The sequence below is a fragment of the Papilio xuthus genome, unplaced genomic scaffold (genome assembly GCF_000836235.2).
Source record: "Papilio xuthus unplaced genomic scaffold, Pxut_1.1 DF826115.1, whole genome shotgun sequence".
Classification (NCBI taxonomy): Eukaryota; Metazoa; Arthropoda; class Insecta; order Lepidoptera; family Papilionidae; genus Papilio; species Papilio xuthus.
In genome coordinates this window covers 882,323-954,411 of record NW_013532534.1, presented here as the reverse complement: position 1 = coordinate 954,411, position 72,089 = coordinate 882,323, and the positions used below count along the sequence as shown (strand labels likewise).

At 32.1% G+C, this 72,089-nt stretch overlaps 6 protein-coding genes across 6 annotated transcripts in view; all 6 read left to right on the top strand.

Annotated features, from left to right (window-relative positions):
• LOC106123432 (delta-sarcoglycan) overlaps positions 1-7,014 on the top strand; it is an 18,102-nt gene extending 11,088 nt beyond the window's left edge. The window contains exons 3-7 of the mRNA XM_013319752.1: positions 4,681-4,906; positions 5,076-5,265; positions 5,963-6,155; positions 6,430-6,553; positions 6,791-7,014. Coding sequence (XP_013175206.1) covers positions 4,681-4,906; positions 5,076-5,265; positions 5,963-6,155; positions 6,430-6,553; positions 6,791-6,985 — 928 coding nt within the window. The 3' untranslated portion in view covers positions 6,986-7,014. The remainder of the gene's footprint in view (positions 1-4,680; positions 4,907-5,075; positions 5,266-5,962; positions 6,156-6,429; positions 6,554-6,790) is intronic.
• Positions 7,015-25,893: 18,879 nt separating this feature from the next.
• Positions 25,894-28,106, top strand: LOC106123433 (organic cation transporter protein). The gene is made up of 2 exons (XM_013319753.1): positions 25,894-26,147; positions 26,372-28,106. The coding sequence occupies exon 2, from the start codon at positions 26,480-26,482 to the stop codon at positions 28,079-28,081; it is 1,602 nt and encodes a 533-aa protein (XP_013175207.1). The 5' UTR covers positions 25,894-26,147; positions 26,372-26,479; the 3' UTR covers positions 28,082-28,106.
• A 528-nt stretch (positions 28,107-28,634) lies between these two features.
• Positions 28,635-30,629, top strand: LOC106123218 (uncharacterized). Its single transcript, XM_013319450.1, has one exon. It carries the CDS (start codon positions 28,707-28,709, stop codon positions 30,627-30,629), a length of 1,923 nt encoding a protein of 640 aa, XP_013174904.1. The 5' UTR covers positions 28,635-28,706.
• Positions 30,630-30,700: 71 nt separating this feature from the next.
• Positions 30,701-33,374, top strand: LOC106123431 (uncharacterized). The gene is made up of 8 exons (XM_013319751.1): positions 30,701-31,237; positions 31,312-31,435; positions 31,509-31,614; positions 31,811-31,958; positions 32,275-32,367; positions 32,444-32,542; positions 32,852-33,066; positions 33,159-33,374. Exons 1-8 carry the CDS (start codon positions 31,121-31,123, stop codon positions 33,370-33,372), a joined length of 1,116 nt encoding a protein of 371 aa, XP_013175205.1. The 5' UTR covers positions 30,701-31,120; the 3' UTR covers positions 33,373-33,374.
• A 485-nt stretch (positions 33,375-33,859) lies between these two features.
• On the top strand, positions 33,860-36,917 carry LOC106123430 (uncharacterized). The gene is made up of 8 exons (XM_013319750.1): positions 33,860-34,097; positions 34,699-34,872; positions 35,048-35,376; positions 35,474-35,633; positions 35,749-35,844; positions 36,095-36,193; positions 36,316-36,527; positions 36,646-36,917. Exons 1-8 carry the CDS (start codon positions 33,942-33,944, stop codon positions 36,872-36,874), a joined length of 1,455 nt encoding a protein of 484 aa, XP_013175204.1. The 5' UTR covers positions 33,860-33,941; the 3' UTR covers positions 36,875-36,917.
• A 2,180-nt stretch (positions 36,918-39,097) lies between these two features.
• On the top strand, positions 39,098-49,101 carry LOC106123428 (otopetrin-2). The gene is made up of 15 exons (XM_013319744.1): positions 39,098-39,424; positions 39,954-40,127; positions 44,597-44,645; positions 44,929-45,000; positions 45,356-45,509; positions 45,916-46,021; positions 46,409-46,558; positions 46,649-46,802; positions 47,028-47,224; positions 47,306-47,465; positions 47,548-47,691; positions 47,819-47,924; positions 47,994-48,149; positions 48,279-48,528; positions 48,732-49,101. Exons 1-15 carry the CDS (start codon positions 39,275-39,277, stop codon positions 49,050-49,052), a joined length of 2,343 nt encoding a protein of 780 aa, XP_013175198.1. The 5' UTR covers positions 39,098-39,274; the 3' UTR covers positions 49,053-49,101.
• The last annotated feature ends 22,988 nt before the right edge of the window (positions 49,102-72,089 follow it).

Below are 72,089 nucleotides of genomic sequence, written 5' to 3'. Positions count from 1 at the left end.
AGCTAAGCTGTGTTATTGTTCGCAAAGCATTTGTTAGTGCTTTGCTCCGAGGTATGGTCTAGTTCAATATGTAATAAATTTAAATATTTAAGTTAGTTACGATCAAGTAGAGCGTAGGTTTAATAAAGTTATGGTTTGATACAATCCCAATATTTTAATAAACTATTAGTGTTTCACGTGAATAGTGTTAACGCCGTTTTTAAAAATATCTGTTTTTTTATTTACGTCCTACGTTTATTATTTAGCCTAGTGTTTTCTATATTGAATTGATATAAACATGAAAAGTACGTACATTTAAATTTTTCTTTTATAAATGACTAAATAATATGTTATGACATGTTTAAGTTTAGTATGGTAAGGGGGTACACTTAAAATAAGGTGAAGGAAGTAAAGTTTTATAGTAAAATTTAATAAACAAATACTAATATACACAATAAAATGTGGAATAAAAAACGTTTTTTCTATTTTTAAATTCGGTAGAAATATGCATTTATTTTATATTTGACTGTATGAGTCAAACTTTATCAAGTGCTAGGTTTAAATATCTATTATTCGGCAATGGCTCACCGACACGAAAGAGGAAGGAGATTTCAATGCATTTGATTTATGTGCCACATAATGGAGCGCTGCGTTGCATTCGCCGCATGCAATCAGAATCGGGTCTATCGTAGACGATTTCATATTTACACATTTGTATATTTCGCATTAGGTATTGAATATGTTTTAAATAATTTAAATATAAGTTTGTAAACTAAACGTCACTTAAAAGTAAAAAAATATTTCTATTAAAAAAAATTACCCCTCGGATAGCAAAACGTAATACGGTTTTATTTTTATTGTCTTAAATAATAAAACCGATACAACGGTAAACATAATTGTTAAGCCTTGGTAATATTTATAACATATGTACGATAAGCGGGGTTTGTACAAATCAGGAATCATGTGTCACTACAGTGTATGGCATTCGAAGCGCAAAGTGCTACGTTATTCAACTTAATGGCTATTAGTTTGGTTCGTTAGTGGAATATTGCTAACGAATGTGCAGCGGGCGCGCATTCCGCGGCGGTGCGGAGTGCGGCGCGGGATGCGGGGCTCCATGCGGGGCGCGGGGTGAGGCGGTGAAACGCTCAATTAGCACACATACTGCTCACTGCTCAACTCCACCACCGCGCTTTTCACATTAAATGCCACTGAATTTACGCAATGCACCTAATAAAAGAAATCAAATGAATTTTAAAGGCAAAAAATCAAATACGCAGTTGAACAGTGGATTGAATTATGAATCGTATTGTTTCTCCTACTCTCAATCTTAAACTCTACTGTTTCTTGTTATGGTTAGGGTGCCTAAAATAATTAATGTTAAGTGACAATAAAAATCAAACTTTCTGAGTAAGTATATTTATTACTGAAATACTAAGCTACAATGTTATAAATATGCTATGAAAATAATTGTTAAAGAAGTTAAGAAAATAATACGAAGTAATAAAGTCACTGTCTTTTTAACGCGTATCTGAAAAGTAAGGAAGCTCGGAATTCGTGTTACCGTGATGGAGATGATTAATATGCCTCATTTGCGGCACGCGCTGCCGTCGGGGTCGCACTCTACGGAGTCTACGAAGCTACGCAGCTACGGATAATACAGCTACGTGCATCATTTACGTTTCCGTATCCAGAATTTATTCGGTTCCATTTGCGACACCATTTGTTTCAATAACTTAATAGGATTGCAACATCTTGTATATATGTTATTTAACAATACATATATGTGATTTTGTAATTTTTTAGGACCTTAATGATAAAATGTTTTCAGTTTCAAATGACTAATCAGAGACATAATTTATTTTGTTCTATTAAATAGACTTAACAATTATTAATTGTCTCGTTGTTCGCATGACATGAGATTACCTCGCAAGGGGTTACAATGCGAGTACTTTGAAAAGGAAGGGTGTATATGTTTTAATCGTGTCTATACGTATGAATACTTACAGTACTACCTTTTTGCTTCTACTTGATATAGATATATGTATAAGATAGAATTTATAACATTATTATTCATTATTTACTCAACATAAAATTTTCCGTGCAACTTTTGATACGTTATACTTTTTTTTTAAATAAATATCCGATAAGGCAGTCCCGTAAGAGCCCAACATTATTGTTGTAATTGGTTTCTAATGCCACGTAAACCCCCCAAACGTGTTGGGAGACTGGACGGAGAGATAAAGTGCACGACCGCTTTCACACGGACTTTAAGTATTTCCTTTTAGCAAAAATGTTTAAAATAATAGCATAAAAATATAATCAATTATTATAAATATTATTATAAAAATAAGTATAATAAGGATCTCTAAACTATCACATATTAGCCATCGCCCGCGACTCAGTCTGTACGCAATTAAAAAAACGTAATTAGTGGCCCATGTGTTCTGCCTCACTATGTTCGACATTTATGATAAATTGGAGCAAGATCTATGCGGCCGTCCTGGAGGTACCTTCTAATAAACATCCATTTTATGTTCGATTAATACAAATATTCGCGTTTAAATGTTATATGTTATTCCGAGATACACATAATAGAAACACGATGTGTTATCTGACACTTACGATGAGTACAACATTTCCGTACACAGTGCTTCTGTCCTACTCAATCCTAGTAAATTTATGACCCTTATCCGCTGACGGTGGCCAGTTTTACGAATACCGAATCGGCTGCTTTTGTACACGTCTCGGCGAAATATGATACCTATTGAGAAACCCATATGCTGCATTTGAATACAATTTGATGACGAAAATATTTCCAGTGGCCATTTTGTATACATTTTCATCTTCCCGACATATTTCATTTATATGCAGACATCAAAAAGGTTTATGAACGTTACATACACGTTTGATTGTTGACTGTGTTAGTAAACTTTCAAAATACTTAAAATAGTTATGAGTATTTAACCTTGCTTGATTATATTTAGTTTACTAGGGCTTCGATTCTATTAAAAATGAACAAATAACTTTTTTATTTGTATGTAGAACAGATACAGCGGAACTTTTACGGTTATCGAAGTTGTTAAATCCGTATTTACTAAAACAATAAACTCGTTCCGTGCAAATAAATGTGCGTTTTACTCGTTTCCAAATAAAATCCAGCTGTTTAAAAGCCAGTAATGCACGGCCGCCGCGCGCAGTTCGCCCGATGCCCAGTGCTCTATTCATACGAATAATTGCAATAGTCAAACAAAACAAGCCACCCATTGTTTTAACTGCTAATGAGAGTCTAACTAAATTTTAAACAGTGGATTGTAAAGAGCTTTTATTTCTGACCAAAATTTGAAATATTATTTTTCAAATTTTTAAACATATATTGTTTTAGCGTTTATTATTTAGTTAATTATTCAGCAGGTATCGAACTTTGATTTGTTACTTTAACATAGTCATGTTGTTGTATGTTACAGTAAAAAATACTAATTATAAAAATATATTCTCAGAGAAACTTACCCAAATGGTATTATAATTTTTCTTATTTAAGGTTATTTCACATCACGTTTATATTATAAGTGTAAGAATTTTGATTAATTAAACACACCAATTTTCTTTTTAATTCCAATAGCACCATCAACTGTAAATAAGACTGAGTGTAAAATTGTGTACAGTAAGGCGTTTTAGCAATTTCAGCGGTTTTAGCGTAATCTAGTTCGCGTGACTATTAGAAATCAAGCGTGTTGCCGCTCATTACATGAAGCTAGGGGTAAAGCAAAAGTACATTTTTATACCACAAAAGGAACATCCATACTGTCAAGTAGTTTACTTTTACAGTACCTGTCATGGCGCCGATATGACTTTGTTTACCAGAGAAGGGGATTTATTCGATTGATTTTACCGTCGTTAATATCAATGTACTGCTATGAACTTTGCTTAAGATTTCAAATATGATAATTATCTACTCAATGTATCGTATATTCATAGTATTATATAATTTGCGCCAAAATATTGTTTTTGGCAACTTCGAACGTCCGTAATCATTTTCGATGATTTTTTTGGCATTTTGGACATGTTTCACCAAGATAGTTGTAAAATTATGAAAACTTCATGTAAATGTATTAAGCAAAATTAATTTATTTATGACTAACTTTTGGCATTTTTGCTTTTAAGTTTAATTAAATCCACATTATCGAAATTCTTTTAAAAAAATGACTTCTGTGACTGAAAAATGAGTCACGAAAACATTTTACAATAAATTTGAACATTATATCAAAAAGTGTTTAAGGAAAAATAATGTCGCCGGGAGATAAGACACTTGTACGCGACATAAAACCAGATTTGCTGCGATCCGTAGGAACTAGAGGAAATAAAGCTATGATTTATGCAAGTGGAATGTGTTTCGAACAACTGTTTCCCCGGTATGTTAGCATTGTTGTGCAGAAAAAGATCAATTTAAAAATATACTACCCTTTCTTTTGGTAGAAATTTACATTTACATGAGGAGGTATATTTTCATTTTGCTGAACGTGGTACAAAACATTTGTTTTTTCATATTCTAGTGTTTTTAATTATGAAACATGTACGATTCATGCATAATCAAATGCTAAACCTAAAGAAAATATTATAAAAGGTTAACTGCATCGCTTCTAAGTAACAGAAAAAAATTAAAAATTTTTGAAAGGCTTTAAAAATTTGTTTGTTTTTCAGGATACCATACGCCGACAAGATAACTCCAGAGCCGATCTTAAACAACAATGAAGGTAGAGACACGAAGGCAGATTCTATCAGGAACAGTTACAACAGCCAATTCAAAGTCGGCATATACGGCTGGAGAAAGAAATGCCTCTACATTCTCGTTATGGCTCTCATGTTCATGATGATTATTAATCTTGCATTGACGCTTTGGGTTTTAAAAGTATTGGATTTTAATTCGGTAAGTACCTATATACAATTGATAAATCGAAACCGAAAGTTAGTGTCTTAGCGACATACGAAAAATTATGATGAATAAAATAATAATTTATATTTCTTCCTTGATATGCTTTTTAACCCACTTAAAATATGTGTCTTCTCTATGTATTTACTTACAATAATTTATATAGGAGGGCATGGGTCAGCTACGCATAGTTCCTGGAGGTCTGCAGCTCCTGGGCCAGGCTCTAGTGCTGGACTCCCTGTTCGCGTCCAGCATAAAGTCGCGTCGAGGCCAGCCCATTACTGTAGAGTCCTCGAGGAATTTTACAGTCTGTACGCGAGACTCACAAGGATTTGTTCAGAGTAGATTATACTTGGGTAAGTATCATACTAGTGTTCATTCCATTTTTAATATAAAATGTTTTTGCTTTTAAAATCTTTTTCTAGATGAGGAGCAAAAAGGATATGAACAATAGTAATTATAATTCAGATGCTACAAAAAATGTCGAAGCTTAAGAGCTTTTCATTGTTATGTTGCAGTCGAGGACTAATTGCCCTGTCATACGTCAATAACTTATAAATATTAATAAGTGAGTTGTACATATGACGAGACAGTTCCCGCCGCGTCTGCATCACTGTTCAGTTACGCAACGAGCGTCCTAATTAACTACGCTGTGACAATTTACGCAATGATATAATACACTCGTATACAATTTTATTGTTAATTGAAATCAATTAAAATTTTTAATACTAAAATACTGTATGAAAATTGTCTTATAAGTTGTTCTTCTAAATCTTAGTAGCTCTTAATTATGTGTAACCAGACTAACGTTAACTAAAGTTACGTTATACGTCTTTTTAATTTATAATTTACAGTACAATACATAACTTTATTTATCATATGGTGACTTTCTATTTTATTTTAATAACCGAATTGTTTCATTATTATTGTTATACTATCAAGAGAACTCTCATTAACTCTTACTTTTTAGTACAGGATATGGTATGGAACCAAAGCAATACTGAAGTTGATTAATGTGCATTTTTATTTATTATTATTCTTAACTGTTATTAGGTCATGACCGTTTGGAAGTGAATGTGGGTCGCCTCGAGATCCGCGACTCCCGCGGCGGGCTGCTGCTGAGCGCGACACCGGATGCGGTGTCAGTGGGCGCAGACAATCTGGTTGTCGCAAGCCCCGCCGGCGCCACCTTCCACACTGCAGTTCAAACGCCGCTAGTTCGAGCGCCACCTTCTAAACAATTAGTGTAAGTATTTTTTGTTATATTTAAAATTAACTACTTTGTTTAAATAACTAACTATATTATAAAGTTTGTGAAATCTGCTTTAATAATGTCCTGATGATGATTTACTTACCTACATCTACAAAAAAAGAGAGATGTCCTCGTTAACTCGTGATAGAGCATCGCTAATAAGCTAATGGATATGCATTTAAGTACCCGTCACTTGCTGACTTATTACTTACATGTATTTCGAGTTTTATTATTAAAAAAACTACATTATATTTACGTTTGTTTACAGATTGGAGTCTCCGACGAGGTCGTTGGAGATGCACGCTGCGCAGAGCATAGCGCTGGAGTCCCGTGCCGGTGACATCAGTGCCACTTGCCTCACCACTTTCCGACTGCGTTCCATCGCTGGCGCGGTAAATATGCCTGACGAATATTGTTATCGGGTTAAATAATTGGATAAAGTATAGGTGGATCGTGTGAAACAGGATCTGTGAGAAGGGTATAGAAGAAAAATACATGTTGTGCCGACAGTCCGTAGGGAAAAGACTACGATGATTATGATGAATTTTACTTTAAATGTGCCCTATATAATAATGTAATATAATTTTTAGTAAATTGCACTTTTGAATATTTTGCATTCTTCATTATAGATCCGATTGGATGCTCCGAGTATATACATGCCAAAGCTTAAGTCAGCTCTACCTTTACCCTCGTCGACGGCGCACTCGCACGACCCGCATCACCAGAACATTTACCAGCTGTGCGTCTGCGCCAACGGCAAGCTGTTCCTAGCTCCACCCCACGGTGCCTGCGCAGCTAGAGAAGAAAGTCTTATCTGCCGATGATGCTACATCACATATAGTCCATATCGAATATAGAATGAATGTTATATAACCTATTTCCTCGTTATTTTCAATTTAAAAAGGCTTTAATATGAATTACAATGTAATAAGCTTTTGTTTTTAAATATTAAAGAATAACTGATATATGTATATTAGATTGATCAATGTACTTTCGAATTATTCAACGAAGGTTGTCAATATACTAGACGAAATGTAAATAAAGCCTTCTTTAATCGAATTATCAAATTTAAAAATCATAATTTATCCATGTATAGTTGTTTATGTACCTTGTAAATGTGTTATATGAATATATGTACTCAGTTGTACATAAATAACTTCAAGCTTACAATCCTTAGTCTGAATCGCAACGATTTTTAAAAATTATTTACATAATACATTAAAACTAGTGCCTTTCGGAAACGCATTGGAGATGAAGTTGATTGAAGTTTCATTCATAAAACGCGCATGCGCTGAAAGTTCACGTATTGAAGAATCGAAATTTAACAGAACTATATAATGCTTAAGTCCGCGATGTTGTGATAGATCATAGTTATTATAATTATTGTAGAATGTTTTATTCAAATAAGAAATAGTTACAAGGAAATAATTTGGGAAAAATGTATTTAAAAGTTTATGACCAGAAAATAGACATGACTTATTGATACGATTCTTATAATACAAACAAAACATAACATAATTAAAAACCTAAATTATAGTGTTCAAAATAAGTTCAATGGTACTTTATTTACTGATGTCACCGCTAAACCGTTTTCCTTTGAATAAAAAATATTTATTTTATTTTATTGCCGATTTATTTGACAAGTTAAATAAATAAAATTGTTCCAAACATGTCTAGATGAACAGAGCGTTTAGATTTCTGTCCACGTGTGAAATGTTAATTGTTGCTTAGAATGTATTTTCTTTAGAAGTAGTTAATGTTTGTGTATTAGTTGAATTGAGATGTTCGTAGCAAAAAGTACGTAAAATATTCCAAAAATTACTATTCATGTAAGTAAATGACTTTTTGTGTTCGTTCGACTATGATCAGGTTACAAATTAAATGCTTGCCGATATTATTATTAATATGATACTCTGAGTGCGAAAGAATATGGAAAAAACAGGAACATACTATTACGACTCTAGAAAAAAGCTATTGTTACATATAAATCTATATTGGTTTATAAATAAATGTTAATATTGTTGTAAATATATTATAGCTAAATATATAAACAAAAATAAATACATATAGAAAACTCTTTCATTTTGAAAAACAAACCAAAAAGGAAAGTAAAAATACATAATTAGTTAATCTTAACATTTCAAAGAAAATATTTGATAAAGGACACTACGTTTATAAAAAAAAATTCTTAAATAAATCCAATAAACAACAATTATAGACAGCTTCCTTTTAAATTGTATTTTCAGCAAACTTCGAAAATATGGAGGTTATCTTCGTAATGGAGGTTATATAGGTTATGATCGTCTGTATTTTTTATGTGTGTTACTGCGTAACTCCGTCTCTGGTGTTTGTTCTAATATTTAGTTGTAGGAGGCTATTCTATACCTACTATTTTAGGGTGTTTCATTTTGCATGTAAAATATAGATGTAAACTGAAAATAACTTACTTAATTCAAAATAAGCATAACAACTGTTGACAGCAAGACTAGATTTGAGAAATATATCCGGTCAAGTATCCGTCCTGATAGCCATTTGTCTTGCCGGTATAAAATATTCACAAAGTTGGTAATTGAATCCAACCGGCAAACCAGCGCAACTACTTAATTGCATTATAAACGAACTCTGAATAACTTTGTAACTTTATCATTTAATTTGGCCTTAAAGGATGTTCCCACAATTCGTACGAACAGACAGACCTTTGTTATATCATATTATTTCACAAAACAACTAAACCCGATCTTTTACTCCAGGACAGTTATCAATAACTACCAGCATAAAGGTAGTAGAGCTTCACTTCTCTTGAATTTCAAGAGATTTCTCAAGAGAGTATGTACTCTAGCGCAAAAAACAAAATATCCTGGATATTGTCTGTGTTATAAAAATAATATCAGGTGGTGAACATTGTATAATGGCTAATAACACAAAAACACTACTAAATCAACAAACCATCACAAATACTTGTAATTTTTGAGTATTTTAGAACTTAACAAAGTTGTCTATCAAGAAATTGTGTACTAATGTTTTGTTGTTAAGTCTTTTAATAACTAAATATGTAAAAGAACATGAAAAATGGTACGTAGTTATAATAATTGCGGAGAGCAACAAACAATCAATATAGCGAGCGTATCGCGAGACACAATGAGCCCCGCGAACAGTCACTGCTAAAGTTTAATTAAAGATTCATGATAAATTGTCGTAGGAAGCTGCATTCTGCGCGGCGTCTCGCACGTGAATAACGTCCGTTCTGCCGGCACTTAAATAACTTAAGCCAGTAACCTTACAATAAATTCATGAGCCTCCCACTCCTATTGTCTCGCGCTCGCTGTTTTCACAGCACTAATTGGCAGGAAGAACCGCTAAAACCCTATCAAAATGAGCAAGCGCTCACTCCGTCATAATCACTGCGTCTATTAAACAATTAACGCAGCCCGTATTGTATTGTGCAATAATAGTTCATTATAAATGTTAACTACGGCTAAGTGAAACTATGTCGGTAAGCCTTTCCTTACTTAAAGCTAAGAAAAATAGTATTTACAGTTTATAATGAGGCATTTAACAATGAATTTTAAAATACAACTTAAATCGATAAGCTGTACATTACAGAAAAGCAAATAGGCGAGAAAAATAAAAAATAAACTTGTCCACAAGATTAAATATGGTAGAAATTCAGTCGAATATTACTTAAAATTAAATTCGCTTCAAAGCTGACGAAGGAAGCGTTAAAATTAAAATGTATTTCAAGATATATTAATAGCAGCGTACCAACTACATATAATTTAATTTCGCGCCCCTTTGTTGTGGCATGGCTGGGAACTCTTAAAGCCGTTCAAAGACACCTCTCCGGTCCCGCATCTACTGAGCGAAAGGAAATAAAGTTGTGATTTATGTAGTGAAATATGTAACAGGAGGAAAGCTTTAAGCGGCCCGGCTCGCCCTGTCGGTGCCAGCATAAATTTCTACCAAACAATCGCTTACAAATAAATAATGTACAAGCTGACATCCTATTTAAATATAAAGATTGAATTATCGTTTCTGAAATAAACGTATTTCGATACACTCTATGGATTTGTTTTATATCAAACTCTGCAAATATTTCAAATATAGAACTTTAAAATTATGTTTATACTTAAACTAGTTAAGATTTAAAATTTATTGAGAAAAACTTACACTGTTAGTATATGATTTATAAACGTTGAAACCAACATCCATTAATATTTTAAGTATCTTAAAACATTAAATTCATGTTATAAGTTAGTAGTAATGGAACGCACAGATTCCCATGCATAAATAAATTAAAATTTATTCCGAAGCGAATTGGTTTATTTCCTGCACGAGAGAATTTAACTCACAATTTTGTCACAAATTGTTGGGAATGGTAAATGTAGTCTATTAAGGAAATACAGTAATACACGCAGCCCCTTACCCCGCATTACGTAGCAATCTTCTACCGGAAAAATTATAAGGCACACTCTCTCGTGTCCGTGGGCAGTAACATGGACAAATTGCATGCGCCTTTTTAGTGAATGCCGTTGATTATGCAATATATTTTCCGAAAAATTAACTTTGAAATTCTTCAAGGAATTTACATCATCAAACCATGTATAATATTTTTTAATAAAAAAACTATAAGCGCTGGATGACCTTTTCTACTGATATCGCTAATGTTTACGTATTGGTAGCTACTTAAGTATACACAAATTTAATTTAAAGAATATTTTTTCGAAAAACACGTTGGAAACGTAAATATGTTTTAAGGCAAGGTTTGTAAAAAGGAACTTCTTTTAATTCATCAGAATCGGGCACATAAGTTTGAAGCACTTAAGACATTTTGTTACTACTGTCTGTAACAGTAATGAATTTTAATCAAATATTTAAGTAAGTTTTATAATAATATTATATTATATTATATTATATTATATTATATTATATTATATTATATTATATTATATTATATTATATTATATTATATTATATTATATTATATTATATTATATTATATTATATTATATTATATTATATTAATAATATAAAAATAATAATTATTATTATTATATTTAAAATATATTTTAATGTCACTGTACGTTGTAGTTAACTATATTAATAAGTATGCGAATAAGGAAAAAAATAGTAGTTTTAATCCGGTTCGTTCAACGGATGATTTTTATTTTTCGTAAAAATATACAACTGAGCGAAGTAGTTTCTACATAGGTCCACTTGCAAGTCCTTGATGTTAAAGTTTTAAATTTTTACGTTATTAAAAGTTGTAGTAAACTCGGAAAAGAGATTAATTTTGAATTCCAATAAAACTGTAAAATTAAGCATAGGGCATAATAGGTAAAGTGTAATTCAATAAATACATGCCTTACTAACGTAAAGTTATATCTTATTTCATTTATTATTTATACCAAAATGTTTAAAAAAGTATCTACTTTATTTTCTCCGACCTAAATCATTAAATATGCAAGCATTAAATACAGTAAAAATAAATTAAAACAATATTTCACTTCCCCCACGCGCACGTACGGAGTCTTAAATCTTTCCTAATATGAACCAAGTGAAAAAACTTAAGGTATTTTATTAATTAATTCCTTAATAGAATCACGTAGTCTTTACAACTGTTGGTTGAAATAAGTGAATAATTTTGTTACGAATAATTCACTCAAATTCTTTTAAGACGGAACGTAACAAAGTATACATAACTAGGTAACATTGATCTTATTTAAGAAGATAATTATTTTATTTGTACCATTGTGCTCTGTTACTCATGTAGAGAAGATAAAGGTAGAGAAAAGTAGCCGATCCCTAGAAGATTGATGTAAATAAGTTGTCAAATCTTCAAGCCCTTTCCAGAAACAATTTTGCACATAATAGTCTGAGACAAAATCACAATCAGTTTCAATTTAATTTAGCAGGTAATGTCTCATTAAAATTTTGTCCTTGTCTATCGTCTTTGAGGAGATTCAAATCATTCAAATTAAATTGGGTCAGAATCGTGACCAGAACGAGTTAACTAAATACCTTAATAATATTGCGATCGATTTAGCTATTGTCTTGATGCCGTTTCTTCGTTAAGATATTAATAGAATTGTTTGTTTTATAAATATAATATATTAATTGTGTTCTATGCATTCTATGATTGTGGTTCGTTGTTTATAATATCAGTTACCTTAACAGTTATTGGTTTTCTTATTATGTTTATTAGGAAAGATTTCAATTGGAAATCCGATTATAAACAAACATATTAAACACATATTCATTATAAATTACTATGAAAATATACAGTGCAATGTAAGCATCCGTGACTTGGGGCAGGTGACTTTTGCTAAGCCACGGAAGGATTAACAATTCAGCGAGAGTTTAGCGTGCCGAATAACTGTACGAGACTCGCACCGACTTACTGCACCGCATTGAAATTTAATCACAAGCCACAAACACGATTTTAACAACTAACATTTTGTCAATAATACTCATGTATTCTTATAATGTTTTCACATATAAAGCTTTTGTCTTTTTATCTATTATAAAAAAAAGTCAGGATAAAAAAAAAATAAAAAAATTGATCCAGTTTTGTTCAGGAAAGATTATTGATGGTTTAATTTATATAATATAATAGAATGTATTATAGTTATAATTAAAATGATAATCTTTTAAAAACTTTAATTTAAATAAATAAATAAAACATTTAGAAACAAAAAAAGTATGATAACAAAGTAATGGACATGTCTAAGCTACCTTGTTCTATCTAAAATTAACAATCAGCTTGTGAGTAAAAACGGGTAAAGCTGCGGCGGTATTGTGGCACGTAATAAATCAGACACATATCTCGAACTCATTTACCTAAGGGATGCAGCAGAGACCACTGGAACTTTGTCATAATTCTGTCTGGGCCTAAATTATTGCTCTAAGCTACGAACTTAAACGCTTTAAAAATGTTAAGAAGTAACATCACGATTGCATTTCTATTTTAAAAAACATTTTATTTATTAAAAATATTTAAATATTGGAAGAGTAATACTTATTAAAATAGTGCATGAATAAATGACATTTTATATTTAAACCTAAAAATCTACTTGTGATAGATATTGCAAGCGTTTGCGTTTGTTTTAGCTAAACGGTCTAATCGAAGCAGTCCAGGCCTGACCTCTGTCATGTTAAGATTAACATCACTCACACACCTGCGGCCGTGTTGTGTTGATACCAAGTTGTTGTCTACTTCAATGAGCTTACATCTTTTGTCATCTAGCAACTATAAATCAATTAATTAAAATTTGTTCTATGATATTCCAAGGTATTGTTATAGGCACTGGTTGGTGATATTTTTCTAAAAGGCTAATTATAATAGCTTGAATATTGTCTAGTTCTTAATTAAATAAAAAATTAGATATATTATAGTAAATTTCCGTTGAAGAATTTATAGCAAATTAGTGCATGAAAATCCGTTTGAATCTTAAAACGTTAAATCTAGGGTAAAGCAAATGTAATAGGTCACGTGCCTTTATGATTCAATAGTAAGAAGTCAACTTGATGGCCCTATACTAACGAAAATTAAAGATTAGCTGGATTCTACTGTCGAAACACCTTTAAATAAATAACATCTTAAAATATAATAAATAGAGAAAAAGTAGTGATTCAAATTACTACAAAATACTACAAATATACAATATTCGGTGAATTATATGAATAAAAGTTTTACGATTCGGTTATACTTTGAGCTCTGATAGGCGGCTGAAAGATTTATAAGTTGTATCGTTTACGATCCACGTTGTTTTAGCGAAACTGTCTAAGTTGTTTTCTTAAGTTTGAATTATTATTGCGTACGTTTTTTGGAACAACGAAACCTTATGTATTTTTAAACACTTAGGTATTTGTTAATCGTAAAAAAGTTGTTTATATATGTACCCGATCCTGTTTTATGTAAGTGGTCTATCAATGCTACACACTCCTGCGCGGAGCTGTGGTTCTAGAAAGCAGACTTGATCTAAAACTTTTTTTAGATCAACGAAAAAGTCTAAGCTGGTCGCCTGTTAAAATTCATGTTGTCAGGCTTAAAATAACTGTACGAGGGAATCTCAACCTAGCTTATATGTTATAATGGTTAAAATTATTCGTAAGTTTATATAGTGATAGAAATGTATTTCATAGAAATGAATTATTCATAAGAATTAAGTTTGGCGTTAGATACGTTGTTGAAAGATTTATTATTTGACGTGTAGAAAACATTCAAAGTTCGTGCCAGTTTCAGAATTATAGCTGTTATTTTATTGAACGTACGTCAAGAACTGTACAAACTTTTGATTTTGAGCGTTCGTAGACTTAGAAAACAAAGTGATAAATTATTTTCACGTGAAATACAGTTTTTTTAAGAAAATATTTCGTAGTTAAATTTAATGATCCAGATTTATAACAATTTATATTTGTATCCAATTTAACATATTTTTTGAATTAACTAGTAAATTATTAAAAATATTTCTATCGTCACTGTTGTCTTAACTCAAAAATTTAACAAAAATATAATGATTTAGGGATTAATGCAGTAAAATTAAAAGAAACCTATCTTCTACAATTTTCTTCATCATTGTACTAACACTGCATTTATTAAAAGTTAAGAATTGTAACAATTGAATTTAAGTTAGCAGCAACACGAAGCGAGCACGTAAACATCATAAATATAACTCAACATTAACTCACACAGTTCGCGAATGTAAATTAAAACTGAAAACCTAAATTTATTCAAACGCGAGATTGTTTTTAATTAGGCTTACGGAAAAACAATCTGAGTAAGTACACAATAACAAACTAAGAGCTATATAAGAATTAATTCTTAATTCATAAATAATTAATTCTTAATTAATAATTATTTAATTAATTCTTATAAAGATTTTATTATTACTATAACTTATTAAAATTATTTTAGTACTTGTTATTTACTATCCAACTTTATTGATTTTAATAAATTAGTAGTACAGGAAAAAAATTATTTTATAATGTTGGTAGTCTATGTACAAACAAGCTGTAACGCATCAATAACTTATTCGGTTTAACTGAACTGTAATTTGATTCAGTAATTGCTATTAGCAAGCGAAATGCCACTAATAAATATTTATACATTTTAAGAAATCCATCACAGCTTCAAAACTTATACTTAATTGGTTATTAAAATGAAGAAACAATCGAATGGATGTTTTTTTTTACAACACATTTGTAATGAATTAACTCTATATAAAGCCTACTCTATATACCTTGTAGTAAATATTGGATTTGGTGAAGATTAATTCGACCATCATAGCCTACATTGCAATATAATATTCACTAGTTTTTACATCTCACTGTAATGAGCGAAAAATATACTCTGATTTATATACGGGAGTTTTAGTAGGAGTTAAGACAGCTAGCTTGTGTCTGAAATCTAACCTCTATGTCTTAAAGGAGAGTCAGAATAATATTCAAAGGCACGTCAGGTCCATTAAACGTTGAGCTGCGAACCAGGTTTCATGTCTAACAAGACCAGATCTAACTGTCAAGTATATGTTTAGTCTTAACATATTATGGTATCTTAATGTTTTTATTTGTTTAGATAAATTATTTTGAAAAAAAATTAAATCTAGAATTTAAGTATAATAAATATTTGATTTCCAGATAGACATTAAATTTTATTTTAGGATATTTAATAACGATTTCTATAAAAGTAGAAAAAATTAAGAAAAGAGAGTCTGGTTTCTGCAAGGATATTAAATTTGTTTTAAAAATATTAAATAGATACGGTTCATAATTTTAAGGTAGCATTTGAATACATTTTTATACATTTATTCATGGATTTAAATAACACACGTATACTTAGCGAAGTTTAAAACGAACGGTCAACTGGGTGCAGAGAAAGTGCAAATAAATTTACAATTCAGCGTATAAACTCAGCTGCGCTGGACAGATGCTAAAACTTCTAATGTTATGTTCTGCGACGAATTCAGACCTACTACGTGCGCCACTCGCGAATGCAATATTCACCGCGTTTGTTTTATGTTTCATTTAGTTTATTTAAAAAGACTTTACTTGGTTTTAGTATGAGGCGAGGCAGGATGGCTATCATACGTTAGATATAAATTATTAAACACAGAAGAAAAAAGATTAATTCTACACAGTCAGAAATTACAAGCATTTCTAAACTAGCAAAATAAATATGTGTGAACATCGAACGCATGATAGTTTTACTTTCATAACACCAACATAATATAATTTACATATTCACATATTCTTAGGGATACGTCTCCTTTGTCGTTGTTTCAAAAGCAAGTACATTTCCACTTCCTGAATAAAACGGTCAAGGAAAAGTCTATGCAGCGCTCTACTCGCATCTTTGTACGATGAGATCTCAGCTCTAATGACGTCATTACACTTCCTTCGCACTTCTATAACATTATGTAAACAAACATATATTTCGGTATATTTGGATTTTAAATAATTCATTTAAGCTTAATCCAACAATACAAATAAAAAACATTAGTTCATCCATCGGCATAAGGTTGTTTTAACTATGTTAGACTATTTATCGTGTTTGAGAATTAGAAAACATGGCGAAGTGTAAATAATATTTAAAATTTTAGTCTACACCATTACTTTTATTGCTTTGTGAGGTTTTAGAGTCAAACTTTTTCTTAATTTGCAAATGTCGTATCTCTGTAAACTGTATACATATTTAATTAAACGTTATTAGTGAAAGAAAAACATGTGTGTAGTGCGGACGGCGACCTCGATGCGGAAGTAGACGATGGAATTAACTATTCATCAGGCGAGCTGCACCGCTCATCTCCCCGCCCCTCCCCGCCCCGGCCCGCGTATGCACCCCTAGTCGTCACTGACAACTCCTAGACCTGGCTTGTGAACATTCTCACTTAATTAAGTCACATCATTCTATACGCCTGTAATAAAATTATGATGAATTGAAATCATCTAATTAACACTATCCAGTTAACATATTCAAATTCATTATTGTCATTTATTTATTTTTATTTTCACCGGTATTGCTGTCCAAATCTCTGTAAAAAAGATATCGCGATACCTGTCATTATCTTTGACAATACAGAGGTAACAATATGTTTAAACAGGGATTTTGGTTTAAGAAACCCACGGCTAGTCAACTACTGTAATTACTAAATTTTAACAGTGGTAGAGTCCGCTTTAACATCCTTGCACGAATTGGCCCGGCACGCCCGGTGAAATACCACGACCACGCAGAAGACAGGCGTGAAGTGGAAGCAATTCCGCGTTTCGTCTGATGAGTGTGCGTCCCGGAGGCCTAATTTAGTCCTCTATCCCTTCCCACCCTTTTTCTTGTAAGGAAATGATGGGAAGTGGAAGTGGACTTTCCGGATGAGAGGTTGCATGGAAAGGGAAAATATTTTCTTCCTGTGCAGCCTCTCCTCCATCGATTAAAGGTAGGCAACGAATATGCAATTGCGTATGGGCAACGATCACTTCGCTATTTCAGCGATTTTAGATGGCCGCTCGCTCGTTTGCCACCCTATGAAATAAAAAAAAATTATACTAGACCATGTATGGTATGAGTATTTTAGTTACGGCTCATTGGTTACTAAGTTTTAGGCGTCATTTAAAATAGATAAAAAATGTACATTTTTCAATGAAAATTTCAAGAAGAAATAATTGTTCTTGTATGCGAATAGTTGCAGTTGCAAGTCCCAGTTCTCGCATAAGGTACGATGCAACTACTTTTGAGGAAGCCTGAATTATTATCAAACTTGTGCGCGCAGCACCAACGTACTTTGGTAGTTCATTATCATAAGCTATCGTCCACCTACAAAATTTATGTTTTAAAAACTCTTAATGAAATATTTGTCCATATTTACCATTTTTTCCTTGAAGTTACTAATATTACATCGAATTAAACGTGAATAATTTCACCAAGATAACAATCAACAGTTTTAGTTTAATTAACTGTCTTGTAATATGTGTCATTGTCAGAAGTAAAATGAGCCCTTGCAAGTGTTCGTGGAGCCTATTGCGTTCTTAACTGCAGGTGAAAATACTTTAAGCAAGTTCATTGACCTTAACAATGTTTCAGTGGTTTTATCTTTAAAATGACACTAATTTATGCAGTCAAATGATTTCACGTTGTTTTGGGCAGATAGGTTTTTGTTATTTTTATTACTACAAAAAATGGAGGAAAACATTGTCATGGGCTATTCACTTAGATAAATACTGCATTTCAAGCTTAAAGCTAGACTTTACATTCTATGACGCGTTGCATGAATTGAAAGGATGTTTGTTTTTATTTCTTGATTTTTTTAATCTTAAAGTATCCTAATTAAATTATAAAAAAATATTCAAAGTAAAAAAAATATTATTATATATAAAAAGATTATTCTTATAATATTATTTTATAACCATTTTAAGTTTATTTTTAAATCGTAATCCGCTACCCAAAATGTATGTTAATTATCGTTCGAGTTGGTACAGCTCTCTACCCTTTGATAATGACATGTTTCACGGTACAGTTAACAGGGCGACGACTTTACAAAGAATGTATTATTAAAATATTTCGACGTCTGCTTTTGTATACGGTAATTTTGTATTAGGTTAAAAGTACAAAGCATCATTATAAAATAAAAGGTAAAATGAATTCGAGAACATATTCATCATTCGCTACATGAAACAGATTAAGACACATTTGACGTCAGAAAAGAAAATGTACTAGATGCCTCAGTGTCGCGTTTTTTGTTGAATACAGAAGATATTTCCTGCCAATATATGAATTTATACTTCCAATGTATAAAATAAAACAATCTAGACATGCTTAGAGATGCGCCAAAACAGTCTTCGTGCCGTGCCAAAGTCTACAGCAGAGCCACGGTGGTTATAAAAGTAAACATACCGTCCATAGGTCAGTGATTTCACGTTTATAACCCAAAAATATGACATTTGTTCGTGTGTTTTGTGTTAGTTTACTATGGAAATTCTATTACTATTGTCTTCTAGGTAAGATTATAAAATGCTATTTTCATCTTGAGTATTTGATTTATCGTATTGCTCTAGTGTTCTAATATGCGATAGATGTATTCAGGAACACATTTAGATGCATTGTTAATATAATTAAGTATAACAACATTAGAACGATTACGATGAACGGCGCTTGGCACAACAATCCACGTCGGGTGCTACGTGTATAGAATATACAATAGTAAAGCAATGCTACACCGAAATGTTGCAGCTTCAATGCTTGCTCGGAATCTCATTCTGTCTCACTGCCCAACTGCACTATACTCTGTACAGCTTGAAACATTGTTTGCATTGCCCTGTTAAATATATCGCTACTGAGATAGTGAACGTTAATGATTTCTAGTTTACATTAACCAAATATATTCAGATTGAATTTAAGACGATAAATGATATACACTTGGAGTTTCCGATTGTAAACTTTTTTTGTGAAGCTTGGAACATCTTATTGTTATGACAAATCTGATACAAATCATCGTTTACGGAAGCTATTTTGGTGCGAAGATAACATGACCCTGAGTTTCCATTAATAGTTGGTCAGAAACATTTTGTCATCCCACTTATTTGAATACTTACTAACTTTTTACAGTTGACTTCGAAAATAATTGACGTTAATGCGAATTTTAAAACTAATTTTATCGTTTTTATTTTTTCTTCATTCGTCTTACAATGAAATGAGCATTACTTTATTTTATTTAAACCTTAATTTAAGTCTACACTCCTCTAGAAGTTTTCCAAAGTTATAAAACTAGCGCAAAACAATACTTTCATTAAATAGCTTGTTGTAGTGTATTATTTAAAAGCTGTGCATTTAGTTAGTTAAATACTTATCATTGCCGTTTGCCTTTTAAAAAAATTATAAATAGCTAATTTACGTTTTTAAAAATATTTTATGGTAATAAGAATAAGCTAAATCTATAATGAATTTTCATATATATTTTTATATTTGTCATAAGCAAAGAGTTTTCTCGGATTTATGGTTTATGAAATTGGTGTAAACCAGTCCCCCCACTGGTCTCTTGAACTGTTATTTCTGCAGTTTGGTTTAAATTTTCCTACAAAAAAAAATACAAGAAAATAATTTATTTTAATCTCTGTGTTTCCTATGTGAACAATGTTTTATATTGATCTTTCTTATCCTAAAAAGCAATAAATTAAAAACTTTTCCAATAATAATAATATTTACAGAAATGAAACACAAATAGTTAAGCACTATAACAAAAAGTATGTTAATGAATGAACGTTTCACGTAGCCGAGCTTGTTCCCATTTAAATGCGACATGTTTTACGACATCGTTAATTAAAAGGAAGACGACGATTTTAACTGCGTGCCGACTACAAAGAATTCATTATTAAAATACTTTTTACTCATCATTAGTTTGACTTTTGTTGTGTTACATTAAAACACTTGTTATTAAAAATGTTGTAGAATTATTTGGACTATTTATTAATGGCATTTAAAAGTAAATCTTACAAATATTATAAATACGAATGTTTGAATGTATGGATAAACGGATGGATGGATATTTGTCAGAAGATATCTCTAATGTTTGCTTGGACTTCGCTGAAATTTGGCATAGATGTAGAACATAGTCGTAGTAACATAGGCTACTACTTATTAAGTTTTGTTTTTTTAATTCGTTGTTATATTTATATGTGTATGTTGTTAAAATAAAATCATATTGATAACTACGTTAGAGAAGATACAAAATCAACTGATCTCTCTTGGTCAAAATTTTTCGAAATAATGGTAATTATACACATAATTTAGTCGTTAAAGTGATCTTTATTGTGGTACCTATCCATAACATTTAAAGTTGTAGCCACTCTGTACAATCCATTGTACAAAACCTTTGTGGCGATGTTTAAAGTCAAAACGAGACACGAAACAAGTCGGACAAGTCACGTGTCAGCTAATAATTTAATTCATATCTTACGGGGACCCTCTTCAAATTGACCTTTATCAGGGCGACAGCTTGTCATCAACTAAAATATGTTACTGAATTAAGGCGGGTCGTTTACAGTAACAAATTATTGTTTTACTTTTGGCCCAAACAATCAGTTGACATTACATCAGTATGTGTAACATATCTGTATAGATAAAATATTGTAAAATATTTGCAACATCTTATTTTAAATATAAAAATTATGCATTATTGAATAAAACTTAATCGACACTAATCAAAGATTACGGCTTATTTCACTTATTTCGATCTTGGTACCGTATAGTTTCAGACCCGTCGATATATTTTTAATAAGTTAACAAGTAAATGATTAAATAGTGGTAAAATTGTAATTGATTGATAAAGTTGAATTCATAAATTGATTATACTATGAAAACGTACGCCTTTCAAAATTAATTTCAACATCCGAGTTTCCAGTACTTTAATAATGAAGTAAGGAATGTGAAGCATAAGTCACGTGGGCACATTACCTCGAGACGAGATATGTGACGAGATAATACCTTGTTACGGGACTGCTGGAAATTTACCTTAGTGCCAAATATACTCTTCACTTTATTAATCTCAATAAATTTTGGCTATACATTATTCTAAATAAGTCTACAATAATTTTGTGGAGTAAGTTGAATTTATCATTAATTTCAAGCAGTCCATGACAATATGCGTTAAATTTTTTTCGACACTTTTCTAACTTCTCTTTCAAATATTCATAAATAATAATTCTTTAACTGATCAGTTGTTAATTTTCGAATAACGCTTTACTAAATGTAAATCTTAGTAAGTAATGAATGAAGTACTAAATTGGTGTTAAGTTTAATTGTGAATCAAGTTTAAGGCAAAATGATTCGTGAAATACGTTTGGAAGCGTTTTGAAAATTGAATAGTGTGAATCCGCTATCAATCTCAGTGGGAATGATTGACGCCGCGTGAACCAATTCTCTGTAGCACCTGGCAAAGCCTGACACATTGTAATTCCCCTGTTGTCGTCGCGCCGCGCTACGCCCTGTTAACAATTTATTGCCTTTAGTTTCACCTAATTGTTGATGTTCTTTTGTTATATTGCTCCGCTTGTTAACTCTTTTAATACGAAATCCAATTGTTTTACGAATCCAGTAAAAATATTACTTTGTTCATTGCAAATAGCTCTTATTAATAATCAAAGAAAATCTAATAGATAGTTACAAAATCGACTTTGAAAAGTGGACTTTTGAAGTTAAGATGATGCCGTCTTTTACATACTTAAGACATTAGTCGCCCCACATATAATGTACGTGTCTAGTGAACAAAATTTTATGAAGTTGATATTAAAATTAATTCGTCTTTAGAAGGATACATTGAGGTTATTTAGCATCTCTTATAGTGAAATCGTCTCGCTGTATTCACGAATTTAAGATTATGTGTGGTGTATTTTGACATTAAGACAGGCGTGAGGAGTCATATGGCGCTGCGGCTCTGACGACTTAGGCTGTTACAAGAGTTGTGTAAATTTACCTTACCGCCCAATATACCCGTCCATAATTCTTAGGTAACGGTTTATTTCGTATAAATGTACAGTACATAGAAAAATTACAGAGCAAACGTTAATGTTAAAAGATTTATTACGTTAGTAATTTCACAATATTTTTTTTATTATTTTAGTAAATATTTAGAAAGGCATAAACATTATACTAGTGACAACACTTTACATATGAATAATTCTAAGAACTTAATTTAATGTGTTTTATATTTGCCGCATATACATACATAAGTAATTGAGATCATTTACTAACTTTATAAGCCGTTGTATACTTACAGAGAACAAAATTTTACTACTTTAGCAAAATACTATCCACATGCTATGTCGACCGCAGCCCGAAAGATGCACCATGAGATTACTCTCTTTCTTAAGGTTGTACTATGCCAAAACTCACATAAACAAATACATGAGTACAAACAAGAACAAATGAGTATAGTTTAGTGAGAAACCGCGAAGGTACACCGAACAATTTGCGATGTTCGTGCCTTCGTTTAAATTGAATCCTTATGTTGCTATCTTTTTAATTAATATTTTCTTAAAATCCACTAAAGGCTAGTACACAAGTATGACTTTTTAATGTAGGTAAATTATTTGTTTTAATATAACAGTGAAAGTTAAAGTGATAGGTTAAGCGGAAAGAAGTGTGTGAAACCACGATAAAACAAAATGAGTCCTCGAAACCTTCTCGGCTTAGCTACTTTTACATTTATGGCTTCTTTGGTCTGCACCTTTATCTTATAATATGAACAAATTTTAGCTTTCCGATAATATCTGGCTGGTTACAATAATTAAGACGTTTGTTGTAAACGAAAAAATATAGTTTTAGTCGACGTACGACAACTCTTAAAACGGCAATTATATACTAATTTAGATTAATAACTTATATTGATAATAAACATGCTTACACCCATGTATAGTAAAATTACTTGTATCAGAAGTGTGCATAAAATATCACAGGAATCCTTAGCTCCGAATAGTGTTGTCACTTGATGTAATATTTCATGCTTACGCGGGACAAGTTGCTGGAAAAATAAGCGAGCAAATGTGTCACAAGCAGATAAAAAGTCTATTTAGAAAAGGTTTTACTATATATTATTAAATCTCTTCATAATGTACATCGGTATCTACCAATTATAAGAAGAAAGTTTGTAAAATATTACTAGTAATACAAAATTTTGTTGCATTCTTAGATAATCAGATCAAACTGGACTACTTCTTTTTGTTAAACAAATAAGCTTATTAGAGTACATACGAGTTTTCTCGGGCCGAGGTATAAATAAATTTTAAATTCTGTTTGTAAGTCCGAGTCGCATCGGACAAATGCTAAATTCCTCTATGTAGTTGCTGCATTGAATTCTAACTTCGCATACGTAAGCTACAAATAAGTTGCACTCTTAACTTTATAATGCTTTTACTACAATTTGTTGTGTTAGACGTTGATTGATTTGATCGTGGTATTGCAAAAGAGTTTATTTAAATCAATATTATAAACTCAAAAATATAACTTACGTTATAAGTACGTTGAAGATATAATTAAATTAGAATATATATTAAACCAATTTTAGATTTTATCATTTCCTCTTTATAAAGTTTTGTGCATCATCATCATCAGCTCACTAAACGTCCCCACCGATGGGCTCGGAGCCCAACCTAAGTAAAGGGTGATCAGGCCATAGTCAACCACGCTAGCCAAGTGCGGGTTATGTGTGCAGGTTGCATCTCGATATTTTCCTTTACCGTAAGAACGTCGGTTAAATGTACATATGTAAATCGGAAATCGAAAAACACATTGGTACATTTCGGGATTCCAACCGAGGACCTGCAGATTGCAAGTCAAGTGCTTGAGTCCTGAGCCACCGACGACGTTTTGTACATAAATGTACTATATTTTTCGTATTATCTTAAATAAACCAAATACTTCGTTCATAAACACAGTTAAATTTACACAAGCCGAGCAGTTGTGACAGCCCGAGAACTGACGCTAAACCTAATATTATGAAACGCCGAGCATCATGTTTGTAAACTTAGGCATTCCAACGCGAAAGTTTTGTTTGATTGCTTTCACCAATATTTTATTTTATCAAATTGTCTTCGTAAAGTTTTTTAAAAATTAAATATAGTTTATTTTAAATCAAGATTATGCCTAATAAAAGTCGTACAAAATTTTAGTAGTAACTTCTCAAAGTTTTTTTTAACTTTTATAACAAGTTTTATAACTTTTATTTAGAATTTATGTTTTACAATAGAAATTATAAAAGATAAATTAAAATGGGTAGAGATTGGTTATTAGAATCGGAACTTTTAATAATTTCATGTCACCTATCGGTTATTTCATAAAACTGGTTTAATAAACCGTTAAACATAGTATTCAAATTGTCGTACAGATGGCGCTCACACGAATACACAGTTTGAATTGACAATAATATTTTTATTTTATTATTTAACTAACACGGAAAAAATAGTAGTTCGCAAGATACCTTTTAACAAACATCCATTAAAATTTTCGCGAAGGGGAAATTCAGACTTGTTTTAGTTCTACTAACAGACAAGTCTAAGCAACAATTGTGTTGTCATCATCGTCATAAAGATTATATTAATACAGGAAACGTTTGAAAAGATTAAATTATTAGCGCCTTTAACATTAACGATCATAATGCTGACACGATTATAAATATTTTATTTAAGTAATTAAAAGTAAAAATAATACTGTACTTTACATTAAAAATATACAATTCTCTACACAATTATTTATAAGCTGTAATTTTGCAGAAGGCTAAACTTCTCAATATCTGAGTTTTCAGCCTTTCAAAACACGTGTAACACACATTTAACGATAATTTTGGACGTAAATAACTTTTACGTGATCTTTTTCTTATAAAATAAATTTAAAAAACAACAACAGCGTTTATTACTATTAACACAGTATACAGTCAAAAGTAGGTGCTAACAATACCAAGGAATTCTGTTATCTCTTATCACTGCAGATAAAAATCGAATGATCTGCAATTATACTTTGTACCTTGCGGTTTTTGGTACAATTTAAAATAGAAAATTACAATATTATAATAATATAATAGATCCATTCTTACTTCATACTATATAATTGCTAAATATAACATGAGTTTTTTAATTTAAAGATAACAATCATATAATATACTAGTAAAATGAATCGAATTTTCTTCTAAATTAATTGCCCTAAATGTTAAAAGAGATTATTGCGATAAGCCGAATATTTATAAAAACTAGTATCAACGAATAAAATGTTGCATATCGAGATAACAACATCTAGTGAAAAGATCTGCCTCACACGAGTCTATTGATAGTCTTTATTTGAATATACAGACGATTACATTCCTTTGAAACATATTTTTATTTTACATTTAATTAATATAAAAGTTTCGTATTTCAATATGAAATATTTCTTAAATAAAACGTTCAAAGTTAAGTGATCGTGTTAAAGTTGCACTTTAGTTTGAAGTGAACAAAATAAACATTATAATATGGGTAATTATTTTTACATGCATAATTTTTAAGAAATGTACAGTTCGTTATAGAACCTACAAATAAGAAACGGAAACATAAATATTTATTGATTGTTATTCGTACTATAAAATCAGTTCATTTTTTAGATGATATTTAAAAGAAACTGACATTAAAGACACGTTTATCGTAAGTGTTTTACTCATTTTCGTTGTTCTTTTTAAAATTGTTTATTTTTGTCTTTTCAGCTGCATCAAATTTGTAACAGAGTAAAGAGTAAAATCTAGAGCTGGTTCTTAACACGGCGCTCATTGCGCAAAATTCTCATTAATAAACTTTAATTAACAACCAGAAAAATGGTACCAGATGAGAATGAACAAAAAATCGAATTCGAAAGAGTTCTCAACCAAGAGTTGGGTGAATTCGGACTATACCAATTTAGAAATATTTTATTGGTTCTATTACCTGCTATATTCTCTGGATTTATGGCTGGTGACTATATATTTACAGCTGGCAGGCTTCCCCATCGATGCGCAGTACCAATATGTGATGATAGACAACAGGAATACGCACCAAATTGGATTCTAAACGTTATACCGGAGACTGCTACTGGTTTCGATGATTGCTCCAGATATGCGAACACAACACAGATTCCTGAATCACTTTTAAACGGCACTTGTCCTGCAAATCTTTTTGATAGGAGCAACATCATTAGTTGCGAGAGTTACGTATACGAAAGAACAAACACAGTTGTATATGATTTTGGATTGGAATGTCAGGAATGGCTTCGTGCTCTCGCCGGCACTTTAAACAGTATGGGTGCGATGATCGCTCTTCCTTTAGCAGGATTTATATCTGATGTTTTTGGAAGAAGAATTTCAGTGGTATTTTTTGGTTTTAATGTTGCTCTCGTTGGCTGTATTCGAGCTTTTTCAGTAAACTACGCAATGTATGCGACGCTACAATTTATGCATACGGCTATCGGAGGAGGTTTATACAGCGCCGGTTACATATTAGCCACAGAAATTGTTGGCCCGAGATTCAGAATTTACACAAGTGCAACAATGTCATCGACGTTTGCGCTCGGTCAAGCTTTGTTAGGATTGATCGCATCGGCCGTGCTTGAATGGCGAAATTTATCTTTAGTTTTATTTGCGCCTGTATTTATTCTTATATCTTATTATTGGATACTTATGGAGAGTCACAGGTGGCTGCTTAGTAAAAACAAAACGGAGGAAGCTAAAGCAACATTGTTGCGTGCGGCCAAATTAAACAAAAAGGAAATACAAGAATCACATTTAAATTTCCTTTTAACGGCCATACCTAAACAAAATAAATCAAATACCGGCGAAAGAAATCTGGTGTATCGTGTTCTTAAGTCCCGAGTAATGTTGCAACGATGTTGTACAACGCCTGTGTATTGGATCACAACAACATTCATTTATTACGGTCTTTCAATTAACGCTGTTAGTTTATCCGGAAATATGTATTTAAACTACATTTTAGTTAGTCTTATTGAAATTCCCGGCTATTGGACTGCGGTGCTCGTTTTAGACAGGGTAGGTCGTAAAGTAACTTTATTTAGTGGCTATTTTTTGTGTGGTATTTGTTGTTTCGCTTTTGCTTTTACTCCAAAATCATTATATGGTATATCTCTATTTTTATACTTACTGGGAAAATATTGCACAGGTGTTGTGTTCACATCATTGTATTTGTTCACTACCGAGTTATATCCTACGAGGCATCGGCATTCATTTTTGGGTTTTTCTTCGATGATGGGCAGGATAGGATCAGTTGTTGCGCCTCTCACGCCGCCTCTCATGGTGTACTGGTCGGGGATACCGTCCGTTATGTTCGGCACTATGGCTGTATTGACAGCTTTTCTGATATTAACCCAACCAGAAACACGGGGTAGAAAAATTCCCGACACGTTCGAAGAGGCAGAAAATATTAAATAATCGAATTCACGTAAATTATGTAAATACATATATTTATAGTAGATATATGAATCAAAATATACTATATTGCCTGTTTTATTAATTTGTATTAATGTTGTAGTATAAGTAATAAATTTTTGATAAGAATTTTGTTTTTATTAACCCAATTTTTCTTATGAATATTTGTATACAACTACGGATGATCGGTCTGCAAACTAAATTCAAAGATATTCCCATTTGAAATTTAGAGTAAGTGTTCCAAATAAATTAGTTCATTTCCTCGGGGCGAAATTTAGTTGACGCTATTATTTCAATTGCCATTGAGAGTAGGGACAGCTCATTGAGGAAATAAAGCAATTTGAATATCGTTGATACTAAATATAAGCATAACTTTAGTATACATTGCTTGCAGAGGCTTGCAGTAATGAGACATTAGGACAGCTAAACTGTACTGTGCGACTATTAAGGTTAAAACAAAAGTGTATAGCCGGCTTTACGGACATAAATTCTTTTTAAAAATTACCTCCTTACTTAATTATGCCTACTCTCTTTATGTCAAAAATGACAACCATTTCTCTATAGCGCTACTATATTTTGGAACCAATATTTTATCATTATTTCGTAATTATTTATTTTTAATCTCACAATGGAGTACGACATTATTAACACTACCAATGGTAATGATATTATAGGTAGCACCTATGCAGATATTTATATTAAATATGACAAAAAAGTGAAGCCAAGTGTTGAAAAAACTGAACAAAAGCAAAAGGTCGAAGTCCCGAAGCAAAGCGACTCAGATGAAGGAATATGGACATCACCAAGCGATTTGCTTATTGGGATAATACAAATGAAACCGCCCTTTACTTCGAAAATTATTAAAAGCAAAACACATGAAGGCATTATCAGCATTGGGAATGACGTATTACAAAAAGAATACGAGGAATTCCTTATTTCACTAAAAAACTTATTGCGTGAAAATGATGACTGTTGGAAATTCGTTCTAATGAACGAAAAGGAAGAAATTGTTAAAAAAGTTAAAATAAAATATCAAAATATATTTAAAACAAAAAGCGCATTAATGACGAAGGAGATAGAAAATTTCTATGAAAGCTCTCTTAAAGAGTTGGAAGAGAACGTAAAAAAAGAAGTTGAGACCGTTCTATCCAGCGTGTATGCTAACATAATTAGCCACTTAAACAATCAAATACATTTGAAATTGCGCAAAGAAAGAAAAAAATTAGAAGATACCTTAAATAAAAAATATTTTACTGAAATAAAAAAAATCAAGCGGTATTACGCCCTTCTTTTAAGAAATGAACATGAACGGTCAAATCAACTAACGAATTATGCACTCAGAGAACGAAACAATGCAGTTGACATGTTTTATAAGCAAATTTTATGTGAAAGACTGACTAGTTCAATTTATGTTCTGTGCACGGAACGGAAAAAATGTAAAATTAAAAATATAATATTAGAAAAGTATCATAGCGCAGAAATAAATGAAGTTGTAGAAAAAATCAAACAAAAAAGGGATTTATTACAATCGCTTAAAGAAAAAGATGTCTGTATTTTGGATATTAACAGAGATTGGGAAGAAAAAATTAAGAAAGTTTTGCAATTGTTTCTGAAATTTATAAGTTTTGCTCTTAAGCTTTTACCAGAACAAACTACTTTCTTACTACAGTTAGAAAAACTGGTACAATTACAACTTGATGATATAAAAGAATCTCATAGATCACAAAGCTCAATTTTAGTTGAGGAAAGTAATGTATTTAAATTTGAACAATCAGGTCCAAGCGATGAAATATGTACAAAAGAACCATTTGTCATTGAAGGAGACACCTCCGATACGCCTCCAATAGTTTATGGTAGCAGGGAAACTATACCTGCAGATGTGGATCTACCGTATTTCAGGTTACAAAGACAATTTATTTACGCAAAATGTCACGGATTCGAAGAGATTAAAAAATTTTTAGATTCCCAAAGATGTAAATGTCGTACACCAGTAGAACCACAACCAGAAATGTCTCCTACAACTAGCAAAGTGCAATCTGTGCAGTCAAGCACTAGTGAGAGCTCTGACGAATCTTTCTTGTTTGAAAATTTTCACCGGCTTCCTGATTGTCCAGTTAGAAAATGTGCTGATAATACATTGGTAAATTATTTCCCTTATTTAAACTCCTATTTTGATTTCTCAGAAGAAAATTTTAGAAGAGTAGAAGCAATTTTTGGAGTTCCGTCTCAGAAGGAACCAAAGGAAAACTTGTTGGACGCAAAAGAAATAGCTAATAGTGAATTGCCATTTGCGGAAATCAAAGAAAATTATCACAACATAGAGACACAGTGTTCTAGTGATGAAGACGTAAGACATGATCCTCCATGCCCTTGCTTATATAATTTATTGAAAGAACGTGCTGGTAATGACGCAGTTAACATTTTTTTTGCAAAATCTGTGGGCGATACTTGTATAAAACGACAGAAAATGTTAAAAGAAATAACAAAAAAATATCCAAAATTGAAAAAAATATTCGCAGAACATGATATCGATTTGGAAACTTATGTATAATTTTGATAAATAACAATGCTATATCAATATATTAATACATCTATATTAATCATTATTTTAAAATTAATTAAACAGCTTTATCCTTTTCAAAATATCACTTTTCCTTGAAATTATAACTGGGACCAAATCTGAGAACAATTTACAATCCATATTTCGTACAAACAGTAACAAAATGACGTTCCGTCTGATGACTTAAAAATATGAAGAAAAACGTTCTACCGACAACCACCTAGTTTTAAATCAATGCGTAATTAGTATAGATATGCCGTTACAACAGTCTCCTGGGCAACAGTAAGTTTTATTAAATCAATAGCCACATCCACTAATACTGATCAGCTCAAAAAATTATATGAGATTATTAAGAATTCAATTGAAACTAGTTTTTACGTGACTGGAGGTTGATAACGTTACTTTGCACTTTTTTATTTTTACAAAGCTTTTAGTTTGTCATGCACTATTTTATTTTTTGTAACGTTATACAAAGTTAAAAAATGAATTCAAGTAAAATTAATGTAAAATGTTCTAAATATGAAAAATCAGAAGCTATACGACGTAATAAGATGTATTGGAAAAATGTTATAGCAGAGTTGGATAAAGACAAAGATCAGGTAAGTTTTGATGCCAAATTATCTATCTAAACATTTTCTTAATCTATTATAAATTACAAATTGAACTGTTTCAGCTGAACGCTTACGAATTAAAAGACCTATCAAGAGAATTATCAAGTGACCTGTGTGAAAGAGTTTGTGCGATTCTAGATTATGAAATGGTTCAAGAATCGAATGACAAAATTACATCCAAAACACGTAAGACAAACCTAGTCTGACCTAGCTATGCTATATTAGCCTCATGATAACCGTATAATTAAATCGTTTACAGAACAGCAGACTTCAAAAATGAAAAAAGAGCCATTGTTTTCAAAACGAAAATCAATTATAATTGAACGAGACTTAGAATCAGATACCGATGTTGAAATTTGTAGCAGGTAAAATCAATGAAATTAAAGAAATTCCCTATTAAGGAGAAAGGTTTTTTCAGTTCCCATTAAGAGACTGTGCTGTAGTTAAAGTTTGGACTAGAATTTCAAAATACTGCAAAATCTAAAGTACCAGTGGATAAATTATTGCAATTAATATGGAGCATATAGTTAACAGTAATTAATATTTGGTTTTTACTTATAGTGATGATGAAGCAGATAGAACAAATATACATCGACAATTCTTAGATAAACCAGAACGGGAACAAATAACTTGGAACACCAGGTTTCTTCGACCAGAAAGAGAAGAGGAAAAAAGTCTTATAAAACGCGCGAACGATCTCACGGAAAGGGTTTGTTGGTATTAATTCACAAGTAATAAAAAAAATTGGAATAATTAACCATTATGTTCATTTTGTATAGTATACCATACATACAACTTTATAAAAATATACAATCACTGTAAAATAATTTTTAACCAAGTTTTTTTTAACTTTGTTTTTTGCTTTTCTCCAAAAAAGAAATCTTGCCACAATAAGGGTTAATACAAATATACCGTACATTTTAGAGCAAGATACATGATTTTAATTTTATCGGTACTTATTGAGTAAAAAGTTGTATTGAAATTTATTGTTTATTATTTGTTAAAATATATGGATATTTTTTCAGATAACACAGGATTTTTGCGATTATATGCGGGCTTTAGGGGGTGACCAGCAATCACAGCTCTTTACACCTAAGTCTATAAAAGAGTTATTTCAAGTAAGTATAAGTTTAAGGTGGGTGTAATACTCGTAAATTAAGATTAAAATATATTTTATTCTTTTCTATTTGGCAGGTAGAATTTGACACACATGTTGCTCGTAGTCTTCAAGTTGTGCCAAAAGAAATGCCCACTGTCATCAACAAAATTGCAGAAGTTACAGGAAATATAGAGGTTTGTCATAAATATTGTGGCATACTTACTATCGATAGCATACGTAATATATAACAAAAAAGTTTTTTCTTAATATTAAATAGTATAAAAACATAAAAAAAATATGCTTTGTCTTTCAACCTTAATACTATAAGGAAATCCGACACTGTGCCGGTGTACTGACGCAACACTAGCCTTACTATAATTTCGACGTTTATGTCTCCTCACTAATCATTCTGACACTGAACTTGGTAGCGAAAGCGGGTCATTTAGGAAATACGTAGGAACGCGTAATTTTTTTTAATTTTCATTCAATTTAATTTCTTCCAGTTATCCCGCAATGCTGCGTTAGCCCGAGAAATAACTAAAGATATTAAAATAGAAAAGCGTCCAGATCGATTAACAGCTTTCGGACGAAGTCTTCCTAGAGGGGAACAATGGCGAACACCCAAGAATGACACCAAAAACCAGTGGCGATCTGCTAAACATGTTCCCAAAGATCTAGTCTCATTAAAAACTGTATGGGAAGGGATCACAAATATAAGGTAAATTTAATCAAGTTTCAACGGCTTTCTTATAATTATATCATGCTTCAACTTCAAATTGTTTACAAAAAGAATTATTGTATTTTCAACAGGAGCGTAAGAGAATACTGCCGTTGGATGATCCAACATCCCGAGCATAGGAGAGCGCCTTACTTGAACAGTCTGGGCATGTTCGACCCAGCCGTGCTCAATGCCAGGCTTACCATGGAGTTGCAGCACCACGCATCTCCTACAACACATAACAATGCCCCAGCGCCTATTGACCACCTACGTCGTAGATTATCACAACTAGCTGATACCAATTAGATATTTACAGTTCTTTTTATTATAATACTTCTATAATATATTAAAATATTTCTAGAAAATATTTTATTTAATTTCTATTATTAATCTGGACTATTGATGTAAATCAGTTTTTCACTGTTATGAATATATACACGCACTGACTTCTCATGAATCCTATGTGCTGAAAACATTAAAACAATTAAAACGCCATCTATATTACATTTCGAGCACTAGCGCCGCTTTTAACCTTGTAAGAAGAAGAAATAAATAAAATGAATTTTATCATAGTTGCCAAAGCGCCTAATAGATGGCGTCTTTCACATTTTTCAAAATAACTAACATGTATATTTTTCTTTATTATAAAAGTTACACTTGATAGGTAAGTATAATTGTAATCGAAAATTATATGTCTGATAATTAAACACTTCCAAAAACTTACACTTTTTCTCAACAAATAAAAAAAATATCAAAATTGAAAGAACTAAAAACGTCATCATTGTGACAGAAAGCAATTTGTATATCATTTACATAATGGTGTCAAAGAAGAATAAATATACATTATACACTTGTGATTTCTAGTACAGTACACAATGTCTTGTGGTAAAAGACCTCTCGTCAAAAATTGGGACAAGCCTAAAACTCTTAAAGCTATAAAGCCATCCCGATATGAGCAAAATGAAGCCTCCGTCAAAATGCATTGGAAGAATGTTATACGAAATTTAGAAGCATCTTACAAAGATGAACAGGTAATATTCACTAAGGGACAATTACGGACTAACAGACGTCAGTAACCACTTAACAACTCTGAGAGACATTGAGTTTAAAGTACAAAGCAATAGGGCATCAAAAATAAGTTAAAAGGTCACGGTTAAAAATAAAAGACGAGACAATATAAGTGTTGTTAACAGAATTATATAATCCACTATAAGTAAAGGAACTTTTCATATCACTTTATGGTTTAGCATCAGATTCTTGGAATGTTGTATTAGAAGTACAGCTGTAGAATAAAAAAAATGTAGTGCTTTATGGTTATAATAATTTGTTTCTGTATGGACTAACTATGATGCCTATAACCCATAAAAGTTACAAGCAACTTATTTATTTATTAACTCTCAATGCTATCATAATACATAAAAAATGATAATTAACTAATTTACAAAGCAAGAGCGGCCTTATCGCTACAAGCGATCTCTTCCAGGCAACCCAGTGGGACAGGACAGAATAACATAGAAAGAGGGTATATAATATATAAATATCAGGATAAGTCAGGAATAAATAAATAAGAGCAAGAATTAATTACACTGTTAAATATATTTTATCTATGTTATTTACGTTTTGTTATTTCAGTTTTGGGAATCACAATACAATGTGGTTCGTGATTTACTGGATCCAGTAATATTCCATAGGATAACAAAGATATTTAATTTACCATCGGAATCCAAGAAATATGAACCACCGGAAGACGACGTCACTCCTTTACCTTCTGAACAGTTTCTCGAAAAATCAACTACTAATTTGGAAGTAAGAGTTTGAAATTCAGTAAATTACGCTATTAATTATTCTTTTAAAAATCATACAAAATTTAGACTTAAAATATTTTTTTTTAATTTTCAAATGAGTCTTTATTGTAATCTTGGTAATGTCCTAAAGTAGACAATATGGCAGCTGTATATTTTGTCTAATTACTGTTCCACAGCAACAGGCTCCACCTCGCAGCCGAATTACCTTTTCTGTAATCGATGTCCAACGATCACTTAGCGAGGGATATCCGAAGGAGCAGTCGGACCATTGGACCGAGACCTCTCATAGGACGTCTGAGTATAAAAAAATACGATCCAAATCATCTATCAGGAGCAAAACATCAAAACTCTTAAAGACCACCTCCAAATCAACAACGAGGCTATTTCCAAAGTTTGCTTCAAAAATGAGGGTAAAATCTAAGGATTTTAGTTCACAAGCATCTACAGAGGAAACACTTCCCGAAACTGATGAAGATTTAAGAGTACATCCGAGCGAAATTGATGAGTGAGTGTTATTTGATCTTTGATAACCAATAAACTCAAAAGTTGATTATTTTAAATATCATGATTGTTTAAAAAACACGACCTAAATGTATTTGCAGGAATATTCCGATGAAAGTAAGAAATCCCCATTTCCAGTTCTTATACTGCAACGAAAGTGAAGCTGACATGATTAAGTGGAACTCAAAGTTCAAGCAAAAGGGCTTTGAGGTATCGGCCTCTGATCAATTTAATAAAAAGGCTGAGATTGCCACGAAGAAGGTACCGCATGATTTATTTTAATGCACTAAATGAACTATACAATAGTTACAGTAATCTCAAGTGTAATTTTTTCTTTTAGCTTAGAAGTAATATTAAGATTTTATTTCATTTTTAGATCGCCACTGAATTTTATGAATGGTGGTCTAACTTGGGCACGGGAGAGTATAAAAGTGAAATCAAACGTCCAGAAGACATCGAAGATCTATTTCAGGTATTTTTTTAAATTCATACTAGTATTATAAATGCGAATTTTTGGATATATGGATGGATGTTTGAAGGTATCTCCAGAACGGATCAACAGATCTTAGTGAAATGTAGTCCAGATGTAGAACATTGTCTGGAAGAACACATAGGCTACTCATGTTTTTTAATTGCGCCCGGACGAAGTCGCGGGCGACAGCTAGTGGTTTAATAAAATTTTACCGATGTTTTCTTAAAATGTTATTACAAATATTTTACAGGTGTGGTTCGACGAGCATGCATCCAGAGGATTGGTACTTGATCCTAAAATTCTTCCTTGTGTTAATCAAAGTATTGCTGATTACGTGGGAGTTCCAAAGGTAATATTAACGATAAATGCATTTTATAAATTAGACATCACATTTGACGCAATGAGCAATTCCATAGATTCATTCCTAACAATCTACAAATTTATAATAACATTGTAATTCTCTGTGTCAAGGCTTCATGTCCTAAAGCATTGAAGAGGCAGATAATGTCAGATATAATTGCGGAGAGCAGTCCGGCGCACACGACCGCCTTCGCAACCTGTCTACCGCAACATATGAAACACATTCCTCCAAAGAACAACACCAAGAAGATCTGGCAAAATGTTCAGATTCCCGATGACTTAAAAACTATGTCATGTGTATGGTCCGAAATACAACATTTGACGTAAGTATGGCTTACATATTTAAAGTTATTATATAAATTCCAATAAGCAAAACTTGGTTTGCATTGATCTAATTTCTTGTATCTTATTATTCGTTAACCTGTTTATATATATTTTCAGTTCAACAAAGACATTCTACAACTGGTTGAAACAGAGACCTCACTTACCCATGCCGCCTTACCTCGAGTCTCTAGACCAGTCTGGGGAAAAGAAACAGTTGTTCGTTGTTCCTTCAGACTTCGTTGTTAAAGAGAAATCTTCGACATCTATTGTACAAGAATTAGCATTCCCCGTTTCCGAATTTACATTGGAATTGAAGGAAGAGTTGAGCAAGATTTTGAACGAATAGTTTTTATTTTGATGAAGTATGTTATTAAAATGATTTTCTTTTTTGAAGTTGTATTTTTTGCGTAATAACTTAGATTAACGGACTGTCGGTTAAATTTCTTCGGTCCAGCGTCTGTATTTCTACACTCGATACATATTGTATTAGGATGAATAAGTAAAAACTTAATACATCCACAAGTTTGCTGATTTTTATATTTAAGATAAAATTAAAAGTTTAGACATAATTAAACAAATGAACTTCTAGAATGTGATAAATATTATGTATCTAAATAAAACAACGTGGTCCTTGGATAATGACAGCGACTTATCATTTTAATTTTTCAACACGGATGCCCAAAACCATTCACTGCGTAATATTTATTCTGTTTGTGAAGTCTTTATTTACAGGACAGAAAACAATATTTTATCATGGTATTGTAATGCAGTTTCTACGTATTTGTTTTCATTCTTAAGTGAAACTTATAGCGGCAATATTATCAGTTGAAATTAAATTGTTCAAAAATTTATAATATATTCAAATGTACTTAGTAATCGATATAATACTTTACTTTTGATGTTATGAAACATGACATTTGTCGTTTAATTTTAACAATATCAAAATTAAAGTAAGGTGCACAAAAATTTGTTTTATGAACAGCAATTTTTATTTGTTTAAAAATTCACAACAAATGTTTTGCTGCAAGCTGTTTTTAACTCACTTGAATGGATAAAATAATGAAAAAATGTAACGGCCGATAACAAATGTTTAAACTGCTCGTTTTATTGACTTTTAAAGTATTTAAAAATATTGTTTGAATTTATTTACAAGCTATTGTTTCGCGAATTGGAATATTATTTTATTGCATGTAAACTGAACGCGACATAATTTAAGATTTAATAAACTACGGTTAAAATTTTTTACTTCATATCGATATCGATTCGTCTACGCTATTTTTCAATATCGTAAAAACAAAACACAATTTGACCGTGTAAATATAGAAATGCTAATAAACTTTTATTGCCTTGAGCACTAAAATTAGAATACCTACTTGCGAATTAAATCCGTTATTGCATTTTTTTTATTTTATCTACAGATATTATTGGGATCAATTAGATAAGTTTTATAGCTGACATCAATTCTCACTCCAGTTTTAAATTCATTTCAATCACATAGTGTTATAAAATGATCAACGTTATTAAAATGTTTAAAAGTTTGTGTCCATGGCAACGCATTAGTTAACTCAGATTTTTTAATTCTTCAGACACAATTTATACTTTGACATGTTATTACAATCGTTATAAACCTGCCATTTTATTTGAGATCAAGTTATTTTTTAGGTGTTTCAGTTATTGTATGTGTGTGTAAGTTTTATTAAAGTAATCATGCAAAACTTTAGAATTTCTAAGTTTCAGTAAGAACAGCAAAGGTATAATAGATATTTATTACTGATGCCTAAATCTAGCTAACTTCGTTTTCTACTAAAATAAATTTTAACTAACCCATAGATAAGTTAAAAGCGGTAGAGACCGCTTTACCAACTTCGCTCGAATTGGCCTGGCTCGCCCGGTGAAATACCACGACCACACAGAAGAAACGCTTGAAGTGGAAGCAATTCCGCGTTTCGTCTGATGAATGTGCGTCCCGAAGGTCTAATTTAGTCCTCTTTCTCTTCCCACCCTTTTTTATAAGGAAAGGATGGGAAGTGGAAGTGGACTTTCCGGATAAGAGGATACATATTTTCTTTCTATGCACCTCTTCTCTCTCTTCTATTGCGTATGTCTATGGGCAACGGTCACTTCGCTATTTCAGCGATTTCATGTAGCCGCTTGCTCGTTTGCCACCTTATGATATAAAAAAAAGAAATTTCTATATAACCACTAACAAACGTCCTTTATGGAGCGTCAGAAGGTTAATAAAATCTTTGTGCGCCATCCAGTTACCTTATCGAGGATGAAGATGTCTAAGTACGATAGCGACATACTATCAGATAACTTTGGCTGTTGTTTTTTAATTAAAATGCATTGACATAAAATTAAAAAACTTACGACTCAAATACAAAAATACAATTGTTATTAAACTTCTTATGGCCGTAGATCCCAAAAATGATAGAGAGTGAACCTGCCTCCACAAATTCACGGTTATGTTAAAAATTTAGTAAACACAGGAAGAAGTGACGAATTGATTACGATAATTACCGTATTATAGATATGTCTCGTTCGATATAAAATGATTACAGATAACAATAATTATTTTTTTAATATCACATTTGCAAGCAACAAATCGCACTTTGTGTCGTACAAAGAAACTGTTTACCGTGTTAATAAATTAAAATGGCGTTATTTTATTTCGTTGCATTGAAATAAAGGAAATTATATTTTTACAAATCACTTGTTTTTTGATTGTAACTAGTTTTATTGTAAAATGGCAGACCCACAAGTGGCTCACAAACAAGTGATGGATGAAATAGTGAATAGAAAGAAATTAGGTGATAAAAAATCTCATTCGGAAACATCGCTTCAAAATTTAGAAGACATTGACGAAAGTACTATTGACGGTGGAAAAGATCCCGGGGTAAGTTTTATGTAAATTTCAATTTTGACATTGAAAAGTACTGTATTATATTAAAATTATATATAGAAGAACAAACATTTTTTACTTCATATAACTGTATTATAGCTTACAGTTACATGTTACATCGTCTTTCTTATTGATTATGATAAAAAAGTATCTCATATATATACGTTAGAAATACGCATTTCCCGTGGGGAATTGAAGTTAAGTTGACGAGCTACTTCTGCTTGTGCCTCGTCTTGGAGGGTTTTTTAAAAAAAACATTACATTCTCAAACCAGACAGTGTAAAATTTAATAAAACAACAAAGTCTTTTCCATAAATGAATATCAAAAACATATTGAAATACGATCTAACACTACTATAACCACTGATACTACACAATATTTCGTATATTACAATCACACTGAGATTATAGGTCGAATTTTGACCTACATGCATCATTTTTGGAGACTAAAAGCTCATACGCATACAGACTTTGTGTATTTCTTACTTTAGTATGTCGCTGATTATATTATTTTCTACTTTAGGTAGTAAACAAAACACTAAACGGTGTTACAAATGAAGATGACGGTGGTGACAGGCGGCGGACGATGTCGACACCGGGCCCGGTGTCGGGCAGCCTGCTGACGGCGACCGCAGCAAGGGCCGCACGCCGCCGCCCGCCCCGTAGCGTCATGTACGCACCCGACCTAGAGCGCACTGTAAGTCTATGACACGGTCTCATTTATCATTGCTTCACATCTCCGTTTTAAATATCAAATGACCCAACTGACTGTATTGAGAAAACTGTTTTATATTTAACTAAAGTAAGCTACAGGTTTACCGTCTGGCTCTAGAGTTATCTAGATAAATCTTCAAAATTTCTGAAGCTGTTAGAAGGTTACAATGGAAAAAACTACAACTTTTTATAACTCCTTTATCATCCTATTAGTCTTAGAAAAATAACTTACAAGTACTTTGCATTTCGAGAACATAACATGTCAATCAAAATAAAAATGTATTAATTTGAAATTTAGTACGCAGTCTATTTTACGCAATATATTCAAATTATTACAGTTTCTTTAAAATAAATCCTTATAAATAGAAGTAGCACTTATTACAAGTGTTAGTGACATAATCACACTCATAGTTACATTTAACATGTATGTTCAACTTCAAAACAAGAACACTTTAAAATAACATGGAAAGTCGTCTTCAATATTTCAAGAAGAAATCATGTAAACTATTATCTAGAAGCAGCTTATTATCATTCTAATGATATTGAAATCATGTAAATATATTTGTAGAGGATGCGGTTTCATTTCTTTTTGTCCGACATAGCAATATAAAAATATTTTGTATACCAATTTAGTTGTGACCTGTAGTCTAAACGGCTGAACGTAAATTTACGAGTTAGATATCATTTGGTTTGAATTCTTTTTTGATTTAATAATAAACAGTAACAGAGATTATAGATTTATCATAAAGGAATTAGTTAATATCAATGTAGATAAAAATTACACTGTCTGGGATTAGCCTTTGTTACCCAACACCTTACATAAGAAGAAAAATTATTAACTGCTGTTTAGTCAGCTATCCATCTTATTTTTAATGACACATTTGTCTGGCGTAACATATTTTACTGACATGTAGCAATGGAATAATGGGGTAACTTACTATGTCGACTGAATTAAGGAAAAGAAAAGGTTTGTTTCCTTTATTTAAACAAGCTTATTTATATGGTAATACGGTTTGGAAAAACAGATATATTTATAAGTAATTTTATTCGCTGCACTTTTGTATAAAATGTTTGAAATATTACGGTTTGCAATATTTTTCCTTAAAAATCGAATTCCATTTTTTCATTCTGCGCAAGTCATAATACCAATCATGATTCAACGATTACTAATCAATAAAATTGTTTGACCATTGGACTATTGGAGAGAAAAGTCTTGTATCCTGTTACTACAACTTAATATGCTAGGAATGGTAAATTATATTAATATCGTAGTATGAACGCAGAATTTTAGTAAAAGTGTGATAAGATATTCTAATAATACTATTGCGGGCATTTCCCTGCATCAACATAGTTTGATAAGTAAATTATTTTATTGCTGTTATAATTTGCACACAAAAGGATTTACACAAAGCTCTTATCACGCATCATATCAATATTGACTTATTTTAGGAAATGCTTTCATGTAATGTTTTACTAATTTAAAAGGAAAATATAAGTAATATTTTTATTAATAGCATATCGACACAATTACAATTAACCACTGATATACACGCAGTACGGTTGGTTAATTTTTGGCAAATGATTTTGATTTTAATTTTCTTTTAATAATAGGTAATTAATATATTTCATAATTTTTGTAGTCTCATCCATATTTAAAAAATAGGGTGGATTTAAATACAAAATTAGTATCTAATAATTAGCCAGCGTTCAAAAATTGACGCGATAATAATAATAACAATAATTTGACACATGAGACACACACAATATTACATAACAGTTAAGTTTACAAATAAAAAAACAAGTTTCATAAATATTTTCACACATTAGTTGTTACCATTCCAAATAAGCTGGAAGCTTGTGCTAGGACATGGTTATCTACCAGACCATTAGGCTATTGTCGCTCGATTTTATGTATTATATAATACATAAAAACACATATAATGATCACATGATTTAACTTTTATTATATTTTCCATGAAACTAATATTGTTTATCATAGAAATCGAATTAATTACGTTTACATGATAAATAATTTGCGAAAAATGAACATTAAGAAATTATCATCTAAACCAAATAAATCATGATTAGGTTATCAATAAATCCACGTAATGATAATCTATACACGTAATAACTAATCTTTTATAAGATAAATTACGTTTGTACCGTAAGAGAATAATTTAAAAGGTAATGATAAAATGTCTTAAAGAACTATTAATGTTCAGTTCATCATCTTTCAACATGTTCAGATTAAACTTGGCTATATCTCTGCTATAAATATACGCGTATATTTGTGTAGGCAAGAAGAGACGAGAATAGCACAACTCTGTTAACATGGCTATACCACTCTACTTAATCCGACACCTAAGACCTAATTGCAAAACGATAAATAGAAAAATCTCGATCAAAACCTTCCTATAAACACATGCGATGTCATAGGCCGGTTGAACTGTGTGCCGTGTGACCCGGGCTATAAACTAAATTCGAATTTGCCATTCAACTCAGATCGCACTCTCGGAGACTGAAAGGTTTTCCGGACTAGGTCGCGAAAGAAATGTTAGTAATTTTTTTTAGGATTAATTATTACTCTGAACACAAAGTGCTGATTAAGATGTTTCTAGCTGTAAGTTTTCATTGTCGAAACAACTGTACACCAGTCTCAACCCTTTGTAAATTTATTTTTTTCTTTGGAATTTATTGACATTTTTTGTTTATTACAATTATTACTTAAATACTATCTCAGAATCATAACCTGATCTCCTTAGTGCAAGAGAAACTTTAAGTTTTTAAAAGCCCACCAATAATATTTGTGACAAGCTGTTTTGCCAAGCTTTCAAAGTAAATTTATTTTAAGCTCCGACCGTAGTTTAAACAACGAATTCGTATATATGGGCGCAATGGGTTGTAATGATTTTTGCATTCGAAACATGTGGATACGACTAAATTGAATAGATTAATTTATTTAATAAAACTTTAATTTTATCTACTAACTTATGAAACTGTAATAGTGGTTTTAGGAAATACAATAATAGTTAAGATTGCTATGAACTATTACTTCCGTTCATTTACATTTCAAATTATCAGTGTGATAAGTTATTTCTTGATTAATCGTAGATTAATCGGTCTATAAGGTTATGATTTATCAAGGCCAACTACTGTTATCGTCACTATGATACTGAATTAAACTAGTCTAAAAATATTATTAGATTTGTTTGTATTTTAACTCTGTGATACTTCATTTCATCTTCAAAATGTCCATCATTGAGAAAATATATGAGTGCAATCTGTACACACGAAATGGCACGTTTTACTAATCTTGGTGTTAAGTTATTAAATTATTTTCCTCCTAATATTTAGCCATTTTGTACTAAACAGTGAACAGAATTTTAAATCTCTTGTTACAAAAATAAAATGACAAAAAGCTATGTAGTTAAGGGCAGTACAGTTCCATAGTAGCGAGTGGACATGGGGCCTGTTTGTGAGGCGGGTCACTCTCGCGCAGCCAACTGTAAACCTTTTGAGTCCAGCCGGCCGCGAGCCACCCTCACCCCCTCGCGCGCCCGTCCACCTCCTGTAAATACCGACAGCCGTGCCGCCCCAACGCCTCACCTAATGAAAATTCGATCTCTTTATTTTTATATTCCCATACGTTGACTGCTAACTCACCGCTTTACCAAGCTAATAGAAATATTTATTGGTGTCGCCCGAATGCGATAAGAGCGGGGAATTACACGATATTTGTAATTTGATTTTCTTGTCGAAATATAAATACGTTAAGTATTATCGAATATCTAAAATCTAGTTCTAAAATCAATGATTTACTAAAACATCTACATGCAAATATATTTACGTATTTGTTCTAGTTTTTAAAGCATGAAGCTTTAAAACCTAGAACAAATACATGCTTGACTGAGAATCAAAACAGTATGTACTTACAATAAGGAATAGAAGGCAACATTGTAAATCTTCTTAACTATCAGTTCCAAAATACAAAAACTACACTGTGTAATCACTTTTTAACTTAAATCGAAAGCAAAGTTGTTTAGTTTTACCTTCAATGTCGTCACTGTCAGGTGTTTTGTGATGCATATAACTCTGAATATTCCAAAAAATCCTACTCGCACAATCACAGCGAGCAATTCTGAACCTTGAGTTCTTTTGATAGGTGATATATTTGAACAAACTATTCATTGTGTGATATGCCAGTTTCACAGTAATTATGCATATTTTTCTGTGAACGCTAGCCCAAAATTTGTAGCATAGGAACGTGAAACAGCGTAATGGGATTATTGTGAAATACCGGGCGGCGTCGATCGAGAGAAACAAGTAACTAATGAAGTTATTAATCCGATTTTATACGGCTTTCGTCGGAGAGAGATTTTAGCTCCATTTTAGATCGTCTGAATTATTAAAAAATATGTTCCTAACTTTCATTTGTTATTTATATGTTTACAGGATTCAACCAGTAAGAGAGATGATGATTCGATTTTAGGAACGCCAATAGGTAATATTGATATATTTATGAATTACACATTTACACAAAACAACATAAACATAATATAAACTGTTCGCTTTCCTAGGGTAATAAATTTCGATAAACATTATTAATACTCACAAATGTCATGTAATACAAAGTTAAAATTAATAAATAAAATTTTAATTAATAATATTTTGTAATTCATGAATTAAAAGAGAAATATGATATTAATCGCTGTCCGTCCTTGGTAGTAATCTAAATCGCGTTCTTCAACTGTCTTATCGCTTAATTATTTTACGTAAATTTCCAGGAGATCGAAATAGTGCTAGTCCAGTGTTATATAATGGCAATATACGTAATAATGGAGATGCCAAATCTTTAAGTAAGTATTAAACTAAAAAGTAATATAAATAAGTTTTATTAAAATATACAGATATAATCAATTAAAAAGTAATTATTGTAAGTAGTATGAACCATTTACAGTTAAAATTCATTTGAAGTCTTCAGTAAAAAATATCTTTTAAAAACATGATGGACAAGGACAATGGCAGCAACCCTGTATAAAATTGTTATCATAATACGTACAAAATATATTCTAATATTGTAAAATCTAATATCCTTCTGCTATTTGGACATCTATTACTAGCATCCTGGGATAAAAACATAAAAAATATTAACGTCCTCAATCCAAGGTAATACATTCGAGTTGTATTGATAAACTCTTTGTATATTTTAAGATAGCCTTCGTGTATACAACACGCTTAATGACGTGCGCGGTGGCACAACTCCTAGAAAACGCTCCGTGGCCACCATGGACGCGCAGTCCCTACGCTCGGTGGACACCCACGCACCTCCTCCCACCAGCCCAGAAGATAATAAACGACTTACATTGTAAGTATAAAAATTAAAACTTAAGACTTCATAATTTACGAGGTTCTCAACAGTAAAGGTTTATCGAAAGAATTAACTCAGATAGAACGACAAATAAAGTCAACAAGATAGGGAAACGCCAAACACCAAACATATATTTCGAGGTATTCAAAGAAGTAATAAGAGAAAGATACGTAGCTAATTTCCTTGCCTAAATTAAAATATCACCACCTCAAAGGCCGGCAACGCATCTGCGGTTCCTCTGGTATTGCTGATGTCCATGGGCGTCGTTGAACACCTCGGTGTTCCCGCTGCTCGTTTGCCCCCTTATGTTATAAAAAAAAAATATTACCAAACAGCTTCGTCTATGCCTTTACATAACTTAATTGTTATATTATTACTTTTGATTTTTCTTTTTTTATTCCAGGAAATATATGACATTAATATTGAGCGGTATGTACGCTATACTGCTGGTGACATTGGGTGTTATTTTCAACCTCGCTGATCCTTTTGTGGATATGCATTTAGCTACGGTAAAATTAATATCTTTTAATACTAACCACCGCATCCACAGTTGCTAAGTCGTCACTAACCAGAAGTCCTAGGGACTTATAAATATTTTCTTTTTATTAATACGTGAAACAAAATATTTGTACCCTTTTTTAAAGAAAGCGAATAGATGAATGTGAAATTTGATCCAGTTAAAAATATGGTAGAGATGAACGGCATGAAAAAAAATACATTTTTTTTTTACAATTATTTGCTTATAGAGTTTTGGTCTCCGATAAAGAACCCTTATAAAGTTCGAACTTAAATAAATTATTTTTAAATTTGGAACAATGACCACTTATATCAATAAATATGTAAAAAAGTTGGTTTACTTATTTTCAACATAATTTTTTATTAAATATTCTTTTCAGATATACTCATTAGTTTTAACTGGTGTTGGATTCTTGTACGTAATGTATTTACTATTTGATATTGGTAGATACAAAGGAAACGCACTAAAGAATCAAAAAGCTAAAGAGATTCATGAAGAGAAACTATCTGAATATTATAGGAAACGAGAAGTAAGTATTGATTGTAAAATAATTAAGCTTGGAGGAATAATACGAGTACATTAGATTTTTTAGTGTTTTTGTAACCTTTTTTTATTGTAGGAAGAGTTCGGGCCAATTATAGCAGGGGACCGCACGCCCGATAGTTACAGATCACTGAAAATACCATCTGCGTTGCTCGTGACACTGAAACATGACTATTGCTTCAGCCAGGGCCGGCATTCGGGTAGCTTTTACCTTAAATTGGGAGCTGCCGGTAAACTCTTATTGTTTTTTTTAATTCTTGATTTAGAAACAACGAACTGATACATTTCTTATCATTACTAAAATTTACTTTGCCGTAGTTTCTGAATATCTTATCTAGTAGTCACTTATTATGTGGACAACTTTGGAATGTATAAACATTAAACTCCTTCACCACGTTGACGTTTTTCTGTATTTCTTTGTATATGATTTTTAATATTGAATGTAAAACTTGCAGGTTTCGCTCTCGGACATCTTGTACATTCCGTTCTGCTGATCACTTTACAAATAAACTATTATCTTGACGACAACATTAACAATCAAGACTGCGTAGACGTATTGCGATTAGTTCTTGACGTCGTGAATCCATTATTTTCTTTCGTTCAACTATATTTTATTTTTAAATATTCCAACGTGATCATTTTGCGAGGGCAGGTGAGAGAACTTATCATCGTTACGCTAATTTATTGCTTGCTTCCTAGTGCTATGTTGCAATATATATTTCAATTTTTACAGGGTTTGGCGCATTTTGGTTTTATGCATATGATTGGAAGCAGTCTATGTTTTTGGATTGCGACCATTGTTCGAGAGACTGTGTTGGCGTTGACACTTTATGCGAATTCTAAATATGGAAATAGAACGAACGGCTATGAAGTCGAAATTAATTTAGATCCAGGTTTCTAAACGTTTTTTAAACAATACCTTTTTCTATTGTAACGAAAAGCTCTAATAAGAACTAATAAATCATTTTTTTTCAGTGTTTACATCAGCAGAAAGTCGAATTTTCGATATCAGTAATCTGTACAACGAACATTGCCAGGGATCCGGTGCTATATCCTCTGTATTTGAAAGTGTATCTCCATATCTGTACCCATTTAGTGTTGAATTCAATATTCTTATAGGTAATTATATAGTTTTATTATTTACTTTCCAATTGCACATAATATTTAATAATATAAGTTACTTTGTGTTCTTTTTTCAAAATCTGAATATTAATGGCACAATCAAATTGTTGATTTTACATTTTAGTTGCTGTATACTATATAATTTGGAGTAACATTGGTCACTGTGAGAACGCAGATGGAGACAAAAGTGAATCAAATTCAAGCTTAGGCGAAAACTATTCAGTATGCAAGTTAGTATCTTAATTAACTCTACTATATGATTGTGTATTTTTGCATATTAACCAATGTTTCTTTTCCAGAATACCAACTGCAAGTGAAGAGAACGATTACACTAGCAATATGGTTATTTATGCGGACTGCCATGCTTCGAACCGAGGGCTTTTTGTCGGCTTAATAATAATTGTTATTGTTTTGGGAATGCTCATTATTGGGTTCGTCTTCAGTAGTGTTGGCGAGTAAGTATCTTTTTAATTAATATTCTATTTTTGTTTAAACTTACAACTTAACAAAAAAAAGTAAAAGGCCTATTTATACTAATATCAGAAAAAGCGAACATTTTTTCACAACAAAAAATTATATTACAGTAATTTCCTGGAAGTGGGTTACCTCCTTAACAACTGCACGAAGCTGGGCCTGCACGTGATAATGCTGTTCGCCGCAGTCATAGCTTATAATCAAACGATCAAGCTTGATATAAACGAACATCCAATCTCCTTGCTAGACGATGTCCTACTTTTCATATGTCTGCCAGCTTTCTTCCTAGAATCCGTGCTGTCACTGGCTGCTACAGTGTCAGTAGAAAACATTATCAAATCCATCGATTTCGTAGTTATGGTAAGTTTATTAATCCACAAAATAGTATGAAGAATTTTTGTTTCCAACTCTGTATTTTTGGGTTTATAAAAGTGCGAAACTTTAGAAATTTTCAATTAACTTATTCCTAACTATGCTTTCGACGTTCGCATAGATTGGTGTCATTTTCTTTTTAAAGTCAATTAGGTCTAGTCTGACTATTTATTAAGTAAATATTCTTCCAGGTGGTACAAGTGATCATACAGACATTCTTGTTAGTAGACGGTCTTCGTCGCTGCAGTAATAGCAGAAAGCTGCGAAGAACGAAGCCGGGACGAGAGCTCATGATGTTTATGATCATCGCTAACGTAGCAATGTGGCTACACTACTCATTCTCTTACAAATCACCAGATAGTTTGGACGAAAGATATGAATTCTATGGTAAAATACTATGGAGTATACTCGGACATATATCTCTACCACTTATTATGTTCTACCGATTCCACTCCAGCGTTTGCTTTGCTGATATATGGAATTCTGCGTACAAACCTGGTTCAGATCATTAAAATAACACTAGAAATGTTAATAAATTATATAAAAGAAATGTGTAAATTATATTTAATGAATAAATTAATGATAAATAACAATTATATAACTTCGAGTTTAAATACACTTAAACCTATGTGTTGACTCCATTATTAACTCCAAATGAGGTCCTTTTAGATAATGTAACCCTTATTGCTCACACCGTAAAAATAATTTATATTCAAATCATAATATTATATAATTGTCAGATCTGTATTCATGAAACAAATTAGAGATGAAGTCTGAAGGCTTCTTGAACTACAACATATCTTGAACAGCAAACACGAAGTTAGAAAAACCATATGCTAGACCTTAAAACCGTGATTAAAAGCCATATACAATACCAGAAATCTCTCAATATACAATTGCTATAATGACGTAATAATAAACTATATTAGTTCATACTAACTAGCTTAAATTAGTATGAAACTTAATTAACATTGTTGATTAAAATTAATATATGATTAACACTGTTGATAATGTCACCTTTAATGTTAATATTGTTACACGTACGTGCACGCAGTTCGGCTACAAAGCACTATCAATGCATCGCCTTAGCCTACGGAGTCGGAGAGGCAGTGAATTAATTTCCCTCCGTGTAACGCAATTACCCAATATTAGGTTAAGTACTCGGACGGTCCAGGGGCAGACCGCACTTAGCTCCGCGACCTCACATACAAACTAGTTACCTCCTCGGGTCATCATGCACAGCATTTACTAAACATGTTTACAGCCACTATGTATTGTTACGACAAAATCTTATGATTATGTACAACACAGAAGTCTCTTATATAATTTCTTATTAATTTGGACCAATTGAAAATTCATGTAAGGTGTTTCTAATTTATCTAATCTTTCATAGGCACGATATAGAAATATTAATACGAAATATTTAAACAAAGAAATAGTCATATAAATATCATTACCAACATTATGAACAAACGTAAATGTTAGTTGTATCATCTTCAAAACATAGCAAATGAATGTAAACTGCGGCCCGGCTCAGCGACACACGGATATGCGCTCCGCTGACCATTGTCACTGTTATCTAATTGTTTCCGATCTTCCCTAAATAACCAAAAGCAGTTGAATTGACAATATTTTAACAGGTGAATGGCATCTTATAGAATTTTCGATTCCCGAATAATTGTGTCTTTTATGATCAAAAAAGTGTACATAAAAAAGATATATTTAAAAATTAATTTCTTACTCAATCGATATGAAGAGACTACTATATACTCCTCTACTTACGTAACTATAATAGCAACGCGAACATATCTCAGGTAAAGTGACGGGATTTTAATTGAAACACTGAAAAAAAAATGTAATGTCAATATCAACACATGACCAACAAATAACAACAATATGACCGTATATGTATTTAAGCCGTCAGATGTTATTGCTTGCACCCACAAAATAAAGAGAGATTTATAAGGGTGACGAAAGAGATAAAAGTAACTTAAGAGAACTAGTGACTAATTTTATTAGGTATTAAAATAGTTGGATATCGTGCATTTTTTTTATAAGTGCATACAATAAATCTAAGGGATATTTTTATCGGCGAGGCGTTTATTGAGTAAATAATAAAAGCGAATCAATTTCAGTATTGAAGCTCAGGTGACCATAGTCCATTAGCGTGTCGTTATAAAATGAATATCCTTTTTGTTTTTCACAAAAACACTTTAACTGCATACAATAATTGCATCATGAAAGCCTCTACGTACTTACTAATTAGTTGGGCGTAGAGTTTGTAAAGCTGAAACTTAATTGGATACCTTTTAACGTTAATTAAAATAAATCGAACATATAGGAGAATAACGATAAAACTTAATTTTGTTTAAAAGCAATTGACTTTTAAACAAAATTATTTTGTTTTAAACTTTCTCTATGTCATTTTGTAACATACTCTATCTGTTTAAACAAAGAATATTCGACATTTTCCTAAAATTACTCCACTCTTTTCATGTTTGCCTGGTTATAAGTTTTTATTTAACTTCTTACTTCTTTTGTCAGTTCGTTGGAGGAAATCTTTAAGGTAACAAACTTTTTCATCTCCTATTAATTTAAAACTCGGTATGAAATTAATTTTAGCTTACTTTTAGCATAAGCTAATTTTTTTGCTCAACGCAAAAACTATAATACTATTCTATTATAATAAAAAAGTAACGCAAGATAGAACTAAGGTGACCTTAAGGTTACTAAATGTTTTATAGTAAGGGATTATGAATCTTGTGACAATACAAATCTAATAAAATTGTAAGCCGGTATTAAAATGTAAGCGTAGGTGGCAAAAATTGTAACGTATCATTTTCATGTGATGAATATCGTTTGTAATTAAAATAGCTATAATTTTTTTGTACACAGAGGTCAAAAACAAAACAAAAATAACTGTAATAAATAAGCGCAAAGCGTGTTTTATGTGCATTTATCAGAGCAGAATAGATTATGGTCACGCTTGAGGTGAGGTCAGGCGCCCGCGCAGACCGGAAGGGCGCGACTCGACGGCGCACCGGAAACGTCCCCGCGACCCGTGACATACGCGCATGCATACGCGTTTTGTTTATCCACTACGACACACGTATATCAAGCCTTTTTTTAATTTATAAATTATAGTTCTTTTAAATTTAGATGTGTGAAAAACGTTGTATGCCGGAGTTTGTGTTAAAAACTATAATAATAAAAACGTGATTCGCAGTATTAAAAGCGCAATCAATGTAATTATGTAGGGATAGTGAAATACTAGTGCGAAGAGGAGTACCCTCAAGTTGAGAGATTGACGTTAAAGGCCAATCTCCCCCTCTCGACGAAGGTAAGTGATTCACTTGTCACTTTGTTGTTTTTCCCTTGTTACTACATTTATTCGCATCAACTACATTTTCTTTATATTGTGAACCAAATTGCTTATTGAATTTGCGGAGAAAAATGTTTTAGATTTTTCGTAACAAATCCAATATGTCACCCGTTTCATATAAAATAAAGTCCTCTGTTGGATAAATTGTAGGAAATCTTGCGGGAAAATCTTCTCTTGACCGATTTGTAAACCTTTAAAAAGTAAGATAAAACACAAATACATTTTTCTCTGTGCATAAATATCGATAAAAATATATTTAAAAACAAATTTAATTTAAAATAAAGGATGTTTACTTTTCCGGTGATTAACCGTGTCAGGATAGATTTATTTACATTTACACGTAGGCGGAATTTTAGTAGCATTTGAATTATTATGTAATTGTGATATTTGACATAGTCAAATCTTAAGCCTATTTGAACAGTAAATATATAAGGAAGCCAGAAATTACTTAACATTTTATATACCTAAACATATTGAAATACATCACTCAAAGTTACATTTGTGATCTTCTATGCATAAATAATAAACGTAACAAATACATTTAAGTAATAATTCATTTGGAGCGGAAAATCGAATTAAATACTTTGACGAATAATTTACGTTGGTTAAAGGCACCTTGATAAACTCAGACATGTAGTATATGAACGACTACAAAGCACCATGGCGATTTATATCTCCGAAAGACAAATTGCCATATGCTGTAATATGACTAAGCTAATCCTATTAAATTTATATACTGATTTTACATATAATTTAAAATATCGTACCTTTGCGACAATCCGCTCCGTCGAATTCCAAATCACGCTCTCAATATTGCGACAACCTGAGTATTTCTTATCTTTAAAACAATATCATTGTAAGAAATCTCCACTATGCGACTGTTTAAATCATTACACGAACTCTCAATATGATAAATGATTTATTTGTATTTAACTTGTGTATTCAGTTGAGATGTAGAGTAAAATCTGTTAAGAAATATATAGCATCAACATTAAAAAGGGGTTTATTATTTATTTATGAAATCACAAAGTGTTGCTCTAAGGCGTTGTTAAGCCGTACTTAGTTCGTCAGCTCGACTTCTCGGGCTGGTCGATGCTGATCAAAGACGCGTCGCCGCTCGCCCGGAAAATTGCCCCAACCCAATGAATATTATTAAACTCTTCAATAGTTCCGTGTCCCGTGTAGTACATTATTGTTAGGTTAAGTCGGGCTCATATAAAACAACTCCGCATTTCAAACAAGACTTCACACAAATTCTATTATAATTAATTTTATTTTTCTACATACATTTCTTAATAAAATATTCATTGCTGTCGCCATCGGGTCGGATAAACCAGTTTCGAATACCTTCTTGTACATGTCCTCTTATACACAATCCATCCATACATTCTTCGATCTTGCTCTATTCCTACAGCCATCCACATTGATAAGAAATAAATAAGTTTCTTATTAGCTGTCGCTCGCGACTTCGTCCCCGTGGAAGTAAAAAAAAATAGTAGTCTATGTTCTTCCACAAATATGCCAAATTTAAGCGAGATTCATTCAGCAATTTGGGAGATACCTTCTAAAAAACATGCATCCATCGATTAATTCAAACATTCGCATTTACAATATTAGTGATTGATTGATTTGCCTGTCTCCCAATATTAAGTCTATATACTGTCTTTTTATGAATAATAATGTTATATTTATAACAAGTACTATAATTATGTGAGCACTGTTATAAAAGCATAATATTATCTGTGGGGAGGCATTCATTTAATCAACGAGCAATGTGTCTCCACGCTCCGGCGATCATATTTAGAGATATGTGACGATCCAGCGGCTGCCCACTGAACCGGCAGAGGATGTGAGTTATTAAGTGGTACACTTTCAGGTGATCTGTCGAGTGAGAGAATCGCGCCCCCGCCGCCGCCATGTCGCCGCGTTACCCCTTGCCCCACCCTGCCGCTGTGCTTCGCCTCTACCCGGTTCCCACTGTCGAGCACGGCTCTAGAAAAAAATGATATTCAAATATTTTCACGACGAAAATTATCGTTAAAAAGATGCAAACTACCAAAAGCAGTGTATTCCAAAATTGAAGTTATCACAAACTAAAAGGCTATGAAAGCTTTCGATATTTTAAAACCAAACAAAAACATATTTCAATTATAGTTTTTCTGGTAAGTAAATAAAAAGTAAAACAAAGCAGTTAGTTATTCATAGCCCGCAATATTGCCTGAACGCAAACAATTACATTACCAATTTCCGAGCTCGCGGGAGAATAAATTGAGTTGTATTTCACAATGCACTTAACGTACAGCCGATATTATGTTAAAAGAGAATGGACTCACGCAATATTATTAATTTTTCATTTTATTGAAAACATTTGAACAACATTTAGCCGCCATTTTAAAGTCAAATATTATAGCTGTCGAGGCGTAAATGAAGTTATACAAGCTTAGTGAAACAAAGCAAAAATATATATGTAATTTAATTCTCTTGTTATCATTTTTTTAATAATTACTTAAATAAAAGCCATATCCATAAATGTAAAACAAATGTATATTACGTGTTGGTGATTCGTGCAGAGGCCCAGGTGCGACTCATCCGGTCGTAACGACCCTCTGATGTTGTTCATATCATATCAAACGTTTAGAAGCGATACACTGATTCTGATCAAGTGGATTTACCTGTTAAACGTGTCCTGTGAACGCAGACGGTTATAATCTTATAGGGACAGTTATCATGTTTGTTTTAACAATTATTATTATTTGAAAATTAAACTTTGAGATTGAAAATAATCATTATAATGTCGATAGCTTTTTAATCTATCTGTTTAGTTAAATCATCATTCATTTAGTTCAATCATTTAGTTATAAAATCCAACATTATTAAAATGTAATTTCACAACTAATATTCAAAGAAGTGAACCGATACCACACAAAGTGAAAACTGCTTCTGAAAGTAAAACTTAATTAAGTTTCCTTGGTCCGCGAGCAATTTGTTTATACTGCACCGTTGCCTCGAGTCATATCTAAGTCATATTTGAGACTTAACTAAGATATTCTTTAACATAATTTTACACCAACTTTTATATAACATTATTTAAAATATATAAAACGAATTAATTTTACTTTACACAAACATAAACATCCTATTCAATATTAAAAGCTCTCCTAAAAAATTCTATGTTCAAATGGATATGAAGAAGTAAACGAGCAATTCTATGTTTAACTTTTTAAATTTATCTTAAATATGTTAGTTGGCCTAATTTAATAATCACAAAATCTAGTTGTCGATTTCAGTCAATATTATAAATTGAAATAAAATTAAGTTGATACATAATATATTTTATTTGAAAATCGCTACAATTCTCTTCTTTTCTTTTCAATATCTTTAACGACCCTTATTTTGCTTTTAATAGCAATTAAAACACTTCAAAACGCTTTCGTATATTTTAGATTTTCACAAATACCAGTGAGATATGTATATTGAAGCAATTCACCAATCTATGATTGATGCGTTTTGTCTGTACACATAGCTTTTTTATTTATTTTGGGGCTGCAGCCAGTCGATACAATGTACGCTCACTCAGCATTGTTAACACACAATGATGACATTTATTGAAATGGCAACAAATTTACTGTACATTTTTTTATACTAGCTGTCACCTGCGACTCCGCCCGCGCGGAATTAAAAAAAATCTTATTTAGTAGCCTGTGTATTTACAGGCTATGTTCTACATTTATACCAAATTTCAGCAAGGTCCGTGCAGTCGTTCTGGAGATACCTTCGAAAATACATACATACATGAATCCATCCATCCAAACATTCGCATTTATATTATTGGTAACATGACAACAAACACATGCAAAAACATATTTAAGAGCTTCTGCTTTACTTATTTTAGTGTGAACTTTGTACAAAAATTAGTGAGTGATTTTTACTGATGCATCATTCATCATATATTCATTGATAGATGTTTATTTATCACACGGATCACACTAAGGATGACATGGGGTACACATCAAGTAAAGCATATGCACATTTCTAATGTTTTATATGTTACATTGGACTTCCGAATTTCATACTGTGGGATTATAATAATATAATGAAATCAGAATTTAAAATGAAGATATTATGATTAAGTTGCAATAATAAACTATCAGGTATAAATAATAGAATTAATTTTATTTTTTAATAAATAGTTAATTGTGATTTAATGTAATAGTAAACTGCGGTGTTCTATAAAATTTATTTTACGTGACCATCATACCGTGCGATCGACCTCGTGGAAATTAATTACCCACAACGTGAGCACACAAAGCTTATGTGGCACTGTATCACAGCCTGCAACCGGATGCGAGCTCCATTGGCCCCTGTAAATCAATATCCGGTGGGCGCGGCTGTCACCGGCTCTCGCCTCCATTTAAATAAAACTCCGCTAACAACATCCTCAAGTTAGATGCACAGCATCTACGGTAGTTAGCCGCTTCACTATACGTTAAAGCATCCACGTCTCAGTTAAAATGTACCTGCCTAACTTTTACTTTAACTTAAATATTAAACTATATTCATGTTCCAAATGAAGACTTGTTTCTACTTATTGCAATTTCTTCTCTTCGATGTTTTATGACTTAATTATTTTCCAATATGGACTCGTCCTTCCTTGATGAGATTAGAAAGGTTTTTGGGTGGTTTATAGAACATTTTTAGCCACGTAAAAATATTACTATTTTAGAATAAAAGACCTAAGGGAGCTCTAAATCGAGGGCTGGGTCGAGACGATTTGGAGTCGAGAAAAGGTGAGATTTTTTCTGTCGCAGGCCAAGAGCCTTTTTGAATCACTGCGTCACTCTAATCTTACTAATATTATAAATGCGAAAATCTAGATGTATGAATGGATAGATGGATGTTTGTTTGAAGATATCTCCAAAACGCTAAATGACCCCGTAATTTGACATAGATGTAGAACATAGTCTGTAAGAACATATAGGCTACTTAAAGGTTTTTTTTATTTGGGCGTGATGGAATTGCGAAAAATGGGTACTTAGTTTTAATTCTACTTTATAACGAAAAAAACTATTCCAAATGATTAAACGTTAAGAAATCGGCTATGAACGAAGCCATAAAATTTTAAATAAGTCAAAAACTTTCCACGAAATGATTAAGTAACTGTGTTTCATTAAAAGTTTGTTATCGAATGGAAGTTCTGTTACATCAGACCAACTCCGAGAATCTTCTACGAATGTCGGCATGTTAATAAGGATATGCGTTTTCCTAATTAAACTTTAATCTGAAAACATTTAACACGACCTCAACATGCCACGTTTATTTATGTTTTAAGTTAAATAATATAGTACTATGGAGCATTTGTAATAGAAATATTTGTACTACTGAAATTTTACAAACGCTGAAGTTGAGATATTTTATAAAAAGCGGAGGTGATGACCCGAATTTAACTAAATTTTTATTAGGACAAATCGAGTATCTTAAACATTCTATCGCATTCATCTGTTTCAAAACCCTCTACATTTTTTTGTTAAGAAATTTAATTAAACATTAAAAATCAGTACATAAACAAAGGCAAGGAGTGTAAAAGCATATGTCGGTGTAATGAAGATTTGAGGATAATCGAAAGAGCGACGCTCGGTAGACGATTTATTTGCAGCGCGACCGTCCGGATAATAATGCCTTTAACAGCGCTTCCGGGCACAATCAGTCGTGTTCTAGTGGTCGAGTGCACTTGAAACTACGGTAATTTAACACACGCTTCCTAATATTCACTTACATAGTTATAAAATACAACTTTTTTTTTCATATCACCATAATTTCGTGTATACTTGTCTTGTAATATTTTTTTATTCCAATGATAAAAACTTCAAAGTTCAAGAGCTACACATCTATCAATATATTCAGTAAGCTTATTTTATATCGTACCATGTAGAATTCCACGTACATTTTAAAAATAAAAAAAAATGTTGATGTTCCGAAATGACGTTATTTTTGTTTTTTATAATTAAATTTAAATTAATTAATTTCAATTCCCGCCAAAAGTCTACTTTTGGTCATTTTAAGAAATAAGTACTGTACATATGCGATTACTGGAAAGCAATAACATAAAGTGGATGCAAACGAGGCATAAAGTTCGAACCACCTTCGAGTCATGCTGTTCGGTTGTTGATAGACTCTCGACCTCACATTAAATGTTGTCTAAATAACCTATACGTCCTCCATTTGTAAATACAATGATTTATGGTTATTTTTGTTTTTAATCACTGATATCATGGTTTTGAAACACAATAACACAATACATTTTTTTATAACAGAAGGGGGCAAACGAGCAGCGGGAACACCGAGAGGTTCAATGACGCCCATGGACATCATCAATACCAGAGACGCGTTGCCGGCCTTTGAGATAGTGATAAGATCGCTTCTTTGAGGACCCTAAGTCGTAGCGGTAACATAAAATGTTTAATATTTATTACAGCTATTTATCTAAAAATAGATTGGTCTAAATAGTCCGCAACTATTAAAATTAAATGACTATAAAATTATTTAGAGTAACACATTCTCACTACTACAGCCTTAATGTAATACGTATAATCTCCTAATCAAATAAAAATAAAATTACAACTGCATTTTACTTTCTAATTCAAACAAGTGATTTTCCTAATAACCGAGTTATATCCTGGCAGGCGCGTCAATAAACATCACAAAATAGGCCCATAATAAATATGGAATAGGGTTTCCAATCAAGTCTACTTCGCGCCACCCCAACCACCCTGTCAGGTGGGAAATGTAGACCTACATATTTTTAGACAGACTAACTGCTTTAAGTCTCAATGTCCAAAATAATTAGCTTAGTAAAACTTATTTTTAAATAGAAACATATTTTAAATCATTACAACTATTATTAGTGTTTTATAATTTGTCAAACCCGTAAAAGCAAATGCTGCAGTGATGAATAAGATAGTAATAATCCGTTGTAAATTTTTCCCATATCCTGCAAGAAGTTAAAAGTAAAAAGTACAACTTTAGTTACAATTATCATTTATTAAAATTCTACTTATTATGACAATTCTCATAACTTTAAATGGGTCAAAACCCTTTTTTAGTATTGTAGAAGTAGTAATTAATGTCGGTTGTTGTAGCATTCGTAGCGCTATGCTCGTTGAGGTGGCGGCGGTCGGTCGCATGTAGACAACGCTACGACGACGCAACGCGACGAGACGCCTTTACGACAAATTTTTAAATTGTCTCGCAGCCCTACAGCCGTCCGCTACGCTTTGGTTTATATGCGTAGTTTGTTTCAATACATAACCAATGTAATCGAAACACTTACGTTATTCACTGTTCAATATATCTTCTAATAAATGAAAATATTTTAGAATCATCTACGAACAAACAACTTAAATTTAACTTTCAAGATATTATTTGCGTAAATATGTTATTTTTTCTTCCGCAACTAATCTATAAATACTATAATCTTTTAGTAACCCAAAAAATCTAAGACTCGTACTTGTAAATTATATGATAACTTAACTCTTAACTATATTGTATGTAGGTAACAAGTTTAGAACAGTGTAGCAAAGTTGAAACAGGTAATGGCTACAATAGTGACCGGCACTAGATAGAAACTACATCAAGATAATGTAGGACACCACTTTGAAAGTTTACCTCTCCTCCCACCAAGCCCAACATATATCCACATAAACGATACCAACTATATGTATATCATTACTTAAACGTATATATAAACTTGCCCACTATTAATAAAATATTGTGTCTATCATTAAGAAAACATTGCAGTGATAAAATATAAACAATTAAGCGCTGAAATATAACATTTGTGTTATTGTATGAATGCAAAATTTGAATCTATATTTACATAATTCAGGCTCCTGCCGGAATCATTCCGCGCTAGTTCTATAATACACAAAATGAACGTATCCCAAGATCCCTCTTACAAATTGAACCTCACTACGGCCTTATTATGGTAAGATTGGGTCGGTTGAGATGTTGGTACCGTTCCCCCCTTACCCCCCTTAATATTTAATTAACTTTAAATAACTCGAAATTGATTGGAAAGTTTATGCTAATAATAATAGCGGTATTGTTCAGGAATATTCCACCAAAAATACTCTGAAAAAAAGCAAAAAATGTAATCGATTTGGCATATCGGAAACAAATTTTAATAAAATAATTTAAAATAATTATTAAACATGAAACTATCACTATCATTACTCATATTCTACACTCTTTACTTATTATCACACAATTAATTACATAAGCAACAATTATCGTATAATTTATAAGTTCTTGCTATATGTTCTAGTTGATATGTATATCAGCCAAAACGCAATCAGCAGTTCATTATTTCTTATAAAAACTACATCAAGTATAAATCATGTAACGTTCAATCGCGGTAATTCACAGAATAATGCTGCAACGCCCATTGGGACGGTTTGGCCGAATGGAGTACGCATACTAATTCGTGGCCGGTCTAGGAACATTCAAACAGCAAGCGAGCCCAGCTTACAAGGGATATGTGAGACAGCACCTAAGATTTAGTTTACAACTTAGATTACCAACGGCGACCCTGTGGTCAAGAATTAAACAAGTAATCTTATGGGCCGAATGCATACTTCAACCGAACTAACAATACCGAAGTAAATTTCAATTAGTTCACGTTTTGCCCCCAAGGACGTAGGAGATTAGAGCTAATACTTGTATTAAAAGTGGGTATATTAATTTATGTAAATAATAGATTACATGGAATCACCACTGAGTTGACGTATAGGTCTTGAAATGGTTGTATTTAAAGATATGAATATTTGATACGTAAAATTAAAAGGTTTATTTCGGGAAACAAATATGCATTATTGGTCATAAGGTCTCGGATCTTGACTTCGAATTACTAAGACTGTAAACCCCGTTAGTTTTATTCCAACAAATATGGGTAGACAAGATGTAATTTTTTTGTGTTAAAGCGCGTAATCGCATAAGTGGTACAGATTACAATCGGCCATTGTTAACTCATAAAACGTCTTAAGGAGAAAACATAACACAAAAATTAACTTTAAGAATTATATTATTGTAATTATTTTTTTGAGAAAATAAAACTTTTCTTTAAATTAAAAATCGTGTTTTCAATGTTGTGGTGTTCTTTAATTTTTTGATGAGACCCTTCCATGTCCCCCTAATTAGAGAAAATCTTTTGTAGTGAATAAATTAACTCCTTAATCCGACGCGTTTCCCATCAACAAATCATTTGAATTGTAAATTAGGTAAATCATTAGTCACAAACCTTCCCATCTGTTTCTTATTTACAATATTTTTTTATATTTCATGTTAAAAAATTATAACAATTGCTATTGACAGTATTTTGCATAATGCCTTCTTTTAGTCTCCAAAGCATAATATTGCTTAACGGCTACTTGAATAAGTCAGTATAAACGCCTAGATCACATACACGTGCATCAAATAAAATTGAAAGTCTGAATTCTTGAAATACCAGAATTAAAAAAAGAAGTTAAACAGAAAGTTAGTTGCTGAAAAATTTAACTCGAAAGCTGTACCTGTTGCGCGAGCGGCGCGACGTCACGGCCCACATCCCGCGCGCCAGCTTACACCTCACTTATTTTCTTTTTGTATGCATTTTCCTTTCAGATTAAAAGATCCAATCGCCACCCCAAGCGCTCGGCGGCACTCGGGCGGAACCGGAAGGCTTCGCCAGCCTGGCAAAGCCTGATTGGCCGACTGCGAATGGGGTGAGTGATGACGCGGTTGAGGGAAGTTTTCGCGCTACAAAATCAGTTGAGTTTGCGGGGTTGCGCGAAGTGGACGCGCCACGGTTGGAGCTCCCACGTCTTCGGTGGTAAGTGAACATTTTATTCGATTAAAAAGCAATTTCTTCGAGGAAGTCGCGGATACACCGGCGCGCTTAACGTCCTACGGTTCGCGTAACGTCGCTTATTTAATTATTTACTTTCTGATATTTTTAGAAAGTTTTTAACATACTCATTTAGTAGTAAACTTTTTGGTAGAAGCAGTAAAATTTAAACTTTACGATATTTGAAAATAAATTTTAAAAATTATTGTTCTTGCTTTTAAAATAATGTTATATTAATAACTCAAAAAAATCATTTTTATTGTAACTGTACTGAAAAATATCAAAACCATAAGTAAAACGCTATTACAAGAAAAAAAAGAATAAGTCAAAAATATTTTTTTTTTCAACCCATTTAATTTCCCAATAAAAATATTTTAATCACACGTGAATAAGGGAAGACGAAAAGTAATCGGCGATCAGTTTTCTTAATATTTGTCTCGGCGACGGGCCGCGGTATTAAACTCGGATGGAGTATATCAATCTTCAAAGGGTGTAATTTAGCGTGATTTGCTCGAGATGAAAATAAACAAATTCTTACATTTATTTGCGTGAACATCGAAAAATGCTTGTTTTTTAATATTTATTTTTTATAGATTTTATTAAGTTGAAATCTGAATATATTTATATTAATTTCGGCATTAACTATAATATAATATTTAAGATGAAAAAGAAATCAAGTAAAATTAAAGTCACTAAACCAAAACAGTAATAGTACACGATTTTCTATATAAAAAAAAAGTTAAGTTTTCAATTAATTAAAAACCCAAAATATTTGTGAATAATGGGCGAACTTTGAAACTACGAATTTCAATGACTCATTCATCATTCAAAAGCTATGTTATCCAAATATTGCTTTTATAATTATTATCGAGCAATGATTAAAATTCTACCTGGCTGGTAAAGAGCACTATGTTGTTTGAAATAGACCATACAAAATGGAACTGTATGATATCAGTTCAATATATTGATGTAAACGTGAGATATAATAAAACATAAATAAGATACATAACACGACTTGTAATGAAAATATTATCCAAAGCTAAAAAACTACTTACATTTTACTTATTACATAGCACAGAATGATTTTTGATTTTTTTTAAAAGGAAAATACATTACTTTAAACGTTTTACCGCGACTCACGCCGTCGTGCCCGTCGGGAAAATAAAACACATCAACTATATTGATAAGATAGATTATATCGTTTGTAAAATTGATACAAAAAAACTTTACTGCTTTTTTTAATACAATTATCGTTAAATCTTTTTTTTAGGTTAACTTAATTTTAGGAATTAATAAATAGGTTAAAACCATAGCTTAGCTTGCTATGTCATAAATATATTTAACTATATTCTAACTCTATTTGCGTCGCATTTATTGGAAATTCATTTTTTTTTATATTTTCCCGTCGGCAATTTGAAAAACAATTTAATCAAAAATTAAACTTATCTGAAATATAAATAACACAAAGAATAACTAAACCAATGCTTAAGTAATTATTATAGATTTTTTAATATTTATGTTATGACAAATTTTTAAATCCTTTAAAATATTTGCAACATTACTTCCATAATAAATAAAATTTGCTGTCTTATCAATTACTATCAGTTAAGAATTATAGTTACCTATTGCAAGAGACAACCAAATATATTTTCTAAGAGAAAAAAGGAAAATTGCACTATGGTGGTTCAGAAAATTATAATACTAAAATTCTGAAAACTAGACAAAACATATCTCTCAAAGCATTAAATTGCTTTATAAACTTCTGTTTTTTTTTTTAAATAATCGTAACTTTTAATATATGAAATAAAGATCTTATATAAAGCAGATAGACCACCATGATAAACACATGTAAAATTAAATGCAGTACTGTCAGAAACAGATATCGTCGTATCAGATTAATTAATTAATAACAATGTTACATTGACTTGTGAGGTTAGTGGTTAGTACAACTAATTACGCGAGTATTCGAACGTCGATCTATCTACATATACATAGGATACATAACGCAGATGTATATATCAGCATAAAAGCTGTAAGAGTTACTGCAAAATAGTATTCCTTAACGCTTCCCATGCGTAGTGTAAAGAAAGCAGTATTTAACAATTATGACACAACGCTGTGGCTTCTGTTATTCGCCACATTATTTTTTATCTTTTTTTTTCTGATGCCACTGTTGGCAGATGTTTTTTTAATAATTATCCACTATTATCATATAATGCCTCTGCCCCTCTACGGGGACATACTTTAAATAAGGTCAAGTAAGTCATTAACATATAAAAAATATCTTGTATATATAATTTTCGTGTCACAATGTCAATGACCATAGTCCTCCGAAACGGATTGACCGATTTTTATGAGATTTTTATGCATATTAAGTACGTTTGACAATCGGTTACAATCGATTTTTTTATCATTCACAGACGGGGTCGGGTGCTTCAGCTAGTTAAATATAAGTCCAACAAAATAATGTTCATGAAAATAAAAAATTCAAATGTGAACATAATTATGTACTCAACCATTCAAGAGGTTATGAAACAAACACAAATTTCACACTTTGTATGAACCACAAGAGCGGTCCAGTAACATGACTTAACAAAGGGAATTTCCCGCTTTCCACCCGCCTGTCCAGTCATCTAGTAATGAAAGAGAGTCACTCTACGCATACTGCTCCCTGTCCCCATTCTGTTTGCGCTCGCTGAGCATTAGACGTGCTCATTCCACTTACAAATGCTGTATTCAAGCGCCCACTGCATTAACAATGTTAAAAATATCTTAATAATTGACCAACTAACCAATTATCCATTATCTTATCTTATATATATATGAAAATCAATTGCTGTTAGTCTCGCTAAAACTCGAGTATGGCTTAACGGATTTATCCTATCTTGGTCTTGAAATGTTCGTGGTTCTAGGGAAGGTTTAAAAGGTGAGAAATTTTCCAAAAATTGCCGGGAAATCTCTTTAGTAACCTTTTTTTAACACTGCGCGGACGGAGTCGCGGGCGACAGCTAGTGTCAGATAAAAATAAAAAATGTATCATTATTCATATAAAAGTCCAGTCTTTCAATAATTACTCGTTTATTTAAAGTAAAACACCTTTAAAGACTGCTACAAGATGCGATGTTACATGGTTTAAAATTTTCTCTTTACTTTTAATTGAGTTTTGCCGATTCCATAACTTTGTGTTATTTGAAACCAATCAAACTTATTCATTGGTTACGGTCGCATCGAATCACCAGTGAATCAAAAATTATTTTACTTCGCTGTCATATACTCGACCGAGAAATATTCTCGTTTCTTAGTGTAAATAAAAACATATTCATAATTAATTTGTAAAATGATCTTTTTACTGCTAGTTACGTTGCTTAGTTTTAAAATTAAAAAGTGATATGGTACATATGATATACTATTCGGTTTTATCAAAGATTTATATCACTGTATTAGAAATTTTAACATGAATTTCACCAATCTAAAGCGTGCATTGATTGATCGAATACGACTGCCTCTCTGAATGTCTATTGTGAGTACGTGTGCTGGAGGCCTATGCAACTGCGACGTATTGACATGAATAGACTGACATCACCGCACCGCCACAGCGCCGCAGCAGCGTCACGACGACCGATTTGATAACTCTACCATTTGAAAATGTCACACCATTTCAATATCAATGATACAATAGCTCCTCTCCAATACGAACACCTGTAGAAATTTAAAGTTGGAATAAAGTTACCAGATACGAACGATATTCAAATACTTTGATGAAAAACTTGCATGAAAATACTCTTTAAATAAACGACCAATATTAATTTAGTGTAGTTAGTACGTGCAACTTCATTACCAAATATGTAATCACCCTAATGAAAGGGTCATTTGAAAGCTAATAATATGATATTAGGAAACAGCGGTCGGCCTCAGTTACATTTTATAAAGTCCGCAGACGAAATAAACGATGATGAGCTTTCCGCCAAACTCCCGGCTACCGGTTCACAGAAGACCGCTTAACTTTGTAAGACCGCCACAATTACTTCTACCATCGTTAATAAGACTACCAGCAAACATTGAGAATTTTTATAGAATTTTTCATTGTTCGCTTTCCATTAATACTTTCAAATGAACTTGCACGCGTATATTCGCTTAATCCTCTCAATAAAGGTAAATCGGGCGTGCTTTAACTGGCATTGCTCTAGCAAAAATACACATCCAATGCATTTTAATTTCATTCTACTGTTATATTTTTAAATTTATATTTGTGTGTGCGAAGTGCGGTGAGCCACATAATGTATAATCATTATTAAAGAGTTAAAGCAAATTATGGTTACATTATCTATATTAATTAAGAAATCAAATCAGTTTTTGTATAAAGTGATTTTATGGCGTTTATTTTAATTTATATTATTAATACAATGATATTAAAGTGTTAAAGCTTTAGTTATTTGGGGCGTAGGTCGTGATTGCGTTCAGACAAGCCGGCGGCCTAACGAGGTAGTCTTTACTTCCCCTTTGTATTATTGTCAACCGCAATCCTGTTGCCGATTCCCTTATTCCACTAAGATTATCAGAAACATCGCCCTAAATTTGATCGTTAAACATCTTATATTTAACTTCGTTAAGCATTTCAGTGTTCTGTTTAATGCTTAATTTGCTGTAAAACGTGTTGAATTGGAGTATTGTTATCATAAAATAAACCAGTATAAATTAATTTCAATTGAATAGAAAATTAACAACAAGCTTTTGAACAAACAATACAAAGTACAGTTTACCTATATCCATGTTACCTGTCGCCCGAGACTCCGTCCCCGAGAAATTAAAAAAGACATAATTAATAGTAGTAGTAGTAGACTATGTGTTCTTCCAGATGTGTTGTTCCAGTGTTCTAAATGTATGCCAAATTTCATCAAGATCAGTTCAGTCGTTCCAGAGATACCTTCAAACAAACATCCATCCATCCATCCATCTAAACATTCGCATTTATAATATTAGTAAGAAGTAAGATTATAAATATCTTTGACAGAATTTCCTAATTTAAAATAAACTTAAATACTAAATATAATTCTTAATATCATAATAATATAACAGTAACAACTTGGAATAACGTATCGAGGATTAAAGCTAGGGAAAGCTCGCGGCGACGGCGACGGCAACGGTGGTGTAATCTTTTTAAAACTCATTCTTATGTCCGTTGAAGATCCGTACCCGATCCGTGTGCAGTGTGCAGACGTACTGTTTTCATTGTCCGAGAAGAATGCCGCTTTATTGCGAGAGAAACCAAATAACCTCTTTTATATCTCAGTTTTATATCAGAAGGTGCTTATAGGTGCGTCTGCTCCTCTATCCGTATTGAATAAGTGAATAAAAGCATTACTATATTTTTTATAAACTTATTATTTATCTAAATACGTGTTTATGAAAATATACTGATGTTTATAATATACATCGGTGGTTTCCTATATTGGTAAAATATAACAAAAGAAAGTTACCTTATACTGTGTAATGAATTAAATTATTTTTGAATTAAGAATAGTCATCAGTTCTTTAAATTAAGTTGTAAACTTTTTGATATATTTTCTATGTAATTTAATTTTTTTTTTTGGGCCATTAAATTGTAATATTTTATTTAAATTGAATTCAAATAAAATTGAAGTCTACTTAATGATGCTACTTATCTAGTTCGGAGTCAATCGCATGGCTAGGGCATCTTTGACAACAATTGTTTTCCTAGAAGCAAAAACGTGAGTTTACCACAGAACAGTTAATATTTAAAAAAACTGCACAATATATTCAGTCTTGCGCTAAGAGAACAACAAAAACATGAAATATCTTAATTACCTATGTTGAATAAGAAGTATATTTTGTCCGGGAGGATTTCTGAATAGAAAGACATGTAGATTTTAAATTAGCCAGTTCACGGTCCATCGCCTTGTCTTAAATATCGTTGTAATTTTCCTACGAAACTTATAATTTTAAAACGGTGCAACTCTGCATGCCGTATACTCGTAGGGCCGTAGCCGCATCCGTGCGCACGACGGAGGAGGGCACTCAAATGAACCATGTTGGATACTGCGAGCTAACTGCCGGAAGTAATGTCAAAGCTTTCATTGTTTCCGCCGGCACGCAGCGCACGCGCCGCTACGCCCAAAGTGAGCAATCTTACAATTGAACAGACTGAACTCCAGAAAATGTTATGTAGATAATATTTTTGACAATGGTTTTCATTAATTAAGTCTCCCGATTTCTCTATGCTCCACTTTACAAGGATTCCTTATTTCTAAAGTGTATATTATTCTCTGCTACTAACAATATCACTACTAATTCTTCAGTCCATTACCTATTGTTTTTAATTTTGATATATTTTTGCATAAAGAGAACACCTGCTTGATGTAGTCACGACTTTCGTTAATTAGTAAAAAAAACTATATATTGTTTTTGATCCACTTTATTCCTAAAATTAGTTAATAATTTATCAGCTATAGTACACTGAAGCATTAGGTTTACAATCATAAGCGTATTGTACTTATTTATTATTGGCCATATTTGCAGCGGTACGGCAGCTCGCTTACTAAACAAACTAATCTGAAAATTACACGCGCCCGCCCGGCCCCCGGCCGCCGGTATCCCGCGCACCAAGTGGCAAACTGCCCGAAATGTTAACAAACGCCGCTCTTTCGTTAATATTTACCACTTTACTAAATAGCCAACTTCACAAAGAATAAACAGTTCACCTAACTTTCTGCACCTCAACGAAATTTCATAGCGGTTTTTGTTTTTTCTCAGTTTTAGTTATGAATATGTTATTCAATGACTATCATATAGGTGGGCTGAAATGAAACGTCTTTTCCGTAAGAAATATTTACGTAATAAAATCCGATAAACGTTACCACAAAGTAGAAAATCCTTCCCCACCAGGTCGAGACATTAATTTCAAGCAAGCAATAAAGGGCCAGCGAGATGTCTTCACAACGAGCGGCAGCGGCGGCCCGTGCGGTAACGCTCTTAAACGCCGCTCTATAAATTTCTCAATAAAAACACTGCTCCCAACGTAGCCATTGAAAAACAAACCTTACGAGAAGTTGTTTAAGCACATTATTAAAGTGCTATACCAGAAAAGATATATGCACTTTCGCGAAAGACGCTAAACGAGGAAATAATTTACTTTGATATGATTCTCCTTCCGTGTTATGATTACACGGGAAACCATAACGTAACCCCTTCACGCAGAGCTGGAAATTACACGACCGCTGCGGAGGTAAATGTAATTTTTGGCAATTGATTTCACCGCCGAGATTAACGACGAGGCTTTCTCTCGGCGCGTCGTAAAATGTAAGCGAGCCTTATTCAATTAAAACAAGAGACATGATAACAATTTCAGACATCTCATTTTAACCTGATGACTCGGCAGCGACATTTAGTGCACAAATTTCATTTTAATATGACAATATAATTCACAATGTTGTTTTTACCGTCGTGTACACGTGATGCTATATTTTTCATAGAGTCTGCTTCATTAGACGGTTATTAAAACTCGAGCAAATAAGGAAACGATACCATTGTTTCACTAAAAATAACATAACTTTTTTTAGATAATCAGCTTTATTGGAATACTTAAGATAGCAGATTTTAGATAACAAAATATAAATGGTCGAGGGATAAAATTAATTAATACGGGTTAACTCAGAAAACAACGCAAATAGACAGCTATCGGACAAATGAAACCGCCTAAATTGTAAAACACATTGTAATATTCTCGTTACACTGATGAGCTCGGTTTGAATAATGTTTGATTTATAGAAATAGTTGTTGCGAGTCCAAGCCACATTTTCCACGTCATCACAGACCAAAGGATTGACTGATTTGCATTCGTGTGAAGCATCTAATCAAACAAAATATTCGATCAAAATCAAACATGAAATACTGACGGAAAATCAAAGCGGGAATATAATTATTTTGTATTGAATGTTTGATAATGTTCATTTCTAACTTATAAATCAATATAAAGTTTTGCATATTGCATATTAAAATTAAAATATCAATACTTAGTTTACTCTCGATTATTACAAGAAACCCAACATCATAAATATAAAACTGTTCTGCTCGTAAACATACAAACTTAGAACATGTTTCACAAAAGCTAAGCGATTACTAGTACATTACCCACTTAAGTGCTCCAACTTAAATGCGATATGAAAAGAGTAAGGACGAGAAAAGAAAGCCTTCGTTATCGACGAACACCTTGAAATAACATTAAACCATTAGCACTCGGCCATTTATCCCAGTGAAGAAAAAGCTTGTTGATTCAGTAGCGCCGACTCTGCCAGCTTGTTTCAATTCTGGTTTGTTTTCCTTTAATAAAGATTCCGTTTGTTTATTAAACAAAAAAAAAGAAATAAATTAATGTTAAGGTATTCAATACAAAAAATTCTAATTAAAGTTAAATAAAAATACAACTTACAATGCTTTTACTAGTTATATTTAAATGTTTATCATCAGTCTTAAATTCTATGTCGCATAAAGCTACAATTATTATAAGAGCGACACGACACGTCGAACAATTGTTGTAATTTGCCTGACCAAGGCTTGGACTACAACTAATCGATTTTGATTGTAACCAGCACGCTCGCATCTAGTGGCCGTTTCATAAAAGTTGCGCTACGGATACCCCGTAGGCTTCAGCGCTACGAATTTCTCCCGTAGCACCGTAATAGCCCATCGCTGAGCTTATTACCCGACGCTATCTATTGAGAACGGCTTTACAGGGAAATCCCGAATAGGTTGTAGACGGTGCTAAACTTAATATACTTGCAGCGTATTTTCTTTTCAACTTTCATATCTCCGATATTATCAGGTAATTTTAAAAGATTCAACAGATTATCTGCCTGAAAAAGAGAATGGTATTTATTTCCATATAATAGAATAAATCTATTAGAAATTTAATTATGTTTCGGAAACGCTTTACTACTAAAAATCTTAATTTTATAGATGAAACTGAACAACTAGCTATTTATTAAGCATGACAAGCTTAATTAAAGTGTAGCAAAGTTGGCCAGTCGTTTCGTATTTGTGGTCAGACGATGGCGACTTGCTACAAACTTGGCCTCGTAACATAGACAACCTGTTACCGAACCTCCTTTGGGATCGGCCATTGCACATCCTTTAATTTCTACGCTCGTTTTCAATTAAAATGAAATGACAATTGCATCGGCACCGCTTTGCCGTAACTTAAACCATGATAATGTAAGCGCTTGGACATTTCTATTGCTATTTGTGGGGAAGGCACACCGGATACAATTACAGGCGGCGCTGACCGCATCGCTTCGAGGAAATATAAGCTCTTATCCGTAATGGTACAGCTCTCTCATTATAGCAATCCTGAGGCGACGGTACACCTTTACGACGCTCCGCCACCCCCTTGCCCCGTCTACGGCCTCCCGACTCGAGCTTTGAATATCGACTTGCAATCAAGATAAAACTTGCCTCAATAAAGCCAATCTGTACACAACTTGATTTATTTATTTTTATTCCATCTTAAAGTGTTTACCATTAATCAAAGATTGTACGTGTTTTTCTGGAGTAAGGAAATTGAAACTTTTTAATGTAACAGGTATTGACTAATTTGTTATATCTATTGTTTTTCAAATTATATGGATGTATTAAGAAAGTATAAAGATCTCATTAACTGTTACAAAAAAAACTTTTTTAGAGTCAATTTGTACTCGTATTACGTTTCAATGTAATGTTTTAACAGCAAAGAAATATTTTGTCACAATACTCTTTGGCATACTACACATTTTCAAAGTCAATAAACATTCATTTTCTTCAGTAAACAAGCAACGGACCGGACTATTGTGAACGTATTTTTCTTTGCGCAAACTGACATCATAAAACTCGTTAAACTGAAGGCCGTAACGTTTTTCTACTACCTCATGGTAGGTTAGTACAGTTTTATAGAGGCTATCCTCCTGAAAAAGCCAATACAAAACGCGTGAAGTACTTAATGTGTACAGACCGTAATATCAATAAAGAGGGGAGAGGTGTAGGCTCAATAGGGGCTGAGTACACCTGATTCCGCCGTCAGGTGTCGCCTTCGCGTCGACTTTCCTTCGATACTTAAAATATGGCATGTCATCTGCCTTGATCCCGTTACTCGTTTGTTATACAAGATTTGCTTGCGTTGTTTGGCAATGCGATACACGATACCCTAATTCTTTTTGAATTTTGTCGAAACATAAAATAAATTATAATACTTATAGCTTTATTGTTTAAAAACACATATTATAAAGTATCTAAATAAAGCAT

Excerpts from the sequence above, each read along its gene's own strand:
- LOC106123433 (XM_013319753.1), top strand. The coding sequence starts at position 26,480 with ATGGTACCAGATGAGAATGAACAAAAAATCGAATTCGAAAGAGTTCTC.
- LOC106123430 (XM_013319750.1), top strand. The coding sequence starts at position 33,942 with ATGTCTTGTGGTAAAAGACCTCTCGTCAAAAATTGGGACAAGCCTAAA. Across the intron at positions 34,098-34,698 it reads CATCTTACAAAGATGAACAG|TTTTGGGAATCACAATACAA; the intron begins GTAATATTCACT and ends TTGTTATTTCAG. Across the intron at positions 36,528-36,645 it reads TCCGAAATACAACATTTGAC|TTCAACAAAGACATTCTACA; the intron begins GTAAGTATGGCT and ends ATATATTTTCAG.
- LOC106123218 (XM_013319450.1), top strand. The coding sequence starts at position 28,707 with ATGGAGTACGACATTATTAACACTACCAATGGTAATGATATTATAGGT.
- LOC106123431 (XM_013319751.1), top strand. The coding sequence starts at position 31,121 with ATGAATTCAAGTAAAATTAATGTAAAATGTTCTAAATATGAAAAATCA. Across the intron at positions 31,238-31,311 it reads TGGATAAAGACAAAGATCAG|CTGAACGCTTACGAATTAAA; the intron begins GTAAGTTTTGAT and ends GAACTGTTTCAG. Across the intron at positions 33,067-33,158 it reads GAAGGGATCACAAATATAAG|GAGCGTAAGAGAATACTGCC; the intron begins GTAAATTTAATC and ends TATTTTCAACAG.
- LOC106123428 (XM_013319744.1), top strand. The coding sequence starts at position 39,275 with ATGGCAGACCCACAAGTGGCTCACAAACAAGTGATGGATGAAATAGTG. Across the intron at positions 40,128-44,596 it reads CACCCGACCTAGAGCGCACT|GATTCAACCAGTAAGAGAGA; the intron begins GTAAGTCTATGA and ends ATATGTTTACAG. Across the intron at positions 45,510-45,915 it reads GATAATAAACGACTTACATT|GAAATATATGACATTAATAT; the intron begins GTAAGTATAAAA and ends TTTTTATTCCAG.